The sequence below is a fragment of the Coffea arabica genome, chromosome 11c (genome assembly GCF_036785885.1).
Source record: "Coffea arabica cultivar ET-39 chromosome 11c, Coffea Arabica ET-39 HiFi, whole genome shotgun sequence".
NCBI lineage: Eukaryota > Viridiplantae > Streptophyta > Magnoliopsida > Gentianales > Rubiaceae > Coffea > Coffea arabica.
The window spans coordinates 28,335,726-28,407,814 of record NC_092330.1 but is presented as its reverse complement, the minus strand read 5'-3'; the positions used below and the strand labels follow the sequence as shown (position 1 = coordinate 28,407,814).

The following is a 72,089-nucleotide window of genomic DNA, read 5'->3' as shown; positions in this document are numbered from 1 at the left end:
AATCGATGAACAGGATTCACAAACTTGGTGACCTCAACCAGGTTGGACTGACTTCGACCAAACCCTAACCGGCTCGAATAGTCCATCTAGGTCATGAGATCGGGCACCAAACTCACAAATTTCACAAAATTTATTCAAAAGTCACCCCGAGCCACAAGCTCAAGGGGTTTAGTTCCAAAATTATTTATATACATATGTCATGTACAAATGTGTGCGCAAACTAGGGTTTAGGTCGAGTGCGATAAAGTACACCCTCGCCTCGGTACCCTTTTCATACAAATCGAAACACATAAACAACTAACACGTAAGAGCGGTCTGAATACTTACTCAAAATACAAAAGTGGTACAAGAGCAAAATCACTTCGCGCGTGTTCGCTAGTAGTGGGCCCCACCGGCGCCGCCTAACTCACCACTGTCTGAAATAGAAGATTGCGTCACATAATATCATAAACGGCTACTAATATGCCTAAAACAAGCAAAACGGCAAAATCGACACATACGAGTGCGGAAACGGCACACGGAAACGGGAATGGCGGCCTAGCCATTTTGCCGTCAAAACTGTTTTGAGCCTAATCGAAGCTATGAGTATCGGATCAAGGTACATGAGGTACCGTTACGAAGCTAAGAGAAAAGTCTATAACTTTCATGAAGACCCCTAACTCCGGATCTGAACAGAGATGGGTCGAAAGTGCAGAAAACCGTTCCAGGAATTCGCACTCCAATGTAACGGACAGGGTATGTTTGCCGGACTATAACTCCCAGCTCGCAAATCCAAATCAGGAAATTCCAAAGGCATTAGAAAGCTGAGACATAAAGCTAAAACTTTGATGTTTTGGCCAAGACCGGAATCCACTCAGAACAGAACGAAAGTTGAGTGTCAAAGTACCCGTCAGAACTGTCCGGATTCAAGGCAGTTCTGACGATCGATCTTGTTTTGGTCATAACCGGAGCTACGAAACTCGGATTTCGACGCACTTTATACCGTTTCGAAGCTAAAACCAAGATCTATATTTCGTATGAAGGAGTCGACACCAAGATCATATGGGATCAAAACGGAAAATGCGCGGTCATAGGCTAAACTAAAAAAAACGCACAGAATCTGGTGTGCAAAACAGGCTTGAGCATTTCATCTATAACTCAGGGTACGCTAATCCGATTGACCTGATATTTTACAGGCATATTCAGGACCTACAAAGCTACAACTTTCATATTTTGAGAAACTTCTGAATCCATACGTAACATCAAGAAAAATAAAGCCGAAGTTCGGATCCTGAACTGCCCTAATTTCCCAGATTTGCCGGTTTTGCGCGTCACAACCGTACGGTCCGTTCTTATGATTCTTATGCAAGTTTTTCTAACCAATTTGATATCCAACAACCATACCTATATCAGTCTAAGAGTGATCCAAAATTCCTTCACAAGTTAACCCAACATCACCAAATACTAACCATAATCCTTAATCTAAATTTTATTTGCACCATAAAACTTGTTTTACCATCCAACTACACAAACCCTAACTCAAAATCCATAAGCTCAACTAAACTAACCTAATGGAGTCTAGGGTTTCTTAACCCAAATCAGATTTTTGCTAGAAACCAACAAATCAATTGAGACAAATTATCAAACACAACCACTACAATCTCCATAGCACAAAATTAAAGCTAGTTAACTTGTTTAGCATGAAACCCTCATTCTTTCATAAGCTTAATCAAAAATTTCAGCAACATCATCATCATAATTAAACCATGAAACTTCAATATAAACATTAAATCCACCATACAAATCCATCATCATAACATAATACATCATTTCCATAGCTTAGAGATTAAAACCCCCAAAAGTTTAACTTTCAAGTAAGAGGCATACCTTCAAATAAGCTTTGTAGATGATTAACCTTACTAATCAAGCACCCAAGTTGTTACTCCAAGATCCAAACTCAAGATGGAAGCTAAAACTTGAAGATTTTTGAAGAAAATTTCTCACCTTCTCTTCCTCTCTCTCTCGACTCTACCTCTCTCTTTTCTCTCAATTTTGTTTTGTTTTGTTTTTTCTTGTTTCTCTTATAACTCATAAGACAACATGTTAGTCAAAGTTAGGCAAGACTTTGGGAGATATTTTTAAGGTTAACCAATCACATAAAATGCTTTATTTGTTGTTTTAACCCTTGCACTTCAACTTTCTCTTTCTTATACATGTTCCCTCAAACATTTGATAATCTTTCAATTTACTCCATAGGTTCTAGCTTAATCTAGTTTAAAAAACACAATCACACTTAATTATTTCACTAATCACTTTCTCATCTTAATCACTTACACTTAAGCATACTTTATCCCACATAAAAGTAATTAAACAATAACCTTTTTGTCAAGGGCAAAATTAGGGTTTAAACCCAAGTTAAAACTTCTAATAAATCCTAACATTGTAGATTTTGCTCACTTAGGATTTCTAACCTTCTTGAACTTAATTAACCTATACAAAATGGATTAAATCCTATACTTACCCACACGAAAACACACATTAACATAACTAACTTTAACCACCACTCAAACTTGTATGAATACAAAACTAGGGTTTAAATCTTACTCCCTACTTAGGATTTTCGAAATACTCCCAAAACCAAACGTTACCGCCCAACTAATGAATATATCAACGTAGAACGGACTGGGGCCTCACAATCTTCCCCACTTAGGACAATTTCGTCCTCGAAATTGATTCGTTTGTTCAAAGCGTACCTTCAAGGTCCACCGAAGGATTAGTCATCTCAGGTTGACCCATCGCATAGACTCTTGCTGGCCCTTTGGGTCGATTTTTCCCTGCATTTGACTGCTTAGTTGTGGTCCCTTCAGTCGGTGGCTTGAGTCCTTCCTTCTGCATCTTAGGGCACCGGGCAATCAGATGTTCGGTGCTACCACATTTGAAATATTTCCGTACCGAACTATTTTTCCAACAATTTTCATCGGTGTGATTGCCCCCACAGAAATCACAGGTTAGTTTAGTGGCCGGACTAGACCCTCTACGCTGGGCGCTCCTCTGGGGCTCTTGCCCTACTGGACCTCGCCCAAAGTTGTTCAGGGTTCTTGCAGGTCGTGGACCGTCTGTGCCTTTACTTGTCTTAGCAGGTGGCTCGTTTCGCGAACTCTGTCCAACCGTTGAGTCATTCGAGTTGGGTTGCCTCCTTTTCCGGTCATGGAAGGCTTTAACCTGTCCCTTGGCAGTCTCAATCCGTTGTGCTTTTTCTAGCGCTTGGCTAAATGTGTCCAACTGAGCAGCTGCTAGAGCCTCCTGGATCTCCACATTCAAGTCTTGGACAAAGCGACGAATTCGCTTTTGCTCTGTTAGTACCAGCTCGGGGGCAAAACGGAAAAGTTTCGTAAACTGAGTTTCGTATTCCGCCATACTCGATGCCCCTTGACGTAGGCGGATGAAATCATCTTCCCGTTTTTCTTGCACAATGGGCGGCAGGTATTTTTCGTTAAATTCCCGTGTGAAGTTGATCCAGGTTCAGGGGGTTTGTTCGCGCTCCCACTTGGTTTTAATCACATTCCACCAGGTTCGAGCGGCCCCTTCAAATTGAAAAGTAGCAAACGATATCTGCCGTTCCTCCGAGTACCTAAGCGCGGCAAAAATATCTAGCATACGGTCCATCCAACCCTCCGCTAGGTCAGGGTCGGGTCCACCTACAAACTTAGGGGGTGTAAATTTTTGGAACCGTTCTAAAGCACGGTCCTCTCCCTCATGATTACCCGGATTATGTCCCGGATTATGTCCAAGGTTCCCAGTACTGCTCCCCTGGCCCTGTTGATTTGACATTCGCTCCAAAAGATCGGCCATCCGCTGGATGGCTGTAGCGACTTGGTCTGGCTCTTGTCCTTGTTCCCTTTCAGGGTTTCGTGCTCGCCCTCTACCTCCCCCTCGAGTACCGGAGGCCATTTAAGTGCAAAAGTCTATAGATCGGAACATTACATATACTTATTATCCAAACTATGAACAAAAGTACGGACGTAAAGCGTATGCATAGAAGACACACAAAAGATAAGTTCAAAATGCTTTTCAAACATATACATATATTTACAAGGTCACACCAAAAGATTTACACATTACCGACCTCCAGTCGGTACAAAACCCAATGTACACATGAGCACTGGCTCCAAAATCTAGTCAGCCAACCAAATAACAAAAGAGAGTAGTCATGCCAGTTCGAATAAAAGTCATACACTAGCTAAACAAAAGTACAAAAGCGACCCTAATCGCCTCCCCTAGGGCCCAAGTTCCCAACGGAACCTAACGTGTCCACCTCGTCCATCCTCTCTGGACCGGTGGCCCGTGGCGGTGCCTCTGCGGCTAGATCTAGTAGGAGCTCGCAGTCGACAGACATACTCCGAGCCCTATCCCTCAGCTGCCTCTTCATAGCGAAGAGGTGCTGGTGTGTGTCCTGAAGCTGACGGTGCAAAGCGTCCGTCCTCTCCCTCTCCTTTGGAAGACCCTGCTCCAAGTCCCTAATACGCATCGCCTGCCCAAGGCCAACCTCTATAATCTCGTCTAGCTGTCTAAGCAGGCTGCGTCGCTCGTCGTCCACAGCCAGGACGATCTCGTCAGGATAACAGTATGTGTACCAACATCCGCAAGGTCGGTGCGCCACCTGACCAAAAGGGGAGTATAAAGTGTAAGGCTCTCCAGGTCTCTGCCGATAGCAGATCGCCCGCTTACGCAGCACTCGATGCTCTATATCTCTCGTACTCGAAAATCCCGGTCCCACGCCACGGGGTCCCGCACCACTCGAATTGCCCCGATACATACTTACAAAACATTAAGTCGTCAGTCAACCGACATTTCATCTTAAAATATATCATTCAACTTAAAATGGTCAAATATACCTAGTGCCTATCGCATATGTCCCACTTGCCCAAGTCCTCTAACCTATGCGCTCTGATACCAACTGTGACGACCCCACTTCTCCCAAGGGCGAACCCTAGGGTATCGGAGGGCCGCCTGCCTAGCTCGCACCAGGACTCAAAATTTAAAGCAATAAAACTAGATACATCGCAAGAGCACTATATACAATATATACAATCCCAAAAGTTATATTTACATCTTCAAAAGTCTCGAGTCAAACCACTCTAATGTACTATAACTACAACCAGCAGAAGATAGACCCTAAGGAGGGTCCTTATACAAACCACCAAAACAAAAAAAAAAATATACTATATGTCCAACTATTACACTCAAACCTAACTATACTAGTGTACGAGCCAAAAGTCCCCGCGTCGGCCCCTGCTAAGGAAAACAAAAAGAAAGGGGTAAGCTATATGCTTAGTAAGTAAACAGGGGCAAAAGCGTAAATTTCACGTAACAACAGTTACACAGTAAGAGTAAAGCAAAAGCAGAAAAATGATATCACATAATAAGGATACAGGTGGCTCCAAAGCCAATTCATGTGCCATGTATGATCACCTGCCGACACTCCGTCGACCACAATTAATGGTCCGTAGAACTTCACTTGTACTCCCACCGTACACCTTATCACCCTCTCTGGCCAGACACCTCACAAACTTGCTCAAGCGAACGAAATTGAGCTTGGTTCACAAGCTCGGGTTACAAACTTGGTCCACATAATCGGTGAACCGGATTCACAATCTTGGTGACCTCAACCAGGTTGGACTGATTTCGACCAAACCCTAACCGGCTCGAATAGTCCATCTAGGTCATGAGATCGGGCACCAAACTCACAAATTTCACAAAATTTATTCAAAAGTCACCCCGAGCCACAAGCTCAAGGGGTTTAGTTCCAAAATTATTTATATACATATGTCATTTACAAATGTGTGCGCAAACTAGGGTTTAGGTCGAGTGCGATAAAGTACACCCTCGCCTCGGTACCCTTTTCATACAAATCGAAACACATAAACAACTAACACGTAAGAGCGGCCTGAATACTTACTCAAAATACAAAAGTGGTACAAGAGCAAAATCACTTCGCGCGTGTTCGCTAGTAGTGGGCCCCACCGGCGCCGCCTAACTCACCACTGTCTGAAATAGAAGATTGCGTCACATAATATCATAAACGACTACTAATATGCCTAAAACAAGCAAAACGGCAAAATCGACACATACGAGTGCGAAAATGGCACACGGAAACGGGAATGGCGGCCTAGCCATTTTGCCGTCAAAACTGTTTTGAGCCTAATCGAAGCTATGAGTGTCGGATCAAGGTACATGAGGTACCGTTGCGAAGCTAAGAGAAAAGTCTATAACTTTCATGAACACCCCTAACTCCGGATCTGAACAGAGATGGGTCGAAAGTGCAGAAAACCGTTCCAGGAATTCGCATTCCAATGTAAAGGACAGGGTATGTTTGCCGGACTATAACTTCCAACTCGCAAATCCAAATCAGGAAATTCCAAAGGCATTAGAAAGATGAGACATAAGGCTAAAACTTTGATGTTTTGGCCAAGACCGGAATCCACTCAGAACAGAACGAAAGTTGAGTGTCAAAGTACCCGTCAGAACTGTCCGGATTCAAGGCAGTTCTGACGATCGATCTTGTTTTGGTCATAACCGGAGCTACGAAACTCGGATTTCGACGCACTTTATACCGTTTCGAAGCTAAAACCAAGATCTATATTTCGTATGAAGGAGTCAACACCCAGATGGTATGAGATCAAAATGGAAAATGCACGGTCAGAGGCTAAACTAAAAAAAACGCACAGAATCTGGTGTGCAAAACAGGCTTGAGCATTTCATCCATAACTCAGGGTACGCTAATCCGATTGACCTGAAATTTTACAGACATATTCAAGACCTACAAGGCTACAACTTTTATGTTTTTAGGAACTTCTGAATCCATACGTAACATCGAGAAAAACAAAGCCGAAGTTCGGATCCTGAACTGCCCTAATTTCCCAGATTTGCCGGTTTTGTGCGTCACAACCGTACGGTCCGTTCTTATGATTCTTATGCAAGTTTTTCTAACCAATTTGATACGCAACAACCATACCTATATCAGTCTAAGAGTGATCCAAAATTCCTTCACAAGTTAACCCAACATCACCAAATGCTAACCATAATCCTTAATCTAAATTTTATTTGCACCATAAAACTTGTTTTACCATCCAACTACACAAACCCTAACTCAAAAGCCATAAGCTCAACTAAACTAACCTAATGGAGTCTAGGGTTTCTTAACCCAAATCAGATTTTTGCTAGAAACCAACCAATCAATTGAGACAAATTATCAAACACAACCACTACAATCTCCATAGCACAAAATTAAAGCTAGTTAACTTGTTTAGCATGAAACCCTCATTCTTTCATAAGCTTAATCAAAAATTTCAGCAACATCATCATCATAATTAAACCATGAAACTTCAATATAAACATCAAATCCACCATACAAATCCATCATCATAACATAATACATCATTTCCATAGCTTAGAGATTAAAACCCCCAAAAGTTTAACTTTCAAGTAAGAGGCATACCTTCAAATAAGTTTTGTAGATGATTAACCTTCACTAATCAAGCACCCAAGTTGTTACTCCAAGATCCAAACTCAAGATGGAAGCTAAAACTTGAAGATTTTTGAAGAAAATTTCTCACCTTCTCTTCCTCTCTCTCTCGGCTCTACCTCTCTCTTTTCTCTCAATTTTGTTTTGTTTTGTTTTTTCTTGTTTCTCTTATAATTCATAAGACAACATGTTAGTCAAAGTTAGGCAAGACTTTGGGAGATATTTTTAAGGTTAACCAATCACATAAAATGCTTTATTTGTTGTTTTAACCCTTGCACTTCAACTTTCTCTTTCTTATACATGTTCCCTCAAACATTTGATAATCTTTCAATTTACTCCATAGGTTCTAGCTTAATCTAGTTTAAAAAACACAATCACACTTAATTACTTCACTAATCACTTTCTCATCTTAATCACTTACACTTAAGCATACTTTATCCCACATAAAAGTAATTAAACAATAACCTTTTTGTCAAGGGTAAAATTAGGGTTTAAACCCAATTTAAAACTTCTAATAAATCCTAACATTGGAGATTTTGCTCACTTAGGGTTTCTAACCTTCTTGAACTTAATTAACCTATACAAAATGGATTAAATCCTATACTTACCCACACGAAAACACACATTAACATAACTAACTTTAATCACCACTCAAACTTGTATGAATACAAAACTAGGGTTTAAATCTTACTCCCTACTTAGGGTTTTCGAAATACTCCCAAAACCAAACGTTACCGCCCAACTAATGAATATATCAACGTAGAACGGACTGGGGCCTCACAGAAAAACCCTAAACTAGAAAAAGTTTCTAGTGATATGATTTATTAGAATTCTAAGTTGGGTTTAAACCCTTTATATTTCCCCTGAACAAAAGCTTGTTGTTTAATTGCATTTGTGTATGCTAATGCATGGTTAAGTATAGATGATTAAGTTAGTGGGATGATTAGTAGAGAAACTAAGTAAGATTAATTAGTTTGGATTAGATTAACTTAATGACCTATGGACTAATTTGGAAAGAATTAAATGTTTAGGGGCAAGAGTTGATCACATGCAAAGTTGGAGTGTAAGGGTTAAAGAGCAAAATTGAAGCTTTTATGTGATTGGTTGTTAAGGAAAAATATCTTCCAAGGTTTTGACTTATCTTATATATCATAGGATTTCCAAGACCAACATAAGAAACAAAACAAAACAAGATTAAAGAGAGAAAGAGAGAGAGAGCCGAGATTGAGGAGAGGAGGAGAAGCAAAAAATTCCTTCCAATTTCTTTCAAGTTTAGCCAATCATCTTGAGCTTGGAGCCTATGGCAACAACCTTGCTACTTGATTATGGTAACTCCATCACTTATAAAGCTTGCTTGAAGGTAAATCATCTCTCTTGAAAATTAAAGTTTGGTGATTAAGTTGTGAAGTCATGAAAGTGATGTTTTATTGTGATTGGGAGCTTGTATGGTTTGTTTGGTGAATATTGAGTAGTTTAATGGTTTATTTTATTGGTTTATTGCTGCCCAAATTGCGGTTAAGGCTATGGAAAAATTAGGGTTTCTTGCTCCATGGTTATTCAAGTTGATTTGATTGATTGTTTAGCTTGTAAATGGAATCTTTGGTGAGATAAGTTCATTTATATGGTTGATTCTTAGCAAAATCAGGTTTGGCCTTGAAACCTTAGTTCTAAGGAAAGTTAGTTTAGTTGAGTTAAGGCTTAGATGATTAGGGTTTGAGTAGATAGGTTTGGGGGTTAATGAAACTTGTATGATTAGAGCATAAAAAATGGTTAGTAGTTGCTAGGTTTGAGGTTAAGTTGGGAGAGGGATTTCAGGTCTTTTGCGGAGCTATTAGGAGCTGGTAAGTGTGTGTTTATTTGGTAGGAATTTGGTTAGAAAGCTGGTATGAGAACCATAGAAACTGACTGTGCGGTAGCGGCGCGCGAAACCCAGAATCCGAACATTGGCTCTATTTTTCTTTGTGCTACATATTGATTCAGAGTTTGTCCAAAACATGAAAGTTGTAGCTTCTTAAGTCCTTATTGTGGCTGCAAAATTTCAACCCAATCCGATTAGTAGATCCTGAGTTATGACGAAAACACTAATAGTTATGTAAAACTGTGAAATTTGATGATGTTTCTTGATTTTGCTTCTGACCATGCTCAGTTCACATTGATAACGAAGGAACTGGGTGTTGAGGTCTTTATAAGACTTGTATATCTTTGTTTCAGCTTCAAAACGGTATAAATGCGTCCAAATCCGAGTTCCGTAGCTTTAGTTATACCCAAAACAAGATCGGGTGTCAGAACTACCTTTGAGGTTGGACAGTTCTGACAGGAACTTTGGACCCATTTTTCCCCATGCTCTGTATTGATTCAGCTTTTGATCCAAACATGAAAGTTGTAGCCTTATAAATTAGCTTTTCAACGCCTTTGGAATTTCTTGATTCCGATCTCTGAGTCGTGAGTTATGGTCCTTCAAACAGGGCCTGTTTGGTAACCCGAAATGAAATGGCTGGAACTGTTTTGTGCATTTTTATCCTAGTTCCATTGAGATCTGACTTGAGGTGTCTTCATAAAAGTTGTAGCCCTTTTTCTCAACTTCATAATGGTACCTCATGCACTTTGATCCGACACCTGTAGCCTGAACTTTGATCAAAACAGTTCTATGTGTCAAATTTGCCGTTTCCGTTTGCCGGCCGATTCCTTTTTCGTTTGCCGTTTCCGCACTTGCATGTGCCAATTTTGCCGTTTTACTTGATTTATGCATTCTAGTAGCCGTTTGTGGAATAATATGGTACAATCTTCTATTTCAGACGGTGGTGAGCTAGACGGAACCAGTGGGGCCTACTAGCTATTATACGTGACGCGATTTTCGCTCTGTTACCATTAGGGCTGCAAACGAGTCGAGCCGAGTCGAGTTTTGGACTTATCGAGCCGAGCTCGACTTAGAAATAGATGGGCTCGAGTTCAAGCTCGAGTTCGACGAGTCTAGAGAATTGAGCTCGAGCTCGACTTGACTAAAAAAAACTAAGCTCGAGCTCGACTCGTTAAAGCTCGCGAGCAGCTCGATTTGTGAGCTCGAATTTTTGACTCGTTAACGGCTCGTTAGCTCGAATTTTGGGAATTAATCTAACAAAAATATCATTTTATCAACTAATTCCTAACCAAATTATGAGCATAATCATAGCTTACAATTCATGCGTACAATTGACCATAATTTTTCACATTATCATAATAAAAAAAGGCCTACAAATTTTTCACTAAATACAATCATAAATTTAGAAATACATACCACATAAGTCTAGAATTTAAATGCCCAACACTTCATACAAGTTCAACATTCTCGGTCACAAAGTTCAATATCAGAAAATAAGTAAATAACAACCAAAAGCAAGCCAAGAACTTCTTACTACAGAAACATATTGAATTAAAAATTACAAACTAAGCCCAGTCATTGGAGTCATTGAAGTCACGAACTTCTTGTCTTCTTAGAAATGTCAGAGGATTCATAGTCCCAGCTCCAACCTGCTCAATACGTCCCAAAATAAATAAGTGCCAATCAAGGAGCTACACAAAAACATCACTAAGCACTTTTGCTGGATGCTTACGTTGAAATGGTAGTCAGGAATGCCAAGAAGTATCAGCCAAAACATCACTGCAAATGCTAAACCAAATCTCCATTGAAGCAAATCTCGAAAAAAGCGCAATTCTCGAAAAAATTCCTTTTGTTTAAGCAAATCTCCATTGAAAAAATTGACCATTTGCGACATGAATTAGATCAGACTAGGAATCCAAACGAGCACCATGCACACTCAATGCTAACACCATTTCTATCCTAACAAGGATATAAACAGCAATAACTTGACCCCTTCAGCTATGCCAAAACTGTAAACTAGTCAGTCATATGAGCAGCTATGCCAAGGATATTTTCCAAACTAAGTTACAGATGGGAGATTTCCAGCCTAATGCAGAACCCCTTCCACAAAAATACCAACAAATGGTAGCAGATAAAGAAGATTTTACTAAACATAAAAGGTTAAGCAGCATCACAATTCACAACATCTTCTAAATCATAAATCACTTCATTTTACATAAAGCAGCATCTTATATTCATTCACATTCACATTCGAGTGCAAGCTAGTCAGTCATATGAGCAGCTTATATTGATCATCCTAATGTGTCTCTATGAGTGATTACACAGTTTCACATGCAGTTGCTGTACAGCCAAGAAAATCAGCCAAATAACTTCCATTTTAGTTGCAATGAAGCACAGCCAATACACTAATAAATCATATACACATATAAAGAAATCAGCAGCCAAAAAACTGAGAATATAGATTACCTAAAACATGAAAAAGTTCAAGGAATAGGCAATGAAATCTCTTGTGCTGACTTCATTTTCTGCAAAGTAAAAAAAATAATAAAGACCAAGATTAAGCCAACTATAAAACATATTGTAATAGATGAAATAGTAATTTGCAACATAATTATCTTATCCCTTTTCTTCACCCCGTGTAGCCTACGACACCAATCCCCAGCACACATCAACATCTCTACAGTTTCTGGAGCTAAAGAAGCACGGTAGGAATCAAGCACTCTAGTTCCAGCACTAAATGTCGCTTCTGAAGCTACGGTGCTAACAGGAATGACTAAAATATCCGCAGCCATCTTAGGCAAAATCTTGTATTTTGTTGTGCTTTTCCACCATTTCAAAGCATCTAAGTTGACAATATCCAGGCTCGACTTATCCATAGCACTGAGAAGGCCATCTTCAAAGTAGATATCTAGCTCATTTTTCTCCGGTTGAACGGGTTCCACAGTAGCAATGTGAGATAGAAATTCACACATTCCAGTAACGTGTGTCATTGTAGATGATGAACTATTGCTACTCTTGCTACCGGGATCATTTGTCACTACTTGAGAGTTTGCTCCAGAATCTCTTGAACTTGAAACATGCACCTGCACATACTCGGCATATAAATCATACAATGCTTGCCGGACTTTGTTTATATTCGCTTACACTTCATGTTGAGGATATATCAGTGGAAAGCAGTAGTTAATAACTCGCATCTTGAGTCTGGGATCCAAGATGGCTGCTATGGACATCATCAGGTTACACTCACCCCAATACTTGTCAAATTTCATCTTCATCTTCCAGACCATTGCTTGAATAAAGCTGTCTTCATCGTTTGCTCTGCTATCTAGAAGCGTTTTTATCCGACAAACTTCATTTAAATATAAATTAGCTGTCGGATAATCACTCCCAGATATTATATGAGTCGCATTCCAAAAAACTCCTAAAATACTGCACACCTTTTTTACCTTTTCCCAATCTTCTGTGGAAGGACAAAAAGTATAGCTTGACTCTCTGTCTTTGAATCTTGGGAACACCTCATTGAACTTGAAAGCGCAAGCTAGTATCTCATAGGTCGAATTCCACCTTGTTTTGCAGTCATAAATCAGCACTCTTTCAGGCAATCGTAGCTGGTGTACAATTTCACCAAAGATCAATCACCTCCCTTCAGTTTTGTTTACAAACTCTACACTTGCCTGTATGTCATGAATTATTCCTTGAATTTCACTAAGGCCATCTTGAACCATCAGGTTAAGTATGTGAGCACAACATCTCACATGGAATAACTTTCCTTTGGCCAACAAGCACTTGTTTCTCGAGAAGGTGTCCTTCAAACATCGTAGTGCGGTGTCATTATTTGACGCGTTATCAACTGACACTGTATAAATTTTGCTCTCAATGCCCCAATCCAACATGCATTTGTAAATAGCATCTGCAATGGCAATGCCCGGACGTGGAGAGGGAACATGCACAAAGTTGAGGACCTGTTTTTGTAATCTCCACTGGCAGTCAATCCAATGTCCAGTTATAACCATGTATTCAATTTTTTGGTTCTTGGACTTCCAAAGGTCTGTGGTCAAGCTGATTTTCTTGACTTTACTTAACAAATGTTTCAATTTCTGCTTCTCTCTTTCATACACGGAAAGACAATCTTTCTTGTTAGTAGTCCGGCTGATTTTTTGCCATTCAGGCATCTCCTTTTTCATCATTAAGTTGAAGCCATCTTCCTCCACAATTGAAAAGGGATGCTCATGCATAAGCACCCACTCAACCGCGCTTTGTCTCATGGCAGCCATGTCAAACTTGCTAGTATGAAGGAGGGAATGAGCATTTGAGCTAGAATTAGCAGCTGGAAAATTGAGTTTTTGCTGGCGTGCCTCTACTATTTTGAGTTTCTCCAATCGTTTTGGACAATTTTTCCGATGCCTTAACAAACTTGAAGTTGTACCGGTTTTCGTCTTTTTGAATCTAGACTGCCAATGCTTACACTCTGAGTAAATTGTCTTCTGAGACCCAACTTCCACATCTTCGAAATCATCCCATGCTTCAGATTTTCTGGCTCTCTTTTTCTTTTTAAAAGCGTCTAGAGTATCACCTTCAATAGCATCTTGGTTTGATCTTTGAACAGGTGCTTGTGTATCGCCTTCTAACTGCTCCTCTTCGCTTCCTAATTCTTCATCGCCAAGAGAGTATTCCAGCTCTTCCTCGTTGTCATTTCCACCCTCTGTATCAATGATATTCACAGGACTAGTGGAATTCGCACCAGTGCTACCTAGCTGTGAAGACGCATTTTCGACAGACTTATCCATATTATGATCCAACTATGAACAAAGGAAAATAACAAAACATGATTAGACAGCCATCTTTTACTCTCAAACATTCAATACTACAAAACACATAGAACTAACAAAAAAATAGCACTTAACCAGCCCCAAAAAAATAGCACTTAACTGCAAAGACGCTTTCTCTTTAAAGCTGATGGAAATAAGCAGCAACCGAGGGTTTATGATTTAGTTCCTGATTATTAAGTGTTGAATGCATGATTTACGTCCCTCCCCTAACATCAATTCGGATTCAAACATAGAGAAGCATAGAGAAAGAAATAAAGACAGAAAAAGTGCAAAGAGCCAACACCTCAAAGCCTCTCAAAACACTGCTTTTTACCAGGAAAAATTAGCTATTAGGTTTGGACAGGCAATAAGCCAACCGAATGTTCATTTTTCTTCACACGTAACACACAGGCAAAAATCATCTGCAAGGAGGATTCTCAATTGGGCATTTCATCGAACAGGTCAAGGGTATAAACAAACTTAGCCATAAAAGCACGTACGATCAAAAAATGATGAACAATCAATCAAGGAAATTGCAATAACCAATTCACAGAGACATGTTTGGGGTTGGAATTTCCAGCGTTTACTCTTGAAGAAGGGAAAACAGAAAACCGATATTTAAACAGAAAGGAAAAGAAAACGGCTTACAGTGATATTGCTTGGTGAAGTTTTGCAAGTAATACGGGCAGATTCTGGTGGTGGCAGCGGTGGATTCCGACGAATTGGTGGCAGTTCCGGCTCCTCCTCCGCTGCTTTCTTTTGCTCTGTTTTCTTTCTTAGCCGCAAGCCTCCCCTGCTTTCCCTTCTTCCAGATTTTCTTTCTTTCTGTTTTTTTTTCTCTCAAGCTCACTCCCAATTTCCCGTTTTCCTTCTATCTCTCTCTGTCTCTTTCGTTTAGTCCCCGAAAATCGCCCCCCAAATTCCAGATTTCCTCATTTTCTCTATCTTTGGCTGCCTTTCACCCTCTGATTTTCTTGCCCGTAAACCCCCTCCTACTCTCTCTGGCCTGGCTTTCGATTTTTCTTCTTCCTTCCAGCCCCAAAGTTCTTTCTTTTCTCCTTCTTTTACTCCCTCTATTTTTTTTCCTTGTTCCGTCGTCCGCTGCCCGTTTTCTTTCCTCTCTTTTTTTCAATTTTCCTTGCCTTTCCGAAGTCCCCCCCAGCCTTTCTCCCCGTCGCTTATTTCCTTTTTCTTCTTGCTCCTTCTTGCTCCCTGGACTCCGAATACAGCTGAGCCAACGACGAAGTCGAATTGCAGTCGAATTGCTTCGAGAGAAAGAAGGTTTCTCTCAAATGAAGTCGAATTGCAGTCGAATGAGGCCTGAAGGGTAGCAGTGGCGGTGGTGGCTGTGGTCAGCGTGGATAGCGGCGGGCCTGGCGGCGATGGCTAGGGCTTGAGAAAATGCGAAGGAAAGAGTAAAAGACCAAACAAAGATGCGGGAGAGGAGAAGTAATTTTTGGTCGCCTGATACTCTGATTACTCATTAGTCATTACTCATTACTCGAATTCAATGTGGTATAACTTAGTAATTAGTTATATAAATAGGGGTATTTTTGTAATTTCACAAAGCTCGACGAGCGGCTCGACGAGATAACGAGCCTAATATAGGATGGTTCGAGTTCGACTCGATTTATAAACGAGCCGCTCGAGCTCGACTCGAGCTCGAGTTTGACCGAACTCGAGTCGAGCTTTGACTCGAGCGGCTCGCGAGCGGGTCGAATCGTTTGCAGCCCTAGTTACCATACTTTCTTTTGAGTAAGTACTCAGGTCATTTGTTTGTATACGTTTCTTATGTGTTTTGAAATGAATGTAAGGGTGCTTAGGCGAGAGTATACTTTATCACACTCGACCTAAACCCTAATTTGCACATGTGCTCCTTTGTGAGATGTGTATACATGAATTATTTTGGTGTTGAACCCCTTGACCTTGTAGCTCGGAGTGACTTTTGTGTGGCCCGATCTCAAGACCTAGACGGACTTTTCGAGTATGCCGGAGTTTGGTCGAAACTAGTCCAACCTAGTCTTGAGGTCACCAAGTTTGTAGGTTCAAGTTGTGAACCGAGCTTGCGAAACAAGTTCAATTTCGTTTCGTTCGCTCGAGCAATTTTGTGAGGTGACTGGCCAGTGAGAGTGATAGGGTGTACAGTGGGAGTATAAGTGGAGTTCTACGGACCCGTATATGTGGTCGACGGAGTGTCGGCAGGAGATCACGCTTGGCAAACGACTTGGCTTTAGAGCAAACCTGTATCCTTAACTGTGTTGTTACTTTTCTACTTGTGATTTGACATCCTTGTAAAGTAATTGTTTGTCTTAATGTGAAATTTATGTTTTTACCCCTGTTTACTTACTAAATATATAACTTATCCCTTTCCCTTTGTTTTTCTTAACAGGAGCCGACGCGGGGAAACTTTTGGCACTATCACTAGAATAGTTAGGCTTGGTTTGTAATAACCGGACAATTAAGATGTTCCTTTTTGTTTTGGTGGTTTGTATAAAGACCCTCCTTAGGGTCCACTTTCTGCTGGTTGTTATCATAGTGTAATGTAGTGGTCTGAATAGATACTTTTAAGGATGTAAATAGAACTCTTTTGGGGTTGTTTATATTGTGAATGGTGATCTTTTAGATTTATATAATTTTATTGCTTTGTGCTTTTGAGTCCTGGTGCAAGTTAGGCAGGCGTTCCGCCGATATCCTCGTGTTCGCCCTTGGGAAAAGTGGGACCGTCACACGTGGTATCAGAGCGCCTAGGTTAGAGGACTTGGGTAATGGGGACATACGCAATAGGCACTAGGCATATATGATTCTTTTAAAATGAATGATATATTTTAAGTTGAAATGCCGATGAACTAATGAATTAATGTTTGTAGGTATGGATCCGGGCAGTTCTAGTGGTACGGGACCCAGCGGCATAGGATCGGGACCTGGACCGAGACCTCCGAGTGCGGGGGGGTCCGGTGAATAGGGTGTTGCGTAGGCGGATATGCGTATTAGGGATTTGGAGTAGAGCCTCCGAGTTGAGGTGGAGAGGATGGACGCTCTTCATCGTCAGCTCCATGACACACACCAACACCTTTTTGCTTTGAAGAGGTAGCTGAGGGAGAGGGCTTGGGGTATCATGCTGGACTGTGAGGTCCTATTAGATGTGACTGCGGGCCACCACCACGAGCTACCGGCCCAGAGCTGATGGACGAGGTAGATGCTTGAGGTTCTGTTGGGAATTGGGGCCCTAGGGGAGGCGCGTAGGGCCGTTGTTGGGATTTCCTTTTGACTATGTAACATGTTTGTTTTGTTATAACCAGTACACATGGTTTCTTTTGTTATCTGGTGGTTGACTACAATTTTGGAGCATGAGTGCTCATGTAAATAATGGATTTTGTACCGACCGGATGTCGGATAACTTGTATATCTTTTGGTATAACTTTATAAATATACGTATATATTTGAGTATAATCTTTTGAACTTATCTTTTGCGTGTATTTTGTATATATGCTTTGTGCTCTTTATTTCGTTCATGGCTTGAATAATAAGTACACGTTATATTTCGATTTATAGACTTTTGAACTTAAATGGATTCCGGTGGTCGAGGTAGAAGTAAAGGGCGAGAACGAGGCCCCGAAGGAGAAAATGAGAACGAGCCAGATCAGGTAACTACAGCTATCCAACGAATGGCTGACCAGTTAGAACGGATGGTTAACCAACAGGCTCAGGGCCAGGGAGGTAATGACAAAAATCCTGGACATAATCCTGGTAATCAGGAGGGAGAGGACCGTGCTTTAGAACGGTTCCAAAAGTTTGCACCTCCGAAATTTATAGGTGGACCCAATACTGACTTAGCGGAGGGTTGGTTAGACCGTATGTTGGATATATTTGCCGCGCTTAGGTATTCAGAGGAGATGCAGATATCCTTTGCTGTTTTTCAGTTTGAGGGGGCTGCCCGAACTTGGTAGAATGTGATCAAGACTAAGTGGGAGTGGGAGCAAACCCCCTAGACGTGGGTTAACTTTACTCGGGAATTTAATGAGAAATATTTACCTCCTATTGTGCAAGAGAGACGTGAGGATGACTTTATCCGCCTGCGCCAAGGGGCATCTAGTGTGGCGGAATATGAAACTCAATTTACAAAACTCTCCCGCTTTGCTCCAGATTTGGTGCTAACGGAGCAAAAGCGAATCCGCCGTTTCGTCCAAAGCTTAAATATGGAGGTTTAAGAGGCACTAGTAGCTGCTCAGTTAGACACATTTAGCCAAGTATTAAAAAGGGCTCAGAGAATTGAGACTGCCAGGGGACAAGTCAAAGCTTTCCATGACCAGAAAAGGAGGCAACCTAACTCGAGCAACTTCACGGATGGACAGAGCTCGAGAAACAAGCCACCCTCTAAAATGGGTCGAGGAACAGATGGCTCACGACCCGTAGGAACCCCAAATCAGGGCAATTTTGGGAAAAGTCAGGTAGGGCAAGGGCCCAAGAGGGGTACCCAGCGTGAAGGGTCGAGTGCAGGATTTAGGAAAACCTATGGTTTCTGCGGAGGCAATCACACCGATGATAATTGTTGGAAGAATAGTTCAGTACGAAAATACTTTAAATATGGTAACACAGAACATCTGATTGCCCAATGCCTTAAGATGCAAAAAGAGAGACCTAAGCCACCGACTGAAGGGACCATAACTAAGCCGTCAAATGTAGGGAAAAATCGACCCAAAGGACCAATTAGAGTATATGCAATGGGCCAACAAGAGGTGACTAACCCTTCGGCAGTCATCAAAGGTACGCTCTCTCTTTTCGGGGTATCGGAAGTGTTTACTAGACAATGATGCCATGCACTCTTTTGTAAACCCCGCATTTATGGTTCACGAACAAAGATATCAATTCCGAGGACGAAATTGTTCTAAGAGGAGGAGGTTGTGAGACCCCGGTCAGTTCTTAAGTTTGATATTAGGTAATATTCATTATTTGTGCGGTAAAATTGGGTTTTAGGGCTAATTAGAAAACACTAAGTTGGGTTAGGATTGAAACCCTAGTTTTTGTATTAATCATAAGTTCGAGTGGTAGTTAAAGTTAGTTATGCTAGTGTGTGTTTTAATACAGATAAGTATAGGATTTGATCCATTTTATATAGATTAAATGAGTTTAAAAGTTAGGAAAACCCTAAACTAGAAAAAGTTTCTAGTGATATGATTTATTAGAATCCTAAGTTGGGTTTAAACCCTTAATATTTTCCCTGACAAAAAGCTTGTTGTTTAATTGCATTTGTGTATGCTAATGCATGGTTAAGTATAGATGATTAAGTTAGTGGGATGATTAGTAGAGAAACTAAGTAAGATTAATTAGTTTGGATTAGATTAATTTAATGACCTATGGACTAATTTGCAAAGAATTAAATGCTTAAGGGCAAGAGTTGATCACATGCAAAGTTGGAGTGTAAGGGATAAAAAGCAAAATTGAAGCTTTTATGTGATTGGTTGTTAAGAAAAAATATCTTCCAAGGCTTTGACTTATCTTATATATCATAGGATTTCCAAGACCAACATAAGAAACAAAACAAAACAAGATTAAAGAGAGAAAGAGAGAGAGAGCCGAGATTGAGGAGAGGAGGAGAAGCAAAAAATTCCTTCCAATTTCTTTCAAGTTTAGCCAATCATCTTGAGCTTGGAGCCTACGGCAACAACCTTGCTACTTGATTGTGGTAACTCCATCACTTATAAAGCTTGCTTGAAAGTAAATCATCTCTCTTGGAAATTAAAGTTTGGTGATTAAGTTGTGAAGTCATAAAAGTGATGTTTTGTTGTGATTGGAAACTTGTATGGTTTGTTTGGTGAATATTGAGTAGTTTAATGGTTTATTTTAGTGGTTTATTGCTGCCCAAATTGCGGTTAAGGCTATGGAAAAATTAGGGTTTCTTGCTCCATGGTTAATCAAGTTGATTTGGTTGATTGTTTAGCTTGTAAATGGAATCTTTGGTGAGATAAGTTCATTTATATGGTTGATTCTTAGCAAAATCAGGTTTGGCCTTGAAACTCTAGTTCTAAGGGTAGTTAGTTTGGTTGAGTTAAGGCTTAGATGATTAGGGTTTGAGTAGATAGGTTTGGGGGTTAATGAAACTTGTATGATTAGAGCATAGAAAATGGTTAGTAGTTGCTAGGTTTGAGATTAAGTTGGGAGAGGGATTTCAGGTCTTTTGTGGAGCTATTAGGAGCTGGTAAGTGTGTGTTTATTTGGTAGGAATTTGATTAGAAAGCTGGTATGAGAACCATAGAAACGGACTGTGCGGTAGTGGCGCGCGAAACCGATCAATCTGGAAAACAGGGCAGCCCAGAATCCGAACTTTGGCTCTATTTTTCTTTATGCTACATAGTGATTCAGAGTTTGTCCAAAACATTAAAGTTGTAGCTTCTTAAGTTCTTGTTGTGTCTGCAAAATTTCAGCCCAATCCGATCAGTAGATCCTGAGTTATGACCAAAACACTAATAGTTATGCAAAACTGTGGATTTGGTGACGTTTCTTGATTTTGCTTCTGACCGTGCTCAGTTCACATTGATAACGAAGGAACTAGGTGTTGAGGTCTTTATAAGACTTGTAGATCTTTGTTTCAGCTTCAAAACGGTATAAAGTGCGTCCAAATCCAAGTTCCATAGCTTTAGTTATACCCAAAACAAGATCGGGTGTCAGAACTGCCTTTGAAGTTGGACAGTTCTGACAGGAACTTTGGACCCGTTTTTCCCCATGCTTTGTATTGATTCAGCTTTTAGTTCAAACATGAAAGTTATAACCTTATAAATTAGCTTTCAAACACCTTTGGAATTTGTTGATTCCAATCTCTGAGTCGTGAGTTATGGTCCTTCAAACAGGGCCTGTTTGGTAACCCGAAATGAAATGGCTGGAACTATTTTGTGCATTTTTGTCCTAGTTCCATTGAGATCTGGCTTGAGGTGTCTTTATGAAAGTTGTAGCCCTTCTTCTCAGCTTCATAACGGTACCTCATGCACTTCGATCCGACACCCGTAGCCTGAACTTTGATCAAAACAGTTTTAGGTGCCAAATCTGCCGTTTCCGTTTGCCGGCCGATTCCGTTTTCGTTTGCCGTTTCCGCACTTGCATGTGCCAATTTTGCCGTTTTGCTTGATTTATGCATTCTAGTAGCCGTTTGTGGAATAATGTGGTACAATCTTCTATTTCAGACGGTGGTGAGTTAGACGGAGCCAGTGGGGCCTACTAGCTATTATACGTGACGTGATTTCCGCTCTGTTACCATACTTTCTTTTGAGTAAGTACTCAGGTCATTTGTTTATATACGTTGCTTATGTGTTTTGAGATGAATGTAAGGGTGCTTAGGCGAGGGTATACTTTATCATACTCGACCTAAACCCTAATTTGCACCTGTGCTCCTTTATGAGATATGTATACATGAATTATTTTGGTGTTGAACCCCTTGAACTTGTAACTCGGGGTAACTTTTGTGTGGCCCGATCTCAAGACCTAGACGGACTTTTCGATTCGGCCGGGACTTGGTCGAAACTAGTCCAACCTAATTTTGAGGTCACCAAGTTTGTAGGTTCAAATTGTGAACCGAGCTTGCGAAGCAAGTTCAATTTCGTTTCGTTCGCTCGAGCGATTTTGTGAGGTGACTGGCTAGTGAGGGTGATAGGGTGTACGGTGGGAGTACAAGTGGAGTTCTACGGACCCTTATATGTGGTCGACGGAGTGTCGGCAGGAGGTCACGCATGGCAAACGACTTGGCTTTGGAGCCAACCTGTATCCTTAACTATGTTGTTATTTTTCTACTTGTGATTTGACATCTTTGTAAAGTAATTGTTTGTGTTAATGTGAAATTTACGTTTTTACCCCTGTTTACTTACTAAACATATAGTTTACCCCTTTTCCTTTGTTTTCCTTAACAGGGACCGATGTGGGGAAACTTTTGGCACTATCACTAGAATAGTTAGGCTTGGTTTGTAATAGCCGGACAATTAAGATGTTCTTTTTTGTTTTGGTGGTTTGTATAAAGACCCTCCTTAGGGTCCACTTTCTGTTGGTTGTTATCATAGTGTAATGTAGTGGTCTGAATAGCTACTTTTGAGGATGTAAATAGAATTCTTTTGGGGTTATATATATTGTGAATGGTGATCTTTTGGGTTTATATAGTTTTATTGCTTTGTACTTTTGAGTCCTGGCGCGAGTTAGGCAGGCGTTCCGCTGATATTCTCGAGTTCGCCCTTGGAAGAAGTGGGGGCGTCACACAACTGAATTGGGGGACGCCCAAATCTCAATTGGCCGACCTTGCGACTTGAGCCAGCAAGGGTTTGGTCGAGAAACTCCGTGAACCATGAGATAATTGTAAGATTGATCTATTAAGAGATCTCACTTGGCTTACTCGAGTAGTAGTGCATTTTATAGAAGAGCGGGCCCGGAACTGGGGGCTGTAACGGTGAACGGGAATTGTGAAGAAAGTGGAGTTCTACGAACTTAATACCAACCCAGTCGACGGAGTGTCATCGCGGGGAAAGTATTTGATTGAGTTTTTGCGAAGCAAGTGGAACCTAACTCCTGAGACTCCTGTATCCTCATTGAGTGTGTGTCTATTTTAAATTGTGAATTGTTTGAATGTTACAACTTTATTTCTCGCTTAAGTGCTATTACTACTTGAACTATGTGTTTGCATGTTTTTCTTGGCTTCACTGAGCGTTAGCTCATCCCATTAATTTTGTTTTCCTTAACAGGAGCCGAAATGGAAAGAATTGGAGTAGTCAACTTGATAGACTTTTGATTAGGGTTTTGAATGTAATTGTTTAGACAACTTTTGGAGGTTGTATATTTTGGAGAATGTTGATGTACTTTTGGGAACTTGTGATGTAAGAATAAATATTTTAAGGAAGCGACTTTTCTTCATACCTTCGACTTTTATTATTCGGTTATTTATCCTTGAGTTTGAATTGAAATTGTATCGAGTCCTGACGAGAGTTAGGCAGGCGTCCTGGCAGTATCCTTGAGTTCGCCCTTAGGAGAAGTGGGGGCGTCACATATACTCTTTAATTTATTATAAGAATTCATGATAATTAAATATTTCCATAAGAAAATATTATTTAATTGGGATTAATTTTTCTTATACTAAGAGTGTATACACTGTTAGCATTGGATAAATGACAACTACATAAAATTTAAATTTGAAATCTAACTTTTGCACGTGTATCATTAATTATATATAGTCAATGTATATAAAATTTACTCATTTAACTAATAAACAAATTCTTTAATACATTATTGTCAAAATTTGTAGATCATAAAACAAATTCGATGAGAAAGAAAAATAAATCTAAACATAATTTAAATGAGGAAGAAGAGAGAAAAAGGAAAAGAGTAAATTTCTCCAATAAGGGAATACTAGTCTTTTTGCCTCCCACATGCATTTGACTCTTAGTCATTATGGGGCAATTTATAATTTTTTAAATGTGTGATTGCTGCTTATTCTTGACTATAAGGGACAACAGTTAATTAAATATGATGAATTTATTTTCATTAAAGACACAAATGTCGATGATGATTTTGAATTTATTTTGAATAAAGACCCAACTGTCGATGATGATTAATCCAATAGATAAGCCATTTCACAAGTGTGAACTGTGTAATTACCCTATATTCTCCTTATGAAATACAGCACCCACCAACAAAGCACAAAATAAGAACAATTTTGCACTGCTCATGAGCATATTATCCTATTTCTATCATGCTTTTCATTGGTTTGGGTTTTAAAATTTTAAAATTTGATGCTACCTAAATCAAGACCCTATAATAAAATTATAAGTCTAGGTAGGATATAGTTTTGCATAATTAAGACCCATATCTAGACCTTATTAGGGCCCTAATATATATATATATATATATATATATATATATATATATATATATATATTTTTTTTTTAATCACAGTGTTTCTCACTCCTCTGTGGCATGCCTAATTGAAGAGAATTAATGGGTTATGGGTCACTTGAGTTTTACCCATACTGAATCCTATTTAGATTATATTATGTGTTTAAAAATTATCTCTAATTTTAAAAAATAATAATCTTATCTTAACGATATCTGCTTTCTATCAAAATATTATAATGATTATATTATATGTTTAAAAATTATCTTTAATTTTAAAATAACTTTAAAAAATAACTAATCTTGTCTTAATAATATCTGCTTTCAACCAAATTATTACATAGAAGTATAGTAAAACTTTTTTAAATCACAATTATTGAAATATTATATTTCTTATAAAGTTATTCATTTCACCACCATATCATTGATTAGTATTCAAATTGTTCATCATCTATTCTTAATTTTGAATTAACTTAGTGTAAAAAAGAGAATTAATTGTTACACCGATAGATTACTAATATTATTGGAAATTGAATATTTATTGATGAAGAAAAATGGATTAATGGATCTTTTTCTACTTAATTAAGTATAAATATATAATTCTAGGTTTATGGTAATTACAATAATTTAAATTATCCAAAAGAATATTTATAAAAAGGAATATCTACCAAGTTTTGGATATGGGTTATATTATTTGATGTATACTATCATATTATAGTGAAAGTATGTAAACAAATTTTTAAAGATTAGTAAATAATTGAACATTTAAAATACATTAATTTTTTAAAATTAATATGAATGAACATGTAGAACTGTTGTTAATTTTTATATTTAAATTATTCATATTTGTATAAATTCACAATAAATAAGTAAAAAAGACAGTACTAAGGCACAAGTAAAATTCTAGTTTATATAGAAATACACAAAACTATTGTGCATAGTTATTAAGTCTAACTCGACAAAGAGACTGGGTAGATGTATTACTACTTCATGGTTGAATCAGAGGGTTGCTACAATATTTATTAATAAAATTAGTTAGTTTAGTATAGTAAAAAAATATAATAAAGTGCTTTTAGATATTAATTATTGTGTTTAGAAAATATATAATGAAAATATAAATATTGTTAAAAGACTTAATTTTCATTTTATTGTACTATTACAAAAATAAACTATGTAGTCAAACATAAAACAAAACTATTTCATTTAGATTCAAGGTAATAGCATAATTTTTTATTTTTTTTATTAAAAATAAAATAATTTTCTAACTACTCAACTAATTATCACATAATAATAACAATTTTAGTTTGGAAGTCAAAATTATTAATTGCATAATTAAAAATAAACAAATTTATTTAAAGGAACATAAAGTTATCAAATAAAACTTAGCAGGTGGTAAAGTTTTATGCACATTTAAAATGAGAACCAATATGCAACCTTGTAAAAACCGTAGATGCATTTTGGTCCCAAAAAAAAAAAGAAAAAAAAAAGAATAAGGTAACCAAAGCCAGATGGGTTCTTAGTTGAATCGGCAGGTCAAACAATTTTGATCAGATTTGATTCGGCCAAAACCTCATCCGATAAAATCAGAGGTTTAGCCCGGCCCAGACCGTGTTTGGTTAAGCTAACGAGCAGTTCAACTATCAAGTTTGGCCGGATTTAGTAACTATACTGTTAAATAAAAGATCTAGTGTAATCACGTCTTATAATGTTTTATTATGTACAAATATTTGTTTTTAGTTGGTGTAAATTTAGTTTCAAAGATTAATTTCCATAAGTAAACTCAAATTATATGGTGACATTTAGTTACTTTTACAATATAATGGGAAAAAGCGAAGAAGCTTATGTGGAAGTTTTGATGTTACGTATATAATAAATTTTTGAAATGGATAGAGTTATTTGGCATAACAAAGATATTAATTGAACAACAAAGATATTTCCTTAAAATGGGTATGAAGAGTTAGTTATAAATGTGATTAAACTAACATATCAAAAATCTATTTAAAAAGAGGAAAATAAGATACATTCATAAAATTCACCAAGTAAAATGCCATAATAATTATTAAATGCACTAACATGATTACAAATCATGCATAATAAAACATAATATATTCAGTGCCTACGCTTAGTTTAATAAAAAAAATATTTTACAAAGCACCAAAAAAAAGGAGAAGAAGAAAGCATTAGTATTAGTTCTTGAAGTCCTGTTAACAAAGGCATTGTGATATCTTAACTCCTTCAAATTTTTCAATTTTACATAATTTCCTTATTAAGCTCAATCCTGTATTCAAGAAAAATATTTGCCTAAAACTTGACCAATCTTAAGCCCATTATCCTTATGTCAAAAATGAGTGAAATAGTGGATACACTTGATGGAATCTTAAGCCTCAATGTAAATTGTATTCCCAAATGTCAGACATACAAATATATAATGTGAATAGATTAAGCAAAAGATTAACCTTAAAAAATGGGAAAGCTAATCCTTAAAAATGACACCTATTTGAAAAATTTATCTTTTCTTAGTCAGTTTGATGGATATGATTGAAGCCTTAGGGAAGAGACTTTGACAAACAAATTTATTTAACTTTTCCAAAATACTGGAGTAAATATACCATCAAAATAAATTGCAGCAATAATTTTTTTTTTTTGCATAATTAACTAGAAATTAATTTGAAAAAATAATAAAATTGTCAAGATGGAGATTATTTTGCAAAAACACTCATGAATAAATTCTGAGCCATAATGGGCAATCTGTAAAGAAATTTTCAATCCTTGAATTTGGAAGATCAATATGAAAAGAAAACAATCCCAATGAAACATTAACTATTCCCATATTCAAAGGACAACTTCATAGTATTGAGATCATAATACAGAACAACTAACAAAGATATATATCTTACCTGCACCAAACAACTATTTCAATGAAATCACAAACGAAAAGTTCTCATTTGAAACAAAAACAGATTCTAACACAAACTGCCAATGAAAAAGAGAAACAAAATTAGAAATAATCTGCTCTAAGTTACACAAAACTCTACTTAATAGTTAGCTATATATGAGTAGACAAAAAATTGGACAAGTCAATCTCGGTTTTTAAATGTTCATTTTTGTTTTAGGACAAAATAAAAAGAAAATAAAATAGAGAGGGAAGGTTACTTTTCTCAATAGTGGCTGTCTCTTCCCGCTTGCCTGACCACCACCTTGCTCCCATTCTTTGGCAACTTTATTCTACCCACTGCATCTTCGTAATTTTTCTATTATTATTAAATCACAAATATGTAGAAATCTCGGTCATATAATCTATTAGAAAAAAAAGCAATAGACAAATCCATATGTTTTTTATTGGCATTCAAGGAGAACGAATCTGGAATAGGTGACGAACCAAGATAGCTTTTATTAATCTAGAAAACGAAAAGGAAAATTTAGGATATAATTGACAACATAAGGCAACAAGTGTTTAAGCTAACAGTAAAATACCAAACGAACCTGCAAAACCAAAAAATTGAAACTTCAATACGTGCAATAGAAGCCTCCAATGTAGAAACGTAAGAACCAACATAAGAAAATGGCCATATATTAGTTTCTGTACTAAATCTAAATGGCTTTTAGAGGTCACTATGAAAAGAAAATAACTTGAATGAAGAATGATCTTATGATCAGAAATAACCAAATTGCAGCAACCTCCTGCACTATTAGTAGCCTAATTGAACACAACATGAAAAAGGGAAAAAAAAAAAACAACAATACCATTGAAATTTCATCTTTAAGAATGTTTGAAATTAAAAGGAAAGAAAGATGTGAAAGAAGAAGAAAATAAAAAAGAATAGGAAATAGTAAAAGCTGGCGAATAATGAATAAGAAATTGAAACTAGTAGGACAAGATAAAACTGAGATGTTGGGATTTGAAGTCAAGAGGAAATTAAGATGATACAGATTAGACTTATCAAACTCCATTTTTTAACCACTGAGAGTTTGCCATAAGGAGAAACGGGTAAGAGAGAGAAAGTTAGAGAGAAAATTTTGGAGAGATTGTTGCTTAGGTTTATCAAAAAGGAAAATTGAGAGAGAGAAAATTTGAAGCGCATAAACGATTAGAGAGCGAGTATGTGACACTCGCTCTGTCAAGCAGCCATATAGGAAAAAAATAGAATAAATGGATAAATATTAGAATACGACTTTTATTGTATGTGTGTGTGTATATATATATATAAAGACATATGGCAAAATATATATATACATGTATATGTTTTAATTTAATTACCTATTTTCTCTCTCCTAAGCAACATGTTTTTTTGTTTTCCAAATTTTAAAGAGTGATTGGAATCATACTAACTTACAAAACCAAGTTCTTGTTTCATAACCGAATTTATTACTTAAAATTAATAGATTAAGGTCTTAACATGATTAGACGCGTTTAATAACAAAAAATTGAATATTTAGTTAATTAAGTGGCATTGAATTTCTTTTACAAAACTTGCTCTTAAAAATAAGTGATAAGTTATTCACTTTTCATTTAATGTGATATACACTTAAATATATCAGATTTAATATTTAACAATTCAATAACTTAATGGAATCAGATTTCAAATTTTAAATTTCAATTTTATCAAACGCACCCTAAGTGATATGCCTAACTAAACAGAATTGATGGGTCATTTGGATACCTGAGTTTTACGCATATTGATATATAACTCTTCTCTAATCAATTTTCTTAGTTTTTTTCTCTCTCTTCTAACGACTTAATCCTTTCTAAATGAATTTGAATAATCTCTTATTATACTTTTCCTCTCTCTTTACCAAACTACATTTGTGTTAGTAAATTTTCTTAATTTATTTTATTCATATGTATATAACTTTATATTATTTTATTTTATTTTATTTGTTACTACATAACGTTGTTAGAACCTTAAAACTCATTCATGGAGAAAATATATTTTTTGTATATATGATATTTAGTTGAATACAAATATATAGTTTTAAGTTTTTAATCATATAAATCTAATAATTAATTCAAAGAATACATATCAATCTTTTTGTTACCTTGGATATTTCATGTATACTATTATATTAGGATAAAATCTACGTGTAGAAGTTTTGAAAGATTTAAACAGCACTGAAAACATTAATTTATTTTTCAAAGATAAAATGTATGTGTAAGAATATTATTTTATATATATTTTTAATTATTCATAGCTGCGTGCAAATTCACAGCTAATACTAATATATATAATATAAGAAAACAAACTTGTTTCTGCACGGGGCAAAATTCTAGTTAAGAATGAAAAGGCCAGCCTTTAAAGTTTTTTTGCCAGAGAAGTCGGATCGGGTCTTTGATAGCCAATGACGGGACGCGGAAGCCGTCGGTAAGCGCCACGTACAACTGGACGCCCATAACGACTACACGCCTTTTAGTCCCATCATCTCATTCGCTTTTCTGTTCAACTTTCCAGCGGTATCAATAGTCAAGACATTGATAGTATGGAACTTTCCGATTTCAAAACTCTCACTTTCTCAAACCAAAATTCATGGATAGATTGGTACTATTGTTTTTAACCTTTTAATAATCATCACTTGTCCTAGGCCCACTTGGGAGTGTGGTAATTTATCGAAAAATACTTCTCAAATAAAGGTTTTAATAAAGGATAATTTCAGAAACCTCCCCCGAGGTTTCTGACAGTCTCACTTACCTCCCTTAAATTTTGCAAAATATCAGATACCTCCCTTGTCAGATTATTGAGCCCTATTTGTGATATCATTGATGATGAATTGGCAGATATACCCTCATAACTTATGATATATTTTGAAGCTATTTGGATAGAATTAGTTAAATGAGTAATAAAGATATAACTTTTGATATAACTTATGATATACCTTCTATTCCACTTTACACTTTTTATTCATAGTACAATCACCAATGAAGAGTTTAGCACTAGTGTTACCTTTCTCTAAAGTCATATATTTCATGTTTTTTTTTTGTAAGACAATTATCTAGTATAACTCATTACTTATATTTGGGTAAATTTGGTTTCAAAAATTCAATGACGTAAATTGTATATCACATCATCTCATAAAGTGATGCGACACAAGTTGGGTTATTGAATTTTTTGAAAATCGGATCTACCTAAGTTCTGGTATTCAAAGGAAGCTTGTTGAATAAATTCGACTAACTACAGTGTGAATTAATTTTTTTTAAAAAATATATCAACTAAAGTATCTAGCACTAAATGAAATGAAGTATCTTGCTACTTCATTTCATTTTCCACAGAGAAAATCACAAAAAGAGTCATTAAACTATTGAGAATTTGGTTATTTGATCGTTACACTATTTAGTTAACTGCAATTGCCATTCACTCAATTAACCAAATAGTGAAAAAATTTTTGTGACTTAACTAGTAAAAATTTATACTTTTAATCACTCAAATTATAAAACTATACATTTTTTTTTTATCACCAGAAGTATGTTTCAATTAATTGAATGATCATATTAGCTAAATAAATGTCTAATAGCTAAAACAAAAAAAATATAAATAACATTGTAACATTACTTGAAGAAACCATCTGCATTTGTCTCTATCTGGTTCAACTTATTACTTCTTTTTTTTTGCTTTTGCTTTAGCTCAAGTTGTGGATAAGCAAAAAGGGCATATGGGGAACACAAATATCATCGCACTCCTCAAAATATTTTTTTAATGCTCATTTTTCTGACATGGGCTGATCTTGTTACTCCAATTATAAGTTCAGGGGAGGTATCTAATATTTTACAAAGTTCAGGAGAGGTGAGTGAGATTGTCAGAAACCTCAGGGGAGGTTTTGAAATTATCCCGTTTAATAAAAGTACTTATCAACTGCTTAAGTGATTTTTTATAATAAAATAAAATAATTTTATTAATCATGAAATCAAATCTGCAGCAAGTGCAGCACTAATAAAAGATGGATGAGAGTTTCTCCATATACAAGAATCTAAAAGATTAACAGCATAACTGCTTAAGTGGTTTTAAATATATTGTTTAGACACATAATTCAATAAGTACTTATTGAATTGGATAATGTGTAATTTGAAAATTTTTAAAAGTGTTTATCTCTTTATTTTGTTCATTATATAGGACAAGATGATTAAATTTGTTATTTTATTTTTTAAATCACAAAAGCCACGCAAAAAACATAAAATTTGAATTTTTGTTAAAAGTGCTTTTAACAGAAAAAAGTTAGTCTTAATTTTATGGGATAAATTCATCAAACACTTTAAAAGTACTCTTTTGCCAAAAGCACCGCAACCCCAAATGAGGCCTCAATTTGGTTTCTCTGTGTTTGATTCTAAACTAAATTAGTGCTCTTTTGCAGCTCAATCTCGAGACCTTCAGCTGTTTAGCCTATAAAATTTCATAACATTGGAAAATAACTGACGAATAATTCACATGAATATTAGAAAGTATAGCCTATTCGGATTCTTAACATTATTTACCATCAGGTGTTGCAAAGTATGCAAACAAGTGCTTGGCATTCTTTTTTTTTTTCGAAACGTTAGAATCATTTCATTCGTTATAACAAGAAATTACATGTACGAGCAAAGGCTCGAAAGAATTGTACAAACTAGTGCTCATATAGCACCGAGAAAATTCCATTCCTCATCCACAATGATGCCAAAGACATGAGAACTTAATTCTTTACCTCGTTCTATGCTTTCTTCGTTAACCAAGCAAAACAAGCACATGCAAAACAACTTCTGCATGCTAAGTATGTCATCTATCAAGGTAGCTAGACTACTGTTAGAGGGACTCTTGTACTTTATCTGTCTCATAAGTTCCTGGTTCTGAGAATTTGATAGTTGGGAAATCTGCTCATTAACTCTTCAGTCATTATATGTGTGAAATGCAAATACTGAAATGATTTATAGAAGTTCTTTTAACCGATCCTGCTCTAAGATCATCAAATCGAATGTGGGAACTGACATAACTCCTCCGTGCTCGATGAAACTCGAGATGAGGGAACCATTTCCAAAGACACGAGACCATAGAAATTTGGATCCATGTTTTTTCACTCCAACAATGTATGGATAATATGATACAAACTTTTAAAGGGAAAATCATTTAAAGCATTCATCATATTTTGTCAAATGAACTTTTTTATATTTCACTTTTAAAATGATAATTTTACATTCCTTACAAAATCAAGTTAGTAAATTTTAATCTTAACTTAGATTTTTGACCATTTTTTACCCTTAATCTATTATGTGATCCACACATGATCATTTTTTTGGGCAAAAAATATTGAATTCCATTTGTAGTTAAATAAATGACCTGATTCATATTTATTTTTACCTCTAAAAAAGTAAAATTTGACTCGAACTATATTCATTTTTGTCATAAAAAAGTGAGATCCAACTCAATCTATATTCAATATTGCCACTAAAAAAGTTGGATATGAAATTTTTGTACATCTATAAATAATTGTATCCTGGTCACGTGATAATTTTAGGGTAAAAAGTAGTCCAAAATATAGGATCTGTTTTGGTAGGCCTATTTTTTTGTTTGTTTCCAATAGGCAAAGCTTTCTCCAATTTTTGCTACAGAAACTTGTAAAAACATTCAATAAATTTTACAAAAGCACATCCCAAAATAACCAAGAACACACACTTATTCCTCTCATCTGCCACCACCCTCCCTAACTATTTCCATTTCCACCCACCTCGGCTCCCGCCTTAGTCAACCACCACCACCACGATCGCTACCTTCGCCGCTACCATCACCCTTCCCTATCATATTTTTTCTTCTTCTTTCTCCCTCTTTCTCCTCCTCCTTCCCCGCCATCCCCTATCCCTCTCTCCTTTCACTCTCCCCCCCTTTCCCTTCCTTTATGGCTATGGACTAATCACACCATAGGGGAAGGGGGAGGGGATCGGGGCGAAGAGAGAGGGTGTGGTAGGGAAAGGAGAAGGAGGAGGAGGAGGAGGAGGAAAGTGGAGAGGAGAAGAGGACGGAGGGAGGACAAAGAAAAGGGAAGGGGAGGCAGTAATTGCGGCAGTGGTTGGAGCAGCAGCCATGGCAAGGAGGAAGAAGGAAAGTGGAATAAAGGGAAAAAATAAAAGGAAAAATAATTTTTTCATTTTCTCCACATAATTTTTTTAAGAAATTCTATAATAAGTTACAATAAAATTTTATATAGATACCTAAAAAGTACACAATCCAAATGGATCATTAAATTGAAACCAAATTTTACTAATTTGAATTTATAGAGGACATAAGATTAACATTTTAAAAGTGTATGACGGAAAAATTCATTTGATGAAATGTGATGAATATTTTCAACGATTTTCCCAACTTTAAACTCTTTTTTTACATTACCAGAATTGTGATTTTGGAATTCTTAAGAACCTGTGGACACTCCGCAATCACCGGTTCTTTGTAGACGAATATTCTTGAGTTGGTATCTCAATCTTGAACGAGATCAAGTGCCTTTTGGACCTTCAAATTTTATAAGTTCTGCTTTCGTTCTGAATTGGAAATAAAACAAGTTGAAAGCAACAAGTATCTTCAAGAACCTAACTTGGCAATCATGAAAGTAGCAAACAAGACGAACAATTCATAAACTTCAAAATTTCAAAGTCAAAAAGAAATGTTTCTGATTGAAGCCGAAACTAACCAAAAACATCCTTTTCTACGAAGTTTTCATTCTCTTATAAACTTTTTCCTTTTAGCGTAATTTGTACAAATTTATTAAAACGCTAACAGTAACCTTTAACTTATGTAACAATATCTAAATTTATCTGGCATCTTCACAATAGTTTTTGGAATCATATTCAGGTCCGCAACAAAAATCTAATATTGATCTATTTGAAACTAACTGTTACATCAACAATTCACACTGCTTGAGCTCAGGAGCACAATGGCTCCTGAGCTCCAACCCTGATTGCCCGAATGAACGTGAATAGCTCATATTAAACAACCATGTTGTTATCTCATGGTGTCGAATCAGTTGGGTTCGCCCTGTACGTGTGAGTACATTGATGCCCTGCATGTGCAAGTACAACTGATGGTTTGCGAGGACAAGGGGCAGCCACGGTTAGCAGAAAACCGTTTGAAGCGGTTTTGTGCAAAATGCATATTGCATAATTCTATCTGTAAACGACGTAACTCATTTTCAATAACGTGTAATTATAGAATAAAATTTTGTGAACCCCACATATAGTATAAAAATCGAGGTACAAAATGAAATTTGAACCTTATATATTTTTTTTGGTCAAATCTTGAGCATGAACTTTCAAAAACGATTGCAGGAATTTCTAATATCCTAATCTCAAATATTTGAATACAACTGTGATATAAAATGCAAGCCATTTTTCAAAGAGAAATGAGAGATTGAGAGATGTGTGAAAATCTTAATTTGTGCTTTCAAAAACAGCTGACCTTTTTTTGGGACATCCCAAATCACACATTTTGTGTTATATTTTCTTTAGTTTCTATACATATGTAATTTTTCCTTATATATATATATATATATATATATATATATATATATATATATATATTCTTATGTGTATGTGTAGACACCAAATTTTTATTAATTTTTAATACAATTTAAATGCATGTAAGAGTATGCAAAAGCAACGAATATGGCCTTGTTGAGACTCCAAAAATTAAAACTTCTGGGTACAAATTTCCATTTCTCTCCCTACTTAAGTCCATCTTCCCTGCTTACCGGGGAAAAAAAAATGCCACGTAGTCATGTGAAATTAGCTTGTCTTCTAACCAAGCAAATATGGGCAATAGTACAACGCTTCTAGCAATATATGGATCAGTTGACACAAAATTATGTGAGTTCGGCCCGTTTGATAATCCAATTAGATACTTAAATTTAATGGATTCAGATTTTAACATGTTCAGACGCATTTGATAACTAAAAATTGAACATCGAAATTAATTAAGTGATATTGAAATTTTTAGGTAAAACTTGCTTACAAAAATAAGTGATAAACTATTTACTTTTTACTGAATGTGATATACACCAAATTTATTATATTTAATACTTAATAATTCAATAAGTTAATAGATTCAAATTTCAAATTTTAGATTTCAGTTTTATCAAACACACTCCTAATCTCTCTCCCATTGTCCTAACAATTTATAACTCAGTTATATCTCATAATTTTAAATATATTAGCAGTGCATACACTATTAAATTATTTAAAAGAGAAAAAGTAGAATTATGAGTTATAGTCATTAAACTTTTATAAAGTTTCATTTCGACCACTATATGACATAGTATATGATATAGATCAATCTTTACATAGTGGTCGAAACGAAACTTTCAAAAGTTTAATGACTGCATCTCATAATCCTACTTTTTCCTTTTTTTTAATAGCTCAACGTACTTTTGCCTAAATATTTTAGTTCATAGACGCCCAGGTTGCCTAATTTTCAAGGGCCTTAAGAATGCAACAACTCAACCATTCTTTTCAAAGGCTTTTGACACCCGTTACCCTCCTCCCCGACTTCACACTTTCTTCCTTTTTTCTTTTATCCATAGCATATATTTTTTCCCCTTTTTTTGGTCAAATTGTACCTAAAGAAGAATTTAATACACATGAAAAAAACACCCCGTTGAAGCACCAGATCACCTACATTCCTACCAGATCTAAGGGACCCCCAATCCCCAATCCCATTTTTCTCCTTTCAACATCTATGTAGTTAGAACAATACTTGTGAAAATTGATCCATTAACTATTGTTTTTCATGCTAGAATGCACGATTCTTAACAGGAATTGGCCAACTGGATTCCTTTTTTCTTTTTGTTTTTCCGGGGAATTAGGAATTTTGGTACAGAAATTGGGATGGATTGGAGAATGAATGGAGGAGGGTTCGGATTTGGAGATTATTATGATGAGGTGGATCGATCCACGGGAATGGCGTCCTCTTCTTCGTCGTCGCCGTCGTCATCATCAACGCCGGCCAAAATTTTTGCTGTGAATTCACCTCCGCCGACGGCGGCCGTGGGTGTCGGTGGTTATATAGAACATACGGTTTCTAAATTTGATACGCTTGCCGGTGTCGCTATCAAATACGGTGTAGAGGTAAATTCTCTTGTCCAGTCGTGATAATAATTTTGAAATCTCGCTTTTTTGATTATTTATGTTCAGTGCTAGTTTAACCTAGAAATTTTTACTTTGAGCCAGAGGTGAGGATCCGATTCTTTGAGCTATTAATATTGTTTTGTTGCGTGGATATGGACGGACGCAGAATTATCCTGCTGAATTTTGAAAATGCTGAACTGATATATGAATTATGTGTGTGCTCGTGTGTGTTTTTTCTTTCCCTTTGATATTGGAGATTTGATTGTTGTGAAAACATCGACCATATGGATTGTGTAATGGTACCAGACTTGAGCTAATTAGGAATGTTGGCTCTCGGAATTGAAATCACAATCAGACGCAAATGAAATTAATTCAAACACAAAACGAGCTAAGAATGGAGCTCAGTAATGGCTTTTAGTAATCTGTAAAAGAATACAGAAATGGCGGGAACAATAAGAAGGTGAAAGAGAATGAAGGAAATTTTAAGAAGGAAAAAGCAGAATGAGATTTGATGCTCACTTCTGTTGAATTACAAGACAAAATTGCTGCCTGCTACGTTCCCTTAATTCCCTATTTATAACTATCAATCTATAACTAACATCTGGTCCTCCAATCGCATTTGTCCAAGTGGCCAAGTGGCCAAGTGGCTGTGAATTTGGTTACACGAAACTGCAAGTTGTTGCAGAACTTCAATGGCTTCCTTCGCGTGGTTGCAGAGTTGGTTTCCAGTAAAGGCGTGGTCCTTGATTCACGCCTTGGTTTCTTTCTTCTTCCTAGATCACGCCTTCTTCTTTGCTATCTTCACGCTTCCATTTATTACTTGATTTGCTTGTCAGCTGCTCCATGACAATAGTTCCCCCTTCGATTGAATCTTGTCCTCAAGATTGAAACCCAGGAAATTTTCGTCCTATCTCTTCTGCATCCTCCCAAGTGGCTTCAGCAGGTGAAGTTCCCCACCACTGTACCAGCCACTGTACTATGGCTGCATTTTTCCTTTTAACAAGCCTCCTGTCTAAAATAGTTTCAGGTTCGACCCTCAAATGTCCTAGTTCATCCGTGCTGGGTAGCTGGAGAACTGGTGTAGCATTTTGTCCTACCTTCTTCTTGAGCAATGAGACATGAAAAGTTGGATGAATTCTGGAATCTGCTGGCAGCTGAAGTCTATAGGCCACCTTGCCTATCTTCTCAGCTACCTGATAAGGCCCGTAATACTTTGCTGAAAGTTTGGAATTCTTTCTTACCTCGATTGATGTCTGTCTATAGGGTTGCAACCTCAGATAAACCCAATCTCCAACATTGAATTCTCTTTCAGTCCTCTTTTGGTCAGCATATATCTTCATTCTGTTCTGAGCTTCCTGCAGGTTCTTTTTGAGTAAAGCATCCATCCGCTGCCTATCCTTCAAATGGTCTTCTACTGCAGCCAGCCTGGAGTGTGAATATGGCCCCAAGGCTAGTTGTGGTGGTGGGATTCCATATAGTGCCTCAAAGGGGCTCATATGAATGGCAGTGTGGTAAGTGGTGTTATACCACCATTCAGCAAGGGATAGCCAAGCATTCCATTTCTTAGGCTCTAGATGTGTCATGCACCTCAGGTACATCTCCAACACTTGATTCACTCTCTCCGTTTGACCATCAGTTTGGGGATGATATGCAGTGCTCAGCTGTAACTCTGTTCCCAGTAAGGTGAACAATTCTGTCCAAAATTGACTGGTGAAAATTCTATCCCTGTCAGACAACATGCTTAAAGGCATTCCATGTAGCTTGTAGACTTGATCTAGAAAGATCCTGGCTACAGTAGGGGCATCAAAGGGGTGTACCAGACTGATGAAGTGGGCATATTTGGTGAATCTGTCCACTATCACCATGATAGTATTCTTCCTTTCTGAGCTGGGCAGTCCTTCAATGAAGTCCATGGTAATATGGCTCCAAGAGTATTGAGGAATAGGGAGGGGTTGTAGTAGGCCAGGGTATGCTGTACGTTCATCTTTGCACTTCCTACAAGTATCACATCGTAGTACAGTATCCCTGATTTCCTTGTACATTCCAGGCCAGTAAAACAGCTGTTTGGCCCTGTAGTAACTAGCTTGGACTCCAGAATGTCCTCCTAGCTGGGAGTTGTGCAGGGCATGGATGATCTTCCCTCTAATTTCCCCCTTGGCCCCTATGACTATCCTTCCCTTATACCTGGCCACCCCATCCTGGTAAGAATATTCTGGTCTGGAACCAGGTGCGAGTAATAATTCACTGATCAACTTCTGCATCTGTTCATCCTCCTGGTAACTGTCCATCACCTCCTTCATCCATTCAGGAGTGATACAAGTTAGCTCAACAAGTTCTCCTTCTTCTGTATCAGTCCTTCTAGACAAAGCATCAGCAGCTACATTCTCCTTGCCCTTCCTGTACTGTATTTCGTAGCTCAGTCCTAGTAGCTTGGTCAGCCACTTCTGTTGGAGAGGGGTAGTGATTCTCTGCTCCAACAAGTATTTGAGACTTTGATGGTCTGTCTTGATGATGAAATGGTGTCCCTCCAAGTAATGTCTCCACTTGGTGACTGCTGTTACAAGAGCCAGGAGTTCTTTCTCATAGATAGATAACCCCAAATTTTTGAGTCCCAAACTCTGACTTAAATATGCAATAGGCCTTCTATCCTGCATTAGCACTGCTCCTAAACCTCCATAGCAAGCATCAGTTTCTATAACAAAAGGTTTGCTGAAGTCTGGTAACGCCAAAACAGGAGTGCTACACATGGCCATCTTAAGTTTCTGGAATGCTTCTTCAGCTTCCCCATCCCAGTGAAATCCCCCCTTCTTCAGAAGGTTGGTGAGTGGCTTAGCTACTGATCCATATCCTTTAACAAACTTCCTATAATAACCAGTCAGCCCCAAGAACCCTTTCAGCTGCTTGACATTTCTGGGTTTGGGCCAGTTCACCATGCTGTCCACCTTCCTTGGGTCAGCCATTACTCCTTCTGCAGTGATAATGTGTCCCAAATACTCTATTTGTGTTTGTGCAAAAGAGCACTTACCTCTGTTAGCATATAGCTGATGTTGTCTAAGGATGCTCAGTGTCTCCTCCACGTGCCTCAGATGGTCTTCCAGGGATGAGCTATATACCAGAATGTCATCGAAGAACACTATAACATGTCTTCTCAACTGTTCACTGAAAATCTGGTTCATTAAACTCTGAAAAGTTGCCGGGGCATTAGTCAAGCCAAATGGCATGACTTTGAATTCATATAATCCCTGGTGAGTCCTGAAGGCAGTCTTATGCCTATCCTCCACCCTGACACGGATCTGGTGATATCCTGACTTTAAGTCAATTTTTGTGAAGAATCTGGCTCCTCTCAGCTCATCCATCAGTTCATCAATCAGGGGCATTGGAAATTTGTCCTTCACAGTGAGCTCATTGAGCTGCCTGTAGTCCACACAGAACCTCCAACTGCCATCCTTCTTCTTGACTAGTAATACTGGGGAAGCAAAAGAGCTATTACTAGTCTGGATTATTCCCATCTGCAGCATTTCTCTCACCAGCTGCTCTATTTCTGATTTCTGCACATAAGGACACCTGTATGGCCTAATCTGGAAAGGTTTGGCTCCCTCCTTCAGAGGAATCCCATGGTCATGGCTTCTGGTGGGGGGTAGCCCTTGTGGTTCAGCAAACACATCCCTGTATTGCTCCAGTACTCCATTCACCTCTGCTGGAATCCCCTGCAAGTCAACCTGTCCTTCCTCCACTAAATACAGTTGAGCAGTGATTCCATATTCCTGTTTCCTCCTCCATTTGGCCAGCCTACTCCCTTTGATAGCCTTGAGTGTGATCTTCCCAGTTTCTCCCCTTAATTCTATCAGCTCCTTCCCTCTGTGGAACCTCATGCTTAGGCCCCGGAAGTCAAACTCGATAGGACTAAATTTAGCCAACCAGTCCACTCCTAATACTGCATCACAGCTCCCTAATCTTAGAGTATTAAAGTGATGTTGAAATTTATGTCCCTGGATCTCCCATTCTAGTGGCTTATTGAGCTGTCTGGACCCCAGTCTCTCCCCATTAGCTACCTTAACCACCAAAGGAGTACCCGTTACCTGCAGTTGCAGATGAGTAGCTAGCCTTTCATCCAGGAAGCAGTGTGTGCTTCCGCTATCTATCAACATCAAAACTTCTTTACCCCCTATATTGCCTTTCACTTTAAAAGTTTTGTGTTCAGATCCTCCTGCCAGAGCATGAATGGACACTTCTAAGAGCTCCTGACTTACCTCTCCCTCAAGGCAATCACAAAACTCCTCTACTACCTCTCCCATTCCCTCCTGGTGATCATCCGCCCCCCCAGGTTCCTCTACCAAGATATACTGCATCTGAGCTAGTTTGCAAACATGGCCTAAAGTGTAAGGTTCTGCACATTTGAAACACAGCCCTTTCTCCCTCCTATAACTGAATTCTGAGGGAGTAATTTTCTTATACTGGTCTGCTACATGTCCCCCCGGCCTGCCCCCCTTTTGGAAAGCATTCCCTATCCTTCTGGAGTTGTCATTAGTCCATTTAGGTTTGGTCTGGGATGGAAATCCCTGCCCAATGGTTGACTGTGGGCTGGAATATTTCTGTGTTATAGGTTTCTGTACTCTTCTGATGGCCTCCAAATTTTTCTCCTGTAACTTGGCAACTTCTATAGTGTCTGTTAAGGTGTGTGGTTTAGCCATTTTTACCATATTCACGATTTCCCCCTTCAGTCCACTCAAAAAACAGGATTTATAGTATGAATCAGTCTGTCCAGGAAGTATAGGCATTACCAGTGATTTTAGTAGCTCGAATCTTTCCAGATATTCAGCAACACTCCCTGTTTGCGTGAGTTTGTTGAATTCCTCGATGGTCTCCTCTGGTGAGCCTCCTCCAAATCTTCCACATACTGCCAAGGACAATTCCTCCCAATCGACAATCTCCCTACCATGGTACATCCCATGGAACCAGATGTCCGCCTTATCTCTGAAGTGAAGTTGAGCCAAGTCAGACTTCACCTCCTCCGCTACTCCCTGGATCTGGAAGTACTTGTTGGCTCTCCTAACCCATTCCCTAGGATTATCTCCATCGAACATAGGGAAATCAATCTTAGGTAACTTAGTTCCCCCCCTAAGATCCTGCCTCTCAGTTTTTTCCCTCCTCAGTTCCTTCCTCTGTTCGTTCCCAGAACTGCTTCCCTCATCCCTTCTCCCAGATTCATTCAATTTGGCCATCATTTGAGCCATCATTGACATCATGCTCTCGTACTTCTGGTCCAGGTTTTTAATGGCCTTCTCCGTGCCTTCCTGCCTATACTCTATCGCCCTGACCGCCTGTTCCAATCCATCGTTTTTGTTAGCAAACGTCCTCACAACACTCCCTAGCTCAGTCAGGTCCTTCCTTATCAGCTCCTCCTGTGCTTTCGTCATCCCAATGGCTCGTAGTTAGCTCTGATACCACTGTAATGGTACCAGACTTGAGCTAATTAGGAATGTTGGCTCTCGGAATTGAAATCACAATCAGACGCAAATGAAATTAATTCAAACACAAAACGAGCTAAGAATGGAGCTCAGTAATGGCTTTTAGTAATCTGTAAAAGAATACAGAAATGGCGGGAACAATAAGAAGGTGAAAGAGAATGAAGGAAATTTTAAGAAGGAAAAAGCAGAATGAGATTTGATGCTCACTTCTGTTGAATTACAAGACAAAATTGCTGCCTGCTACGTTCCCTTAATTCCCTATTTATAACTATCAATCTATAACTAACATCTGGTCCTCCAATCGCATTTGTCCAAGTGGCCAAGTGGCCAAGTGGCTGTGAATTTGGTTACACGAAACTGCAAGTTGTTGCAGAACTTCAATGGCTTCCTTCGCGTGGTTGCAGAGTTGGTTTCCAGTAAAGGCGTGGTCCTTGATTCACGCCTTGGTTTCTTTCTTCTTCCTAGATCACGCCTTCTTCTTTGCTATCTTCACGCTTCCATTTATTACTTGATTTGCTTGTCAGCTGCTCCATGACAGATTGTTGGTATAATTAGTGAAAAGGGCGCATTTGAAGTCCTAATCCATGAAGAAGGAAAGTATAGGTCTGAACTCCAAACTCTGATCGGAAAAGTATTTACTAACAACGCTTGAGCGGCCAAATGAAAGGGCAATATATGTTTTGAATTTAGGTTTTCCCCTATTTTCCAGAGATTATGTTTAGTTTGGTTTGCATTTAAAATAGCATGTCGGAGTATGTTTATTCATTTAAGATAACTGGCATGTATACTGAATGTGTTAAAGTTGTATGTTTCGTAGTTATGTTGTATTATGAGATAATTGGATGATGATGTAACTTCCACATGTGTTTATCATCCAATTTCAGTGCACTGTGACACTCAGGTTTTGTTTTGATGTTTGGAGAGTTGTTTTGTTTTGACACTGGAGGTTTTGTTTGAGTGCATAGTATTTGTGGGGCTTGTTCTGTTCTGACTGCTTTTGCCTTTTTGGGGTTTTCATTTTCTTTCAATGGTTTTTCAGTTATGATGCCATATTAATGCTGTATTTGGCATTGGTGGCTTTTGATGTATCAGGTGGCTGATATAAAGAGGATGAATGGCTTGGTGTCAGATCTCCAAATGTTTGCTCTAAAGACGCTTCAAATACCATTACCAGGAAGGCATCCTCCATCACCCAGCTTATCAAATGGTTTGGATACTCAAGGGTATAGCAATTTTCATGTGCTTGATGCTTACATTTTAATCTACGGAATTTCCATTGTTCTTACATTTATATATGCCCAACATACTTTTTTGGGAATCCTCGGCTCTGAGTTGCAAGTGGTGTGTATCTGATATTTGCGGAAAACCATTTTTGGTTCTGATTCTTCGAACTTTCTATTTGATGATTGCATTCCTATTATGGATGTATTTTGTCCTTTTGCATTCTAGTTGCTGTGTGGGTGTATTTATTGTTGGCAGAAACTGACAAGCAGTGCATAGGCAGCCACGTTGCTGAAGACGAAACAGTTAGACCTGTTTACGTCATACCAGATTTTTACGTGTATGAGTATCTTTGGCTGGTTGTGGAGTTTAATTGAGTTTGTTTTCGGTCAGATACAAGTACAGTGCCAAAAGCTCGTTATCACTAGGATGCTCCACAGTTGATATATTCTTTTTACCCATCCTGCTTTTGATTAGAATATTTAATTTGCCTTTATCATGTTTGAATTTGCAACTTTTATCTGCTTCTAAGTTGGGCAACAAACATTCTAACTCTTCTTTTCGTTTACTTAACTAAGGTTAATATCTTGCTGTAATAGGATAATGAATTTGATTTTCTCTCCCTCCAGATCTTTATCCAATTCTACATTAAATTAAAGATACTACAATATTAGGATTTATGCCATTATTAGAACTGTTGTTCCACATTGTAATTGATTCTGGTAGTCAGAGTTCACTGCGCCCTGCCTGATTAAAGCACCATTCTATGTAAAGAAATGTGCTTTGGTCGTATCATAATAAGCAGAAAAGACAACTGTCTTGGCTGGTAATTAGAAGTGGCAAATTTATCCATGAACTTATTTCAGATGTCGCTAAAAATGCTAAAAGGACATTGTGAATTTTTGTAAGTTTAAGCGTGTTCAGAAGATGCCTATTAACATTATGCCTTGAAAGACATTTAGTCTCATAAGTTAACTGATAGAGTCTGTTTTATTTGGTTTAAATTGCAGTCTGGCGAACCTAAGTTTTGAGTTATTAAGAATTTACTATTTAATTGGGACTGATATGTTTGAATAAGGATGATACTTTACAAACTCATTGCTTGATTAAATCATGATGGTACAATGAAGAAAAGTGCCTTTTGCCATCCAGTTCCTTGTTGGTAACTGCACGATAATACTGGGTTGTGAATAACAATGGACTGGACCTATTATACTTATTGGCGTCCTTTTTGGTTTTGGTAACTATCTCTGTATCTGAAACATAGCTGAGAATTTGATAATTATAGCTTTGCATCCTCCTTATCTTTTTGCTTCGCTTTTCTCTTCCGGTAATCCAAAATGGTTAAACTGTTGCTGGTTGTGATTGCTTATTTGCAGGCCACGTGGCTGTGAGAAGACTCAACCCACCCGCAGGCACTCTGATTTATTTGACTCATTTCAGTCACTGAAGTTGACGCCTTCTCCTCAGCGGAAGGTCTCTCCAGCCATGAGCAGTTTACAAGGTTATTATGGTCTTAAACCAGCAGAGGAGAAATCTGCATCAGAAGGCTTTGAAATGGCTGTGTATCGGAAAGGTGGAGCTCACTATTTAGAGGATGGGCCATTTGCCAGGCCTTCCAGTAATCTGAACCCACCACTGAGTCATCATAGAAAATCTAAAAGTGAAGCTAATGGTTTTGCTACAGAAAATGGTCACCTAGATGATCATCTGTCTGCTCAAGAAAGTACCGATAGTGACTCGGATAATTGGATTGAAAAGCTTCTAGTGCGAAGGCGTCAGAAATCTGAGGCTGATTTTAGTTCTCGTACTCCAGAGAAGCTGCTGAAGGAGGATAATAGCGGTGGTAGTGGCTTTTCAGCAATTACTGGTAAAGGCTTGGCTTTGAGACCCAAGTCAACTAGTCGAACTCTACCTGGGGCTGAAGCTGAAGCAGGCTTGCCAAACCCTATTCCTATAGGTTTGGGGGAATCTTTTGTAATTGACAGTCTTAGTAGCGTGAGGAAATCATCAAGTACATCAAGTTTGCAAGATTCAGAGAATGGCACTTTGTCATCCCTATGGCCTACAACAAAGTGGAGCTTGAAGCCAGATCTGCAGGCCCTTTCCTCTGCAGTGATTACGAGACCAATCTTTGACGGTTTACCTAAGCCCATAACTGGTCGTAGAAACAAAGCTGCACTTGATTAGTACAATTCCTTGAGATGATTGATTGGTTTATTATCTTTCGTATTTTAACGAGGCATCCACAGTTGGACACGGAGGAATGGGGCAGAAAAACAGAGATAAAGCAATATTTGATTATTCCATGAAACAGCCCTTCAGTTTTGGCTGAAAGATGTTCACTGTTTCCTTTGAACGAAGTTCGGAGTTAAATGTTAGGACCGAAAATTTTAGTCAGCGGCAGAATGCTGCCAATGTCTTACTGTGTTTTTGGCAGGATTGTTATACGATGCATTATGCATATTGAAAGTTATAGAAAATGTATATCAAATAGATAGAGATCTTAATGCAAATGAGGAAAGGATGTTTTTATAAATGTATTTATACATTCTTTTATCTATTTCCCTTTCATCTTTATGTATCATATAATTGGATTCATATGAAATACAACACCGAAGTTAATCGTGTAATGACTTTTTAACCCTTAAAATTGAGGGCCACCATCTAATCTATGCTGTTCCAGATTGTTGCTCCTGCACTCTCTGTTTAGGGAAAAAAATTCCGTGGTGCAATGGAGGACTGAGCACAGGAAAATACTTCAATAGGATAACGATGATCTCATATGACATACTGGATACACATATCCTACTTTTCAAGTTTAGGTATCGTAATTGGGATGGGTGCCTGTTGGGAGCGAATGAGGCGGGGGTTGGGCAAAGAGGGGGAGAAATTTTTCCCCCCTCGTTTAGAAACGGGGCGGGAGGGGGTGCGGGGGAGTATAACCCCGTCCCGCTATCCAAAAAAATTAATAAATATATAAATACATATATACATATGTATATAATTATATATATAATATTTAACTTAATTAGTTACAAACTTATAATAATGTATTATTAGTCATATGTATTATATATTGTATGTTAGTGTATGTAATATAATTCATATTATCAATTATACTAATAATTATACATGTCTATTAATAGAAATTATTAATTAGTTATAGTAAATTTACTAATACATTTATACTAAATTCCTAATTACACTTGACACAATAACATTTTTTTTCTAAAAAAAAACATAATAATAATTTAGTGATTGTATTTATATCAAAAGTGAAAACTTGACTACTTTAGTTGTATTTGTTTCGTCACGTTGGATTGTATTCAAATAACTTTTGTTTGATTGTTTTTTTAAGTTTCAATTGTGAAATTATAATGGATAATAACTCTGTAACTGTAATGTGTCGATATTTTAGTACTTGATTATTTATTAAAATTTGACTATAATAAAATTATATAACAAATTTTTATTAGTTCTACAGAAAAAGTGGGGCGGGGCCAGGGGAGGAGGGGGGCAGGGCGGGGGACCCGCCTCTTGCCATCCCTATTCAAGTTTGTACCACGAGTTTGCAAATGTTTACACTTGTAGACTTGACTTGCTTTTTGGTTTATTGTATTTCATAAAACTGGCTTAATTGGACCTTTTCTGTCTACCGACTGAACTTTTTGTTTGCCAACATCTATAGAGTGCATTGTTTTGATAGTAGCCTAAACATAGATAGGATACGTAAAATTGGCCCAATTTTAATTTAAGGGCATTCCAAGCTAAAGGCTAAAGCACACGTTTTAGCAAATTTTAACTATTTGCCTTGATTTTTTTTTTTTTTATTTAAGGGCATTCAAAGCCAAAGCACACGTTTGAGCAAATTTGAACTATTTGCCTTGATTGTTTTCTTGGCAATTGGATCCTTTTGTGCTATTAAAGTCATCCTCCTGAAAAGTGATACCTAGATTTTAAAACTTACAAATCATTATAGCTGCTTGTTTCTTTCTCTTTTTATTGTATAAAAACATTCACGCCTTCTTTCTTTCATCGTTTAAAAGTTGCAGCTTGCTCTGCAAATTGTAAGTTATCAAATATGAGAATCCTCTATTCCTTTGCTTATTTTTTTCTCTTTTCTTTTTTTTTTTTGAATTTTACAGTGTAATAGTCTCTTGACTTTTTAAATCTGGAGAAATAATATCTAGACTTGTTCTTCAGATCTGTTTGTATTTATATATGGTTGCACTAGTTTCTACCATTAGTGCAAATTCAACTAATGATGATGTTTTTATCAAAAATTACTTCTGGATTTGTAAAATTTATAAATAAAATTTGATCATTGAGTTGAGCCGATTTTGTTTAGAGTATCTGTGCAGTTTAAGCTTTGTCCAAAACTTGAGCTGCCTCTAATTACAGGAGTGTTGAAATTTAGAAGTAACACACTTCCCAAATCAAGTAATCATCATACAGATAATTAATTTCATGCCAATTTTTGTTTAAATAGAATGATTAGCTTTGAAGAAACAATTGTGACTGGTATAAATCGGATTTCTACAAAGCTTTGTAGCACTAAATAAATAGCTTAGTGAAGAAATTTGTCCCAAAGTACATACAGATTTGTTTATGCCATTTAAGAGCCTGAATTCGGTGATGCAATTTAGGAATTTTGTGTTTAGAATTTATCAGAAAAGGTGAATTTTAAATTCCTGTTGCCTTGTTAAAGCGGCTGAGGTAAAGAGTTTCCGGTGCCAGCATAGGCGTTTGAAGTATTAAAGAGGTATTTTGTATACATAAAACTAATAGGGAGATTTTGGGAGTATTATAAAGTATGACAATGTGGTTACAAGTTCATGTTAAGGCAGATTTTGAGGGTCAGTTTTAACACATTTTTTTTTTCATTTTGACTAATTTTTCATAGTAATCTTCAAAATTAACCGGCAAAATTCTGCAATTGGTCGAATAATTGAGAGCTTGTGTGTTGTTTCATTTAGTCACTTCAAAAGTGAAGCTAGTTGGGTTCCACGAGAAACTGGATGCGCATGAATTGGCACATTATATCAAATAGCCAATTTTGTTTGCATCTCCCAAACTTTGTTCACGAATTTGTATACGACGATTTTCAACAAGTCTAGTAATAAAAGCTTTCCCCTTTTCATCAAAAAAGAAAAAGAAATAGGAATTGCATTAGGATAAATATATTTTTTTGAGGGCTCGGATGAATGCATGGGACATGGGAATAATAATTTTTTACCTACTAGGGAACCGACGGAAACTGAATCACCATCGGACCAAACGAGTACACTACGCACCGATAAAGATTTAAGCCACTTAAAGTGATGTGCCACATATAGTGATAATTGGTGGAATGTAAAGTTTGAATTTTGACCCCCCATCCCACCAAACCTTAACGGCTATGGTGGTGGCTTGTCACTTCTTATTGACATCGAGACAAATAACCTTTTTGTCATTTTCTATCTATCAACATTTGTCACTTCTTATTGATAATCTTGACTACACCAAAATATTAAACTGAAAATAGGAAAGGTCGTTTTTTGGTTTAATTTTCCTTGAGAGTTTTTCTTATTCATGTTGGGTTTAATGTTTATTTTAGATTATCTGTTTTTTCTTATGTTAGACTTTGTTTGGACTATTAACAACGAAAATTATGATTATAGCAATAATATAAAGAAATAATTCCAAAATACCACCTCTAACAGTATAGTTTCATCACTTGGTCCCTATGAATATTCAATTGCATCACTTTGCCCCCTCTGGCATTTAAATTGTCTCAATGACAAGTAATTAGCAGATAAGTCCCAATTTCTCTTTCATTTGCTCATATGGTGTGCACACTAAATAACCCACAACACACATTTGTAATGAACTTCTATACATACAACTCTTGTATATGTCATCGCAAATTATTCTAAAAAATTGATATCTCAACAAAGTAATAAAAGTTCATTAAACCCGATGGTACTTTTTTGAAATAGACTCATCTTTATAGGTTACTTAGTCGTTATGTAAGCAAATGAAAGAGTAATTGAAATAGACTCATCTTTATAGGTTACTTATTGATATCTCAGCAAAGTAATAAAAGTCCATTAAACCCGGTGGTACTTTTTGAAATAGACTCATCTTTATAGGTTACTTAGTCGTTATGTAAGCAAATGAAAGAGTAATTGAAGCTTATGTGCTGACTGGAATTGATTGAGAAAATATAGATACCATGAGGGGAAGATTGATGAAATTAAACATTTACGGGCCGGAGCGATGCCATCGTATATCTGGAGGGGTCTTTTGTAATTAACCCTAATATAAATATCTAAAATTTTTAAGAATGGCTAATATGTCTTATTTTTACTGTTGGAGGTGAAAATGACATTTAAGTCAAATCCTAGGTGGCACAGTGAAAATTAACATACTTGAATTTGGCGCGTTATTATTACTTTACCCCCTTAAATTATATCACTACTATCAATTTACCCCCTAACATTATCTTTTAGTCACTATACCCCCATAAGTAATTTAACTCAACATATTAAGAAATTTTGGACAAAAATACCCTTTTATTTTATAATATTACTACATTGTTATTATTACTTTATTCGTTTAGATTATAGTGTTACAATCACTTTAGTTTCTAACATTATTTTCTAGGCATTTTACCTCAACGTTAATCTAACTAGTATTTACCCTTTTTATATATAGTTAAAAATAAAAAAGTTAGAATGGTTATTCTTCCTTTTTTCACTTTGAGAGATCAAAAAACATAAAAATAAAAGGGTTTTCTCATATTTCTTTTTTTTTTCACACTTATTAATACTTGCAAAAGAAAAAGAGATGGGAAATAAGGAGACGGAAAATTAGATTTTGAAAAGAAAGAAAATAAAGAAAAGTATAACATTATCGTATTACTTTAAGGTTGTCGAGATTAGGATTGGAATTTGGTAGTAAACAGAAAAGTGAAATAATTTTAAAATAATAAAAGTATTCAATTCTTTCTTATTTGTAATTTTTAAAAAAAGAATTGAGCCCCCTCTTTCTCTCTCTCCCTCTCCCCTTCCCCTCTCCATCTTTCTATTTTTTTTTCAATATTAATAAGATTGCCAAGAAGAAAGAAATGAATTTTTTGACTTTTTTTCTTGATACTAAAAAGGAGAAGAGCCACTCTAAATTTTTTATTATTTTTATTATACAAAGAGGAGGGCATTTTAGTTTATGGGGGTAAATTGCTAATGAGACTATAGTTTATGGAGGTAAAGTGATAATCATTTTAAGGGTTAAACATGTCTTTTCACTTTAATTAACAAACATCGTTAAGTTTGATCGTTAGTCTTGGAGATAAAGTGACTAAAAGATAATGTAAATGTGGAAATTGATAATAGCACCAAATGTTAAGCAGGTAAAGTGATAATAACCCGAATTTGGCAATAGTGTAAGTTTGAACACCAAAAAGACAAGGAGATGAAGATTTGGAGACCAGTGACGGAATTATCAAAAGAGTTTATTTATTTTTTGGTGAAGGAACTAGATTAAAATGCATTACATATAAAACATGATCAATTATTTAACCTATGCATTGAACAACTTAAGCAGCTCATAGCGCAATATCTGCATTGCAAAGATAACTCAAACTTTAGGAAATTTTTACAGTCCCTTAAAAAAAAAAAGTGCCCTTATGTCTATTCATCTTCTGTTACATCATTCAATAACATATTTTAAAAAATTCCACTTGATACAGACTAAACTTTGATTTTTTTTTCTTTTAAAATTCTAGGTTGCAACTTTCTTTACTTTATTATCTGGCGCTATAATTGCAAGTAGTGGGTTGCCTTGGAATCTTGTTAAAGCTCCTTCCGCGTTACAATGTTACATTGACTTGCATAGTTATTCGGATTGGCCTTAATGATGCTGTCTATCACCTATAATTTACACTAAACACCTACCCTTAATTAACAGTTTTCCCCAACTTCACAAGATGAATCTTGAACTTTATCGAAAATTTAATGACAAAGTGATATCAAATTCTCTTAATTTTCGTGCACGGAACCTTAATTATTGCTGCATCAAACATATAGCGGAAATCCCACATGCCCGACCGTATGGTCTGTATCGTTTGCGCAAAAATCGGACAAAGAAATTGCAAGGGAGTATAATTTACCAAAAAGAAGTTTTAGTAGTCTAAATTAAATGGATTCTCTATACAAGTTTTCAGGTTGTTTGATCTTTAATGACTAAGAATTGAAGTGCGATGTAGTATTTGATAAGAAATGGAGTTGAAATTCGCTTTACGAAAAAAGAAGAATCTAAAAATCTACAAAGTGTCACGGTCAAGTATCATGTTTTTACTTTTTATTGTCTCAAAAGAATAATTCTATACTAAGCAACTAAAGCGTGATATATGATTAAGTGATAGACACAAACTAAAAGAGAGGCCACCTACTTGATTTTAGGGATTTCTTAAAAATGATCAATGTCCTTGGTTTTAGGATTCCTTTGTTTGTGTCTGACTTTGAAATATCGTGAATTCTTTGTTTGTGTCTAAAAGTGATAGATACAAACTAAAAAATAGCTCACCTACTCGATATTAGGGATTTCTTAAAATTGGCCCATATCGGGAATTCTTTTTTTTTTTTTTTTGTCTACCATTTTGAAATATCGTAATTTTTCAGTCATTGTGTACTGGTGGACTTGTCTCAAAATAAGAGTCATTCTTCCGAAATCAATAATAGATAGTAAAACAAAATTTTCAATTTTCAATTAGAAAAGTATCAAATTACAATAAGCAATGCACCCCCAATGAGTAGCATTAGTTTATAGGGTTAAATGCAAAATGTGACGCCCCGAAAAAAAAAATGAATTTGAGAACCCGAAAATTTTCTAAATTTCTAGGGTTTATTTTATTTAATCGCCCGCCTTTTCTACAGTTTCTTGATTAGAAAAATTCCCCAGATAAAGTTTATGAGCAAAGATAGTTTTAAAATGATTTTTCTAGTATCGGTTAGTTTTTGAGAAATTAAAAGCGTATTTTGGACGTGGGACCCGCAAGTGTGGTAAATGCATTATATTTTTGACAACTTGTTGGAATTTTGTATTAAGTGATATTATTTTACAAGGTGTTAAGATATTTGTATTGGAGAGACAAAAAGATAAGTTTTGAACCAAAAGGGTGACAAGTGTCACTTTCTTACTCAAGGGTGGACTTTGACCATTTTACTACCTTTACTAATTGATTAAAAACTTGACCCAAAATTCATCTTCTTCATAAGCTCCTTGGCCGAACCTTTTGGAGACAAAAAGAAAGAAAAGCTCTCAATTTCTTCCTTCTATTTCTTGCCCAATCTCACAAACCAACCGTTAAAACCGTGATTTGCTCCATAAAAACCTTTCTCTTGGTGGTATTAAGGTGTGTGGTGAAGTGGTTTGAGAAGCAAAGGTGCTAAGTTGGGTCTTTCCTTGGGTTTGCATGGTAAGTGACTAAGGAACCTTTCCTTTGATCTTGATAATGTTCAATTAGTGATTGGTGGTGGTTGAATAAGTGATTTTATGGATGATTTCATGATTTTGGTTGAAATTAGTGAAGTTTTATATTTAATTAGGATTTTTCTGTTCTCATATGATTGTTATTATGTGGTTATGTATGATGATTGGAAATGATAGTTGAGGAAGCTAGAAGGTGGAAAAAGTGATTAATTGCAAGAAATTTCTGTTTTGGAAGGAAGGACTTGTAGTACTTGTTCACGTGACTGGATGGCATATATCTTGTATAATTTGGATTTGGAATCATTTTATGTATAGTTGAGAATCGTTTCCGCTTCGCTTATGACATGTAATTATTGGAGACTTGGATGTATGTTTGTGGATCATGTAATGTATATTTGAGATTTATATTATAATTCATTTGAGGATTGTAGTGAACGACTGAGTCCCGGCGAGAGTTGGGCAGGCGACCCGCCGAACCCTCTGATTCGCCTTAGGGGGAGGTGGGGCCGTCACACAAAAAATCCCCACAAACTATATACCTAGTTGTAGTTTACCCCATAAACTATAATAATAGGCAATTTGCCCCATTGAATGATATGTTTGGACAACACTACCCCTACTATTTTAAATCCTTTCTTCTTTTTTTTTTCTTCTCTATTAGATTTTTTCATTTTTCCTTTTATTTATTTTCTCCATCTCTCGTGGAACTAGCCAACGTCTCTCTCCGATGTGAAAAGACTTACATAAAAATTTTTAATATTTTTTAAACTGCTTTTTTAATTTGTTTATTTGTTAAATTCATTCTTAATAATTTGTCATAAACTCTTTATTATTACAAATGTAAGTCCCAAAAACAACCAATGCAAAGATCATAAACGAAACAATAAGTAAATAAAAAGGAAAGGATTGCAAACCAATTAACTACCCAACTCCTCTTGAGCTTGTAGATTAATTGAAACAAGCTACTTCAAGTTGATGAATTACAATCACTCTTGTGTACAAAGGAAGGTTCACCTCCTCCTTGCCCCAAGCAGCACTCGGTCAAGTCAGGACGTTTTACTATCCCTCAGGACAACCCTCACAGAGCTACACTCATGAAAGATTCACTCACAAATGAAAAGCTTACAATGAACCTCACACCACTAAGACTACAAATATTCTTTTTGGAGTATTTTCTCACTAAAATCTCTCTAGATCTTTTGTATCTTCAGTGTGCCAAAGTTGTTTGAAGTATCTGACCAACCACTATTTATATAGGACCAAGAAAGAGCCTCATTAAAGCTTCCAACGGATAGAAAGTAGCTGAACAGTCAACTAGCCGTTGGTAGTGTCGGACGTCCGATAGCACTGTTTTATGCGTCCGACAGCAGGCAGTGAGTTTGAGAAATTTTCTTCAATTCTTTCGGACGTCCGATAGGCTGGTTTTCTGCGTCCGAAGGTATGATGTAAAACTGAGAAGTTTTCTTCAATTCCTTAGGACGTCCGATAGGCTGGTTTTCTGCGTCCGAAGATACTCAATGGTTGTCGGACGTCCGATGCAGTCTTTTTTGAGCGTCCGACAGCTTCAGCATACTTTGTCTTTTTCCAATTTGCACTTGTTCATGGAATCAAATAATTTCATAACTGAAAATATATCTTGAAGAAATATTAGTATCATCCATTTGTTTTGTAAACATCAAAAGATAGGGATCAAACTCAACAATCTCCCCCTTTTTGATGATGACAAAACAATGGATGGAAAGAAACAAAAATAAGTATAAGCTCCCCCTCAATCATTGCAATCAAAACTTTTAAGAGCCAAACTCATAATCTCATAATAACTCCCCCTTACACATTGCATCCATCTCTCCCCCTTTTTGTCATCATAAGATGAGAGTAATAACCAGCAACCATAATCCAACAACAATAACAGAAAATCCAATATTTCAAACAAAAACAGAGAAATGATAGCAGAATTCAGCAATACCAACATACCAACTTATTGCTGAGAAATTAGCAAATTATCGTTAGATCAGAATAGTTCTTTTCTCTCCCTTTTTGACATCATATAGATTCAGTAGTATTCAAAAATATCAGCGAAAACTCAAATCAAAATATCAGAAATATCAAAAGAAAAAAATATTCTGAACAAGAATCACTGCAATGATTAGACAAAACCTTCTACTTGTTAAAATTAGTATCATGTCTAACTATCCACATGCATTTCATGCCTTTTTTTATATTCTTTCTCACATAGCAATCACTTTTCATGTGACCTTTTTGACAACAGAAATTACACATAATCAGGGAATTATTTATATGAACAGGTTTAATAAATCTTACTTGTCTTCTCCTATGGATAGCAAACTCATTTGCAGCAGAATTTATCTTAAAATGAGTTTTTGATTTATTACTTTGAAAACAGTCCTGTTTTTTATGTTGAAGCAACTCATTTAAATCATCAATTCTTCTTTTCAAATCATCTTGTTCTCTTTTGAACATTTCACAAAAACTTGTTTTTCTATCAAGATCCAAGTGTAAAGCAGTCTCACCTTTTTTGAAGTAATCATTTTCAGCTTTCAACTTTTTATTTTGTTGAAAAAGATTTGCATTATCTCGAAACAAAAAACTAATTTTCTGTTTTAACTCCTTGTTTCTAACATAAGATTCTTTCAAACTATCATGCAATTTTATAATGAAATATTCAAGATCATCATCATCTTCATCATCACTTTCAAATTGAGAGTTAGAAGATGTTACCTCATCATCTCCAATGGCCATGAAAGCCAATTGAGCAGATTGATCTTCCTCTTCAATTTCACCATCGGAATTGCATTCATTCCATGTGAATTGAAATTTGTTTATTCTTGGTTTTCTTCCTTCTTTCTTCTTCATAATTGGACAGTCACTTGCATAGTGTCCAGGTTGGCCGCATTCAAAGCACTGATCAGTTTGCTTTTTGTTGAACTCTAGCTTCCCTTTGTTTCTCGAGTTGTTGAACTGATTTGGGAATGAATTGCTAGGTCCACCATTTCTGAATCTCCTCTTGTTGAGTATTCGTTTGAAACTTTTTGTGATGAGAGCGATATCATTGTCATCACCTTCCACATCTTCTTCATCTAGGGAGGCAGAATCATCTTTATCTTGTGAGGCTTTTAGAGCAATATTCTTTCGCACTTTTGCATCCTCTTCCTCTTGCACCTTAGTCTTAAGTTTCAGCTCATAAGAGATAAGAGAGTTAATAAGAGATTCAATAGGCATAGTATTCAAATCTCTAGCCTCCTCAATAGCAGTCACTTTATTTTCCCAATCATTGGACAAGGCATTCAGGATTTTTCTATTTTTCTCACCAAGAGAATATTCTTTTTCCAGCACCTCTAAATCTTTAATGAGATCATTGAATCTACAATACATTTGATCAACATTTTCATGAGGTTCCATCTTGAAAGATTCATACTTTGTAACTAGAATGGACTTCTTTTGTTCTCTAACATTCTCACTACCTTCATGAATTTCTTTCAGTTTGTCCCAAATTTCTTTAGCTGACTTGCAACCCTTGACTCTAATAGATTCATTTGAGTCTAATGCACAATATAACACATTCATGGCTTTTGCATTTAAGGTGAGATGAGCTCTATCCACAGCAGTCAGTTCACTTCTTGTTTTCGGTCTAGATGCATGAGTATTTTCATCTATAAGAGAGGCATCATATGGACCTTCACTAATAATAAACCACAATTCGATATCAATAGATTGCAAAAAGATAATCATTCTTTCTTTCCAACTCATATAATTTGACCCATTAAACACAGGTGGTCTAATAACAGAATGTCCTTCAAAAAACATAGCATTATTGGTTGTCATCTTTACTCCAAAGCCGATTGAGCTTAATCTCTAGGAGACCAAGCTCTGATACCAATTGTAAGGCCCAAAAACAACCAATGCAAAGATCATAAACGAAACAATAAGTAAATAAAAAGGAAAGGATTGCAAACCAATTAACTACCCAACTCCTCTTGAGCTTGTAGATTAATTGAAACAAGCTACTTCAAGTTGATGAATTACAATCACTTTTGTGTACAAAGGAAGGTTCACCTCCTCCTTGCCCCAAGCAGCACTCGGTCAAGCCAGGACGTTTTACTATCCCTCAGGACAACCCTCACAGAGCTACACTCATGAAAGATTCACTCACAAATGAAAAGCTTACAATGAACCTCACACCACTAAGACTACAAATATTCTTTTTGGAGTATTTTCTCACTAAAATCTCTCTAGATCTTTTGTATCTTCAGTGTGCCAAAGTTGTTTGAAGTATCTGACCAACCACTATTTATATAGGACCAAGAAAGAGCCTCATTAAAGTTTCCAACGGATAGAAAGTAGCTGAACAGTCAACTAGCCGTTGGTAGTGTCGGAAGTCCGATAGCACTGTTTTATGCGTCCGACAGCAGGCAGTGAGTTTGAGAAATTTTCTTCAATTCTTTCGGACGTCCGATAGGCTGGTTTTCTGCGTCCGAAGGTATGATGTAAAACTGAGAAGTTTTCTTCAATTCCTTAGGACGTCCGATAGGCTGGTTTTCTGCGTCCGAAGATACTCAATGGTTGTCGGACGTCCGATGCAGTCTTTTTTGAGCGTCCGACAGCTTCAGCATACTTTGTCTTTTTCCAATTTGCACTTGTTCATGGAATCAAATAATTTCATAACTGAAAATATATCTTGAAGAAATATTAGTATCATCCATTTGTTTTGTAAACATCAAAAGATAGGGATCAAACTCAACAACAAAATATATGAAGCTTATATTGTAAAGTGTATTAATCTAGTAATTCAACAATTTAAGTACCTATAAACTAATTAGGAGTTCACAGTTACTCAACTACTTATAATAAAAGTAACATATTATATATCACATAAAAAAAAAGTTAGCAATTGTTATTTGTAGTGAAATAAAAAATAAGAATAAACAACAATAGTAGTTCTTTTTTTTTTGTTATTGATACTACTAATAATTGATTAATCAATTTCTCTATTTTGTTGTTATATATTTGAAAAGTTCAATTTCTTAAATGACATTGACTTCAACATTTGGACAAAAAATCTTGTATTCCATAGATTTTTTTATAAAATATTGACATACAAAATTAAGAAATAAACAAAATTTGACTAATCTAGTCTACTTATTTAAACAATGTTTAAAGAAAAAAAAAGGAAGAATTTAAAAAGAAAATGGTAGGGAAAAAAGAAAAATAACAATGCTTAAAACAAAAGGAGTAGATTTGTCCAAACATATCATTCAAGGGGGCAAAATGCCTATTATTATAGTTTAGGGGGTAAACTGCAATTGAGTATTTAGTTTGTGGGGTTTTTTGCATTTAACCCTAGTTTATATAACATTAATTTTCCTTACATCATGACTTTTTTAGTAAGGGAGTAATACTCCTTATTTATTTTTTGAAATTTTTTTCACTTTTAATACAAGAGAGGTCCATGGCCACCTTCATTTTTTTTTATTAAACATTAATAAATTTAGGGACTGCCAATCTCTAGGATTTGCCAATAAAATGTAAAAAAAAAAAAAAAAAAAAAAGCCTCCAATGAGTCAATAAATCAAAGAGTCATATTGGTAAATTCACCCAAATCCACTAAGCTTGAATACATAATTTTGTAATAAATTCCCGAAAACAACTACAAATATGAAAACCAAGGTGTAGTACTAAGTTTCATGATTGCTACATGCATGGTTCAAAGACTCGAGTGAGTCAAAGTTGACTCGGTCGATTCATCACTAGAATGAAACCTCCTATTTTGCTACAACGTCGCAATAACTCAAGACACTAGAATCGAGGCTAACTCGCCAGATTCGAACGAGTCTACTCAAGTCTTAATTGAAAAGCTTTTGGGAAAAAGAAAGGAAGATGAAAATGGGTTAAAAGAAGTAGCCAAAAGGCATTTTCCATATCCTGGTGCTATGGAATAAAGAAGATAACAATAGAAACATAACAAAAAATTTACTAGGTTTTATTCTAAATTTTTCTAAACCAACAATAGTCAACAACAATGGTGTTTGAGATTTTTGTTGGAGTGAGTTGGTTATAATTATCTTCTGTTTTAAATTTAAGCTTTATATCAATTAAGGATTAAGGTAGAATAAGTTTGTTATTATTTTGAATGTTTGTCTAGATTCATTGTATCATATCTTATTGTAAGCCTATAAATAGGACATATATCATTGTAGGTAAGATGTGTGAAATAAAGAAGATATTTGCCCCAAATTCTTTTCTTCTTCACATGGCATTAAAGTAGGGATTTTAATCTCTCTGCTCAAATTGCAACTTTGATATAAAACTTTAATCTATACCAATGATGGAATCATCCAATATAGTGCGAGGTGAAAAAGGGCAAACTGACTGAATCTTAGAAGACTTGATTGGACGAATGGCAGAAGTCTCAACCAGGAGTCAGAAAACTATACTGAGGACTGATTCTTCCATGGCTCATATTGGTATTAGGTTGGACGACCTTAATTATGCCATGTTGTCTCAAGTTGTCGAGATGTATATCCCAAGTTGGGTCAAATTGAAATATATTAATGAAGAAATTCCTCAACCTTCACTAACAGATCCTACATATCAACAATGATGGGCTGAAGATTTGACCATACAAGGATGATTGATAAATAACATGGATCAATTCTTGATTAATAACTTCATTTGCTTCCCTAAAGCAAAAGTGGTGTGGGATGCAGTTGCCACAATATATTTCGATGGGACTAATACTTCTCAACTGTATAATCTGCAGAGAAAAGTGACCAAAACGAGACAAGTTGAGGGACGATTGAGAAGTATTTCAACGGCCTTCAAGACTTGTAAAGAGAAATTGATTTTCATTGACCAAATCCAATGGAGTGTGTTGCTGATATTGGCAGGTGCAACTCTCTCATAAAAGAAGAGAGAGAGAGAGAGAGAGAGAGAGAGAGAGAGAGTATACACTTCTCTTGGACAAGATTTGCAGACATACCATGATTGAACTTACTGCCTACAGTAGAGCAGGCATATGCCTATGTTGAATGTGAGGATACCAAGCAATCGGTGATGCTGACATCAGGAGACAACATTATAGCTAGGGCTATTATGGCTTTTAAGGGAGTTCATGAGACATTGATTACCATATCACAGACAAATATGTAGCTTGGAGGAGATGGGTGTACCTATTATAGGAACAAAAAACATGCATGTAATGCTTGTTTCAAGTTGCATAGATATCCAATTTGGTGGAAGGAATGTAAAACAAAAATCAGCAACTAGATCGATCAAATATAGTTGACAAAAATGGAGATACTAGTAAAGCAATAGTGGTGACTATCAATATCAGTAAGACTACCAATATCAGCTCAAATCTTCCACTACTTCATATATTGCTCAGGTGCCTTCTTCTATAGCTGATGTATCTTGAAAAGTCTGTTGTCACCAAGGTAATGGTAGCAGTAATTAGGCCTGTCAACGGGTCAGGTCCGGGCCGCAATTGATAAATCCGGACCCGAACCCGTCATACTATATTAATTTCGGACCCGGCCCGAATACCCCACGGGTCTCTTAATCATTCTCCCGGAACCGCACTCGTCGGGTCTAGGGTCCGGGTCGGGTCTACCCGGATAAGGCCCGTCAAAAAGCTTGATTTTGCTACCTCATCAAAATGAAACTTTGCTACATCATCAGCATGATCTGTGCAATAAACTCCGAATCAGATCTAGGACACAGCTTTTTGACCAACAACTTGTAAGTTCGCAAGTCAATTTTTGGTTTAAAACCTCTATACTGACCATACAAGGAACAAACCAAAAACTAAAAAAAAAATATTGAGAAAGCCAAACAAGCCCACAAAATTAGAAGATGCGATTTTTTAGAAAAGGAAATTTTTTTTTTTAAAAAATGGTTCTTTGTTCTGTATAAACAACTCATACCACATCAAAACAAAACAAACCAAGAGGACTATCAAAACATGCAAATCTCTTTTTCCGAACCCAAAGAAAGCAAAGAATTCCACAACTTTTGCACACCAAACGCCGGAACTTTGAAACTCACACACTGAGAAAAGGAAGCAAAAGAAAGGATGATTTTGTTCCCGGGTAAAAAAGAGAATTTGAACTATATTTTTACCTGATTAGCAAATCCAATACCAAAACCAAGGAGAATACAACCGACAATCAGCATCCAAACCTTCCGAGCAAAACCATTGAGCAAAGCCTCGGCGATAAACAGAACTCCCCCGAAAAGCATTGACAACTTTCTCCCCATTTTCCTGGTCACTGTTGAAGCCACAGGCAAAGCAAAATAGAAACTGCTAGAAGCCTAGAAGAGCTGGGCTTCTTTGGAGCTGCAACCGTCAGTGTCAGGCGTCAGAGATGGATTTGGCTTCGCCTGTTCCACGATGGAGTGGCGGAGGGCGGAGGCACAGCAAAAGAGAAAAGAGAGTGAGAGGGAGATGTGCGGCGACGGGGGTATTAGGGTTCAAAAAATTGGGGAATGAAATACACGGTGTATGCCTTTTGGTGATTTATTGGTATATTTTTTTAATTATTAATTAATTAAAACGGGTTCGGGTCTAATACGGGTCGGAATGGTATATTCCGTATCCGACCCGCTTTTCTGTTAGATAAATTGGGTCCGGGTCCGGGTCTCAGTTCTATATACCTACTCGTACCCGAAAAATGTTGGTGGATCTGGTCCGGGTCCGGGTCCAGACCCGGACCGTTGACAGCCCTAGCAGTAATCGACATGACAGTGACTGGATTATTGATTGAGGAGTTATCAATCACATGACTTTTGATCCAAATGATTTCTCCTATATTACTCAGCCAGGAAGATCAATGATTTCCAATGCTAGTAGAGTTAAATATTCGATTACAGGGACCGGAACAGTTGTTCTATCATCATCTCTCTCTTTACGTAAAACTTTATTAATTACATTCCTCTCAAATAAATTGCTTTCTATAAGTCAAATCACGGCTGATCGCCATTGTGTAGCACTGTTGTATCCAACTTTTTATTTTTTTTCAGAATATTCCTACTAAAGAGATAATCAGCCATAGTAGAAAGAAAGGGGATTTATATTACATGATTTCAGCCATGGTAGAGCAAATTAGATGAACAGTATCAATAACATCAACGAACAAAAACTTGGGTTATAGCATCAACGGTTAGGACGTCCATCATTTGGGTATATGAAGCATCTATTTTCTGATTTATTCGCAACTGCTCGTATTACCAATTTGAAATGTGATACATGTATGCTCATCAAAAGTCATAGAGTTCCTTATGTAGTCAGTATGAATAGAAGTGTAGTTCTATTTGCCTTGGTACATTTTGATGTATAGGGACCCTTACTGATTATTACTTCATCCACTGGAATTCATTGGTTTGTCACATTCGTGGATGATTGCACTAGAATGATTTGGTTGTATTTGCTGAAATATAAGAATGAAGTGCTTGTTATTTTAAATCATTCTAATCAATGATTCAAACACAGTTTTTAACTGCAATCAAGATTCTATGATTCGATAATGGTAGTGAGTATGACAATTGACCATTTCAGAAATTTGTCAATACTAATGGATTCATATATGAGACATCTTGTACTCAAACACCATAGTAGAATGGAGTGTTTGACAGAAAAAATTGGCACATATTAGAAACAACACGTGCCTTGCTGATGGTATGAATGTTTTCTATTGATATTAGCCTAATTTAGTCACCATAGTAGTACATTTGCTAAATAGGATGCCCTCAAAAGCCATAAAATTTCAAACTCTACTGCAAGCTCTCTTTACCCATTTTTCTCTACCATCGATTCTCATGATTCTATCGCGAGTGTTTTGCTATGTGGCTTTAGTTCATTTGCACAAGAATTAGCGTAATAATTGGATCTTTGTGTTATTCAATGCATTTTTTTAGAATATACTATGCACATGTCGCGCCCCACTTTTTGAAGTGTGTGAAAGTAGTGTGTGGGATGTGTATGTGAACGTGTGTGAAAATGAAAATAAAAGGCCGTGGGATTGTGAAATGCGACGGTTTGACCAAACAAAGTTTCAAAAAGGGTTTTTTTTTTGAATGGAAAATGAAGTCGCCAATTGGTATAGAGTTAGGGTGTACGAAATCACCCAAAAAGTGATATTTTGGAAAAAAGTAAACAAACCCTTTTTAAAGAATTTTTAGGTTTACGTAACCAAAGAAAGGGATCGGGGGTCACATTTGATAAGGGAGAAGGCAAAGGCAAAGCCTAAGGCACTCCCTTACCCTAGCCAAAGCTAGTTGCATGACTTAGTCCTTCTTTTCCCAATTTTTCTACCCAAAGTATGTGTTGCATGTTGGATATGACTAATGGATATGAAAAAAATGCAATCCTAAACCTAAAATGTCTCGTATGAAGTTTTTTGGTTCCAATCACATGAGTTGTGATGGCCAATAAGGAAAACTCTCATAGAGGTCACGGGTAATGCAAATGAAGACCCAAATATGAATGCAAGTGTGAAAATGTAAGAGGAATGCAAAAATAAAATAAAAATACAAATGTAGGTGCGAGTGTGCAAATGAGAAAAAGTGCATGTGTGCAAATTGAGAAAAGTGCATGTGTGCAAATTGAGAAAAGTGCTAGGTGTGCAAATGTGAGAAAGGTACATGTGTGCGAGTGGATGAGAATATGGTATAATAGTGGTAAATGCATCTAAGTACAATTGGGTGCAATTTGTGAGGTAGAAAATAAATAAGTGATAGGGAAAGAAGAGAGGTGTGTGAACATGGCATGTGGATTAAGAAAAATATAAGTTGTGAGAAAATGTGGATAAAGAGTGAGGAAGTGATATGATAAGAATGAGAGTGCATGAATCTAGGGGTATGCATCAAGTCGGGTACGGGAATGACTCCTAATTTCACGACTTTAATTTTCCCTTTGATTAGAAGGAAGAACTAGCATGCTAAGGCTATTTTGTAGCCACACTCGCTCGTTTCCCTTATCGAAAGGGGACACTCAAGCAAATGTACCCTATAACTAGCATGAGGATGCAAAAACCTAAAATGAAGGGGAAAGGATTGGAGGATCATGCCAAATGCTAGAAAAAACTAAGAAAAATGTATGAAATGTAGTGAAACATGCAAGTATGAACTAGCGAGGGAAATCCCTAAGGGTCTAGCGTTGGACTAGCCCATATCTATGCATTCCTACTAGCGTTGGACTAGTGGAAAACGGGACAATGAGCCACAACTAGCATTGGACTAGTGTGGTGACGTGCATTCATCCATTACATTCATCTATGACTATAGAAAGCAAGTAGACATGCCAATCATCTAGAAACACGTAGCACATAACACTTAGCATGCTCGACTAAATGCAAGAGTCTAATAAAGCAAATTAACACGTAGCAACAAAAGCAAGCAATCAATCTAATGAACCTATTACATTTGCTAACTAAAACAAAAGGGGAAGGGAAAAAATAAATAAAAATGCTCTCCAAGCCCTATCTATTACAAGCCAAGAGGTGTACACATACCCCATAAATAAATAAAAGAAAGACTTAATATGAGCAAAAGTAATGACATAAATGAAAGGAATTAAGAAAAGACAAGGAAAGCAAAGTAGACATACAATTCTCACTTAGCACGTTGGATCACATAGGGGAGAGACAAAAAGGATAAAAGAAGTTATACCTCCCTTGAGTTGGAGCCCTAATGGGGTGAAATTACTCATTTTCCCTTATAACCAGTCGACGTGATGAATCGAGTCAAGAAAGGTGGAAGCAATCGTTCAGAATACCGAAATGAAGCAAGAAATCCTTTTTCCCAGTTCTGCAAGGATGACGAGGACAGCGAGTTCAAGCCCAATTTCGGTGATGTTGCAGCTCCTTTTTCCAGAAGTGTCCAACATGAAATCTCCTCCCCAAGTGACGTAGATTACCCAGAAAGAAACGATTTTTCCAAAAAAAAAGGTTATGAACAATTCAGAAAATGGCCGGGAAGACCCCTGAATCTTCAACCCCAGCCCAAGTTTTTGACGAAAGAAAAACAAAATTTTTCTGTCCCTTTTCTCTCGCCTATCTCTCTCTGACTCTCTCTTTTCCCTCTACCACCGTTCTCTCGTTTCTCTCTTCCAGAAACTCTCTCAAAATCCTAGCCATTTCTCTCAGCCGACCCCTCTTAGTTTCTAATTCTTTCGGTCTCTTTGTCTCGCTTATGCAGCCGCCAATCCCTCCTTGTTTTTGTTTCCCTCTTTCCTTTTATATGGGGAAACCACAACCCTAAACCCTCAGTCATCTCTTCTAAAATTGCAGCCAAAGGGCTGCCCGAGTCCTTCCTTGCAAGCTGCGAAAATACGCAGCTTGCATGCCGCGGGTCTCTCTCTCTTTTTTTTTTTTCAAGAAAACATTGAATTTAAAAAAGCAACTAAAGCATATATATTTTTTTTGAATGCTTTTTTTTTCTTTTTTTTTCGAGAAATTCTATGCTAAAATTTAAAAGTAAAAATAAAATAAAAACTGAAACTAAAAAGTGAATAAAACTAACACGACAAATAAAAACTAAATGCTAAAAATTTGGTGTCTACAGTTTGCCCCTCTTTGTCTGAGTTTTGGAAAAATTTGAGACAAAAAAATAGACACCAAATACTCACCTGTATTATTTGGCTGCAAACGATCCGAACGACGGACGCTTCTGAAACGAAGACTGACCTCTTTAACAAAAATTATATATATATATATATATTTTTTATTTTTAATGAAATAGGACTGACCCAAACGAGAAATTTTAAAATCGGGACTGACCCGAGACAAGCAAATTTTAAAATCGGAACTGACTCGAGACAGAAAATTTAAACGGGACTGACCCGAACAGAAAAATTTAACAGGGGACTGATTCCAACATGAAATTTAAAATCGGGACTGACTCGAGGGGACTGACCCCAACATAAAATTAAAAATCGGGACTGACCCGAACAGAAATTTTAAAACGGGACTGTCCCGAACAAGAATCTTAAAACGGGACTGTCCCGAACAAGAATCTTAAAACGGGACTGGCCCGAACAGGAATTTAAAACGGGACTCGCCCGAACAGAAATGTAAATGGGATAGATCCGGACGGAAATGTAAATGGGATAGACCCACGGGATAGATCCGGACAGAAATGTAAATGGGATAGACCCGGACGGAAATGTAAATGGGATAGACCCACGGGATAGACCCGGACAGAAATTTAAATGGGATAGACCCACGGGATAGAAATTGAAAATCGGGACTGACCCGAGACAGGAATGTAAAATGGGATTTCACTGGTGAAATTTAAACAATGAATTGAGTTTTTACCCGGGAGTAGTTCAAACTTTTGTACCAAGAGGGAGATTTTGATCTCTGTAGCTGAAACGATAGCTGATGTTATTTCTTATGATCAAGCTTTGCCAAATTATCACTTCGTCTTTGCTTACCGGAGAGCTTTTTCTGACGTCGATTTAGGTGCGAAAAGAAGTGTGGTTGTTTTTATTTGTAAATGCAACGTTCCTGCAAGAAAAGAAGAAATAATGGACTTGCCACCATCATTCGATCCGGTTTACCTTGAGAATCGTGTAAACATGAGCCTTTTGATGCCTTTGCCAACTTTTGCTGCGGCATCTGACTTAGTTCGATTTGTCGCTTCCAAACGTTTTTGCTTTTCCCAAACTGACCGAGTATGCATTTTGCCATATTATGAAGCCTGCATAACTGGCTTTGTTGAACTTTAACCCTTTTCAAGAGATGACTGAATCCAAGTATGTTTCGAATAAATCACGGGGATTGTTATTCACCAAAATTCAATGACCAAAAATGATGTATGCAAGGTAACTTCACATGTCATGCAGGAATGAATATGCAAAAGAATGTAAAACACAACCAACTGTGCTTAATCCTACAAAATGCCATGAATACAAGCAATTGAGGAAAAATGAGTTTCATAAGAATGTATTTGGAAAAGAGTATTTTTACAAAGCGACACAGTTTTGGCCAACAGATGTCATATTCAATTCTTTGGATATCTTTGTTCTGGAATTTAATATTGGCAGAAGTATGACAAAAATGAGGAGAAATCCAAATGAACCAAGTTACCAGCTGTTCCTCCTCGTGCTCGCTCGTTGCAAAAACCCTACCTTGGCGCCCTTTCGGGTTTTCACCAAGGTTGCCCCCACCCTTTTTGCTTCTTGTTTTGTTTTTTTTCTTCTTTTCTTTTCTTTTCTTCCTTTTCTTTTTTTCTTTTTCTTTTTTTTTCTTTGTTTTTTTCTTTCTTTTTTTTTTTGAGGCGTCCTTTCGGGTTTTCACCAAAAGAACAATGAACTATCTTGACCATGATCGACTCAAAAATATGAGTTAAAGATTTCTGACATCAGTAAAATGCACTTCTCTTGTGAGATTAGGCGAAAGCATTATGGACATCACTTGCCAGTTGATTAACAAATTTCCTAATAGAAATACCACAAGTGACGAAAGCCAGGATTTTGGGCTTTGTAATGAGGTCAGGTGGGGTGTTTTTCAAGAAAAGTTAAGGCTTGAAAGCAGATTTTGATGCGAGGTGAAATAACTTGAGATTACACTATTTTGAAATCGTTTCCAATTTTGAACGAAACTGAGGAAAATTTGCCCCAGTTTAATCGAATTTTCTCTCTTTGCATATTTCATTGCATTTTCCTCACTTTTGCATTTTTCTTTAAAAACTAAATTTGCCCCAGGGTGGGGTTCTCTTTTCTCTTTTTCAAAATAAATTTGCCCCAGTGTGGGGTTTTTCTTTTCTTTCTGATCATCTCTTTTCAAAATGAATTTGCCCTAATGTGGGGGTTTGCAATTCTCAAGGGCTGCCAAACGAAAATTTGTCAATTCTGATGGCTCAAAGGGGACAAGTAGGGATAAAATGCTTTAAATGAAAAAGAAGATGGCCTGACTTGCATTTCGCCATTTGCATGAATTTCTAAAGAAAATTTGCATGATCAAATGAAAATCTTCTTGCACATGTCTGAGTTGATGGGTTGAGGGAATGTTCGCCTATCCATTTCTGCCAAAATAAGTGCTCCACTAGGTAATACCTTTTGGACAATGAACGGCCCCTTCTGATTTTGAGCAAATTTGCCTCTGCCTTCGTCTTGTATTGGCAAAGTTTGCTTGAGTGCTTTGCCGCCTTCCTCAAAATGTATGCTGATGAAACTTCTTGTTGTAGGCTCAGGCCATGCATTTTTGTAACATTTCATGACAAACGGCATTCTTTGGTCGAACTCCCATTAGAGTGTAAAAAGATAGAATTTCTGCTGCTGCAAACGAGACTGCTTCCAACCATCTGTACACCTTGACACATAGTCAAACCCTTAATCATTTCCTTTTCTGATTTTGTCCAAACGAATGCTGATTTATGTCTTTTTGACCTCATTCTCAGTGCCAATGTGAACAATTGCTGTGGCTTCTAGGTTTGGTTCGAATTTCTCCTCATGTTGTTCAAGATTTTTGAAAAAGAATCAAATACTTTCTCATTATCACTCTCGCTTTGAAATTTGGGTTCTAAAATTCTCAAGTCGTGAGTGAGATAGAGATTGCCATTATTGAATTTCAGAATAGTGATATTCAAAGGGTCAAATAGTTTTATTTTTGGCCATCCGAAAGAATTAACGAACTTGGGATAATAAACAAAACAATTATACAACAAACAAATGAACAAGCAATATGACCGAAATATAAACAAACGAATAAACAAAATAACATGACAAGGATGACTTGTGCATTTTCATAAAACCTTTGATTGAAAGCGGAAACAATAAGAAAGCAAGTGGAAATGAAATGAAAACATGTGCAAACTTTTAGTCAAAGGTAAAGATGCTTTCATTAGCAAAAGCATTTTCATGAGTTCGCATGAATGACAAACCCCTTTAGGTTTATCGAAACTCCTTCTGAATGGGCAGAAACTCGGCTGTTCAATTGGAAATTGATCCTTCAGGGATGTCGGGAAATTCTGCATCATTTCCAAACACCTCAGCCTCACTTGACGAGTTTCTAACAGGCTCCTTAAATTCTGTATTGTCCATAATAACCCCAATGGTGTTATCATACTCTGGCAGGGGGTTCTTATCCACATTTGGCGCTTGTGCCTCTTTTCTTCTAATTACAATCTCTCCAGTTTCAATCATGTCTTGAATTTTATGTTTGAGTGCTTTACACTCAGCAATCGGATGGCCGGGTACCCCTGAATGATAAGCACAGACAGCTTGTGGGTTATACCCAACGGGCATGCCATACGGATAGGTTGGAGGGGGAATGATACCTATTTTCCTGACAGCCTTCAATTGGTCATATAATTGATCCAAAGGCCTGTTGAGATTGGTGAATGTGCGGTTACGTCCTGGGTTGTTGGCTTTAGGGGGTTGAGGATAGTTGTAAACGGGTCTGTTTGGTGGAGGCATTCTTAGATTGAAATGAGGCCGATGACGGTTTTGGTGAGGATTTGGGTGAGAAATTTGAAAAGGGGCTAAAGATGGGTTAGTATAGCATGGGCGAGATCGAGGGGGGTTGATATTGGTAGTATATACATGGTGAGGGTTTGAATAGTAAGGGTAAGGTGGTTGGTATGTTGGATTGTGTTAGTATTGGGGTCTGGGTGAAGCGTTGTGACTCCAGACAAAAGTTGCATCCCCCTCTTTCTTTTTAAACTGTGGTCCTTTCCCACTGCTTCCTTACCCTTGCAAAGCTTCTACTTGTGATTTTAGGGCAAAGACGTTAACAATTTTTCCGCCTCTCACAAAATCATCATATTTTTCGAGTTTATTCACAATCGCAGCAAATGAACACCCGGTCATACGGAAGATTTCTTCGAAGTGTGGAGGATCATGCGCCTTTATGAAAGTGTGAACAATTTCATCTTCGGTCATCGGAGGCTCATCCTTGGCAGCTATCTTTCTCCATCTTTTGGCGTATGTCTTATGATCTTCAGATGGTCGCCTCTTCGTGTCTTCCAAAGTAGTTCTGGTCGGTGCTAGCTCGCAATTATACTCGTATTGCCTGATGAAAGCGTTGGACAAATCGAGCCAAGTCTTCACTTCCTCTAGCTTTAAGTTTGAATACCAATCGAGGGCGTCTCCTTCTAGACTCTCTGGAAATAAGCTTAATGGCAAGTTTTCATCATCCACCGGCCTGCCCAATTTGTTGGCAAACAATCGCAAGTGTGTTTTAGGGTTGCCCGTACCATCATATTTATTGAACTCCGGAGTCTTGAACCCCACGGGCAGCTGTACATTTGGAAACAGGCACAGATCATCGTAGTCTAACACCCCTTGTTTGCTTAAACCTTGGCTTTTCCTGATGAACTCATCGAAACGATCCAACCGCTTAAGTAGCTTCACATCTATCGGGGCAGACGACTCTCCCACTTCTGGCTTGGTTTGAACAGTGTACTCTGGCACAACAGGCTCTCCGGTAGTCTGATAAAAAACTTGTGGATCCAGAGGCATGTTTGGACCACCTTGAGGCTGAAATCCTTGCCCATAAGGAGGATAGAACGGAGGATTTTGAGTATAAATATACTGCGAGTTGAAAACTCTCTCAAAAGTGGTTTGAATTGGAGGAATGACAAATGGTTCGGATTCTGATTGTTTGGCGGGCACAGGCTCAGGCTGCACTCCGCTACTAATGAGCTCGTCGATCAACTTCTTTTGGGCGGCTATTTCAGATGCCATTTCCCCAAATTTAGTGAGTAATTCGGTCAACTGAACCCCGGGACTTGTGGCTTCCGGTTGGGTAGTTGCAGCGGTCTTATCAGACGATTCTGGAGTACTTATGTCTACACGATTCCTTTGGATTTTACTTCGAGATCGCGTAATAATGGGGTTTCGACGAGAAGTTATGTTTAAAATTACCAGAAAATATGAAATGACTTGCCTTTAGATCTTAGCCTCGGATTAGCTTTCCAGAAAAAATAAAATAAAGAAAAAAGAAAAAGACAAGAGTTAGTAAATATCCAAAAAATTCGGATGCATGTCCTATTGGGGGACCCTTTTTGCGCCAAGGGTAGGCCTGGTATGATGCAACACTTTCGGAATGAGACCCGTTAATCAAACCTGTTATTTGACAAACGCTTTTGTGAAAAGGGAGAGATTCATTTCATTGCAGAAACCAAATACATTTGTTTACATCATATCACGAAGGCGATTTTGTACAAGATTACCAAAATTTTTGAGCCTATCAAGTACAGAATCTCTACTTTCTCTAGCATATGGCATCTTGACACGTTCGGCTTGATCATATAATTCCCCACATTTTCGCTTCATTTCTTGGCGCTTTTCTCGCTCCTTTTCATATAACCTCCTGTTTTCTTCTGCCTTTTCTTTGTGTGCCTCGACAGATTTCTTCAACTGTAACACCTCTTTGTCCCTGGCTTTCACAATGGCTCTTAACTTCTCGATCTCCCCATACGACTCTTGCGTGGTAGAGTCTTTTAACCAATCCTCGTATTGTGCAGTCATTACCCCCTTCTGTTTGAGCTGCGGAAGATAACTAATGCTTCTATCGTCGGATATTGTTCTCCAAGATTCAGTGATTTGGCTCTTCATAGGGATCTCTTTTGGGCATACCCCCTGATCAAAGAAAATGGTGACTTCACTAAACTCGAAAATAGGCGGCGGCCCCTGAATGCGACCTAGTTGTCTGAGAAACCTCTTCGGAGTATATGAGATGATTTCTTGAGTATCCAGCAAGAGAACACATTCTGATGCCTTAGTGCGAAGTATCGGTTTAAAACAATCCGTCCAATCTAATACCCACCTAAGGTCATGATCTGGCAGCGTTTCCAAGTAGTCCACATATTCAGATGCGTTCTTCGGTAGATCTTCTTCGTTGACTCTTTTGGGATGTGTAACTATCCAATTGTATCCAACTACTGGCAAACTATTGGCAACAGATGCTTGTCTCTTAAAATGCCCCGTAGCCCATATGTATAAAATCAAATTTGTCCCATAAAAGAACTTTCCTCCCTTTCGACAACTGGTAGAAGCTAAAAGAATGTCTGTGAGAATGGTTGGGACTATAGAGCATTGCTTACCCTGGATTCCCAAAAAAAGGTCATTCACGACTTTTGCTAATTTAAAAGCTATCTTTTGGTCTTTCCTTGGAAAGAAATAGATCCCAGCCATAACTATTCCGTACACTAGTGGCCTTTTGCGTTCCCATATGGTTTTGGAAGTGAACACAAAATCTATCACATGCCTCTCGAATCCGTCGCGTGGTGCAAAACGTTCAAACAAGATATTCACAGCGACGCCCTGATCTGACCCTCGTAGTACTGATTCTTTCAATCCTATAATTTGACAAAATTCGGCCTTGTCGGGAGCGGATAGAAAAACCAAGGCAGTTCCATGTATGGGTAAACTAAGGAGGCCAGCTACTTCCTCGAGTGTTATAGTCATTTGCCTATTATCTATTCTAAAAGCAGAACACTCTGGGTCCCAAAGATGTACTAAAGCCTCTACCAAATAACCGTTGGATTTGATCTCCTTAAAGTCTCCAATCGGTCCTAAATATTGGGCTACTTGATGCAATTCATTGGGTAACATGAAGGTAGGCCACCTTTGAACATCAGTCGACGGTATCAACATTTGATAAATTCGGCGAGGGCTATCCATCTGATGATGAAGAAGGTAGTTTGTCAATTACCTTACCTACGAGTCTCATTCCTCCAGTTAAGCGATAACTTAAACGTGCAGTCCTTTGAAGGGTTAAATACCCACAGGAAAAAGAAAGGTGGGCTTTATTCCTACAACGTGATTCCCTACGTGGCGTTCCCTTTCTAGGGTTTATGCATGATACCATTTTAT

At 37.1% G+C, this 72,089-nt stretch overlaps 2 protein-coding genes across 4 annotated transcripts; one reads left to right on the top strand and one right to left on the bottom strand.

Moving 5' to 3' along the window:
- Positions 1–11,845: 11,845 nt before the first annotated feature.
- LOC113715974 (zinc finger BED domain-containing protein RICESLEEPER 2-like) lies at positions 11,846–14,149 on the bottom strand. The gene is made up of 4 exons (XM_072070059.1): positions 13,037–14,149; positions 12,551–12,970; positions 11,996–12,445; positions 11,846–11,887 (listed from the first exon to the last, which is right to left on the bottom strand). Exons 1-4 carry the CDS (start codon positions 14,147–14,149, stop codon positions 11,846–11,848), a joined length of 2,025 nt encoding a protein of 674 aa, XP_071926160.1.
- A 21,277-nt stretch (positions 14,150–35,426) lies between these two features.
- Positions 35,427–45,344, top strand: LOC113717147 (uncharacterized). 3 transcript variants are annotated; one of them, XM_072070578.1, is made up of 4 exons: positions 36,114–37,035; positions 37,114–37,684; positions 42,653–42,783; positions 44,161–45,344. In XM_072070578.1, exons 2-4 carry the CDS (start codon positions 37,667–37,669, stop codon positions 44,969–44,971), a joined length of 960 nt encoding a protein of 319 aa, XP_071926679.1. In that variant the 5' UTR covers positions 36,114–37,035; positions 37,114–37,666; the 3' UTR covers positions 44,972–45,344. The 3 variants fall into 3 exon arrangements, with proteins under 3 accessions (XP_027097614.2, XP_071926679.1, XP_071926678.1); XM_027241813.2 differs by lacking the exons at positions 36,114–37,035; positions 37,114–37,684 and adding an exon at positions 35,427–36,092; XM_072070577.1 differs by having other exon boundaries at positions 36,114–37,684.
- The last annotated feature ends 26,745 nt before the right edge of the window (positions 45,345–72,089 follow it).

Coding starts and splice junctions, on each gene's coding strand:
- LOC113715974 (XM_072070059.1), bottom strand. CDS start 14,149: ATGGATAAGTCTGTCGAAAATGCGTCTTCACAGCTAGGTAGCACTGGT. Junction 12,971..13,036: donor GAATAATTCATGACATACAG/GCAAGTGTAGAG, acceptor ATTGTACACCAG/CTACGATTGCCTGAAAGAGT. Junction 11,888..11,995: donor GGTGTCGTAGGCTACACGGG/GTGAAGAAAAGG, acceptor TTTACTTTGCAG/AAAATGAAGTCAGCACAAGA.
- LOC113717147 (XM_027241813.2), top strand. CDS start 35,853: ATGGATTGGAGAATGAATGGAGGAGGGTTCGGATTTGGAGATTATTAT. Junction 36,093..42,652: donor CTATCAAATACGGTGTAGAG/GTAAATTCTCTT, acceptor TTGATGTATCAG/GTGGCTGATATAAAGAGGAT. Junction 42,784..44,160: donor AATGGTTTGGATACTCAAGG/GTATAGCAATTT, acceptor GCTTATTTGCAG/GCCACGTGGCTGTGAGAAGA.